The following is a 72,089-nucleotide window of genomic DNA, read 5'->3' as shown; positions in this document are numbered from 1 at the left end:
GATCACTTCACCACCATAAACACATCCTAACCAAAGTGTTTATGTTTCCATCTTACTTGATCAACACTATCATCTTGCAAACCCACTAATTCGGCTATCACAAACCAACACCACTCATTCCATTAATAAATCGAAACCAACACAACCACTCACCACCTTGTGTTTTCTAACTTCTGTTTCTGTTGGTTCGAATCACATCACCACCAAAGACCAAACCTATTTAAACACCCACTTTAAACTAACTACTACAACAACTTCTGCTAAGAACCACGACCACAACACCATCATCCATGTTACCTTGAAAACCCTACTCGAGAAAATCCTTCTTTCTGTTTCCTGAACAATTTCAACTTCAAAACACCTGCAAATCATTAGTAAACTGCCGTTGTTCCTATTCGCTGCATATATTTAATTTTCGATGTGATTAACCGAGAAATTGCTCGATGTTACCGCTACACTCGGTTATTATAAGTAAAACACAAACCCACACCTCAGCCACTTTCTTTTTCCTCTCTATTCTTATTCGAAAACCACCACAATGCTACTGCTATGCTGTCGCTACTACTGCAGATGATGGGCATGATATTTAGATTGCAAAGGAAAGTAACAAGTGGGCAAGTTGTTGAATAAAGATAGACAATATTTGATGCAAGGTTCACTAATATAATTAAAAGATATCACGTGTTTTTTTTTTATTTGTGGTCGACACTTTGAACTTGGACATGGACCTTTCATATAGAACCTTTTTCATACTAATTAAATGAGCTGTAAAGTAAAGTTGAGAGTATCCAAGGAGGCAGGTATACGTACGTTATATTTTTTTTTTATTTTTTTTTATCATTCACTAGCAAGGGAATAGAATTCAGATTCTAAATTGCTTTTGAATTTGAGTCGTGGTTGTCTATCTATTTGGACCGAGATCTTTTCCTTCGATTGGGCCAGATTTATATGGTATTGTTATGTGGGCCGTAAAAGTTGGAACAGTTGGGCCGAAACCCAACAGATTAATGGTTGGGCCGAAACAGTAAAAGTTAATACTATGGAATAAATAAATGCGGGGTATAGATTGAATCAGAAAAGTAGCGACCAGAGGGTTGGTTTACAGTTGTGTTGGGCATCCAAGAGGTCTCGGGTTCGAGTCCAGGCGGGAGCATTATTTTTTTTGGAAGGGTTTATTCTTTAAGGTAGCTACATATTATTATTATTATCATTATTATTATTGTCATGATTGTTATTATTATTATCATGATTGTTAGTGTTATTATTATTGTTATTATTAATGTTATAAAGATTATTATTATTATCACAATTATAAGTATTATTATTAATATCATCATTTGTAATAAGACTTTCATTATTATTTTATTATTATTTTTAATTATTAAGTAGTATTACCAAAATTATTATTTTCACTATTATTATTATTATTACTAGTATTACTGTTACTAAACTTATTAACATTGTTAATTATCATTATTATCAACATTTTTAGAAGTATCATTACCATTAATCGAACTAAGAGCATTAACATTATCGTTATTCCTAAAATAAGTATTATAATCACAATTAGGATTATTATTATTATTATTATTATTATTATTATTATTATTATTATTATTATTATTATTATTATTATTATTATGAAAGTAATATAAATTATTATCATTTTCGTAAATAATAGTATTAATATCTTTTTAAAAATAGTAGAAGTGTTAATATTGACATAAGTAATATTATTGAGTATTATTATGTAAGTACTAAAATCATTATTATGACTATCACTCTTACCAATTTTAGTATGATTACAAGTAAATATTTTTATATAACGATACACTGCGATAATATTAATATTACATATCACTATATTTTTTTTTAAAATGATATTAACTAAACTATATATAGCTATATATATAAAATGTACCAACTATACATAAATATATATGGATATCTTATATAAACCCTAGTATAAATTTTTAGTAGTAACATATTAAAGAATGCTAAATAATAGCTATATAAGATATATAAAATTAAATATATTAAACTATCTATATCTATATAACATATAATATAACAATTATAATTATTAATAACAATATATATATATATATATATATATATATATATATATATATATATATATATATATATATATATATATATATATATATATATATATATATATATATATATATATATACTTATTCAATTACGACTACATATTTTAATATATATATATAAATGATATAGGTTCGTGAATCCGAGGCCAACCCTACACTTGTTCATTGTCGTCATATGTATTTTTACTACAAAATACATTAGGTGAGTTTCATTAATCCCTTTTTAAATGCTTTCGCAATATATATTTTGGGACTGAGAATACATGCGCTGCTTTTATAAATGTTTTACGAAATAGACACAAGTAATCGAAACTGCATTATATGGTTGAATGATCGAAATCGAATATGCCCCTTTTTATTAAGTCTGGTAATCTAAGAATTAGGGAACAGACACCCTAATTGACGCGAACTCTAAAGATAGATCTATCGGGCCCAACAAGCCCCATCCAAAGTACCGGATGCTTTAGTACTTCGAAATTTATATCATGTCCGAAAGAGAATCCCGGAATGATGGGGATATTCTTATATGCATATTGTGAATGTCGGTTACCAGGTGTTCAATCCATATAAATGATATTTTTGTCTCTATGCATGGGACGTATGTTTATGAGAAATGGAAATAAGAAATCTTGTGGTCTATTAAAATTATGAAATGATTATTTATGTTAAACTAATGAACTCACCAACCTTTTGGTTGACACTTGAAAGCATGTTTATTCTCAGGTATGAAAGAAATCTTCTGCTGTACATTTGCTCATATTAGAGATATTACTTGGAGTCAATCATGACATATTTCAAAAGACGTTGCATTCGAGTCATCAAATTCATCAAGATTATTATTAAGTCAATTATAGTTGGATATATTATGAAATGCTATGCATGTCGTCAACTTTTGTTGTAAAGAAAGATTGTCTTTTAAAATTGAATGCAATGTTTGTAAAATGTATCATACAGAGGTCAAGTACTTCGCGATGTAATCAACTATTGTGAATCATTTATAATCGATACGGACTTCGTCCGGATGGATTAGGACGGGTCCTTTCACCTTGAACGTTTTGTGATACATGCTTCCGCTCATTACTTTTGATACTTGCTTGGATGTCGAGTATACTTGCATACGTGGAGCGTCTTTTGACTTAACTTGATTTGTGTCGCATAGGTTTCAGTTGTATTTAAAACGTTGTAACATGTTTGGTCGTCGAACCTACTTTGTAAACCTTAAAACATCTTTATAATTGAAATGAATGCGACATATTTTAGTCAAACTTTGTTATTAAAGACTTATGACCACGTAACTGGACCTAAGTAGTCGGCGCCATCAATGACGATTTTGTCGGGTCGCTACAGTAGGGTTGTATTTAAAGGGGAAGATCACCTTAAGGAATAAGCTAACTCGTATACGCAGTCTAAATTCTAGAACAATCTTTACTGTATGAAGGTAAAATACTTCCCTAAACTTCACGTGAGGAAACATCTCACGTTTGGTGAGATTTGTCACCATATGTGACATCTCTACTTCACAATTGCTTTTAGCTTCGAAATACAATTTCACGTATGGAAAGAATTGTTCACGTATGAGCCATCCATAATTCTTTTGTTTTACCAACCATGACTTGTCCTATTTATTTGTTTAATTTATTCTTCATATTCAACAATCTCCCACTTGAAGAAGAGATTAAATAAACCCCACATCGATCTTCAACATAAAATCCATCACACATCTCAACTATGTTTAAACAACCCACAATAACTCTAGACTAGCCGATTACCAACTCCTTTTGATACCGCCGGATGAGACACCCGAATCACACTGCATTTCACTCGTTAACCCACGAGCAAATGAAGTCTTTCGACACCAAAAACACCGTTGAGTGATAATCCAATCTCTTAGTTACTAGCTTGGGCCATCTCGGTTTCTACGCCACCATCTTCTAACACGAAGATCATCTTCTTACACTAGAAGACCAATTGAAGTCTGCGACTCTTCAATTATAGGATTCTTTCATGAGGCAAACACCGTCTCATTGATCAATCTAGACATGTCCAATCCTGAACCCACATGTCAATGATCACCCTCGTACATGATTTACGGTCTATCTATGATTTTCCTTCCCAGCAATAAGAAAATCCAATAGACGCCCTCGTAGACTCTTCATCAAGGCTCCGTCGAGAATGTAGTGACCCGAACTTTTCCATGTTATATATTAACTGAAAACTATATTTGTATGATTAAATGTTTCCAACATGTTAAGCAATCATGATAGGTCAGATCATGTTGAGATTGAGAGAAAAGATAAGATATAGTGAGATTCGGTATATAGGAAGAAGACTCGGTATGAGAGAGAATCGGTACAAATTAAATTCCACAGCTTCTAGAACTCAGTTACAATACAATGGCTATCTAATTAGGACTACATAGGTTCCTTATATAGCCCTCTTCTAAGGAACCTTCATTTAAGCTTAATTCACATTAACACTATACAACTTCGGGGTCCTAACAATCTCCCCCTTAGTGTTAAATGTGAACTTTACAATATAATCCTATTGTGAAATCTTGAGAGGTCCAAATGTTAGTTTCCATCGTGAGCTATCTGGTTTTGAAACTTCTACTTGATTTTCTGAAATTTGCTTAGAAGTTTTCCAGACTCCCCACGTTTTCCTTGTATCAAAGTCATCAACCTTGCTTTGACGAATTTTAAGATACTTCAGTGCAGCCTTAAGTGTTCCATCTGAATATTTGTTCAGCTCTTCAGTACGAATGAACACCTTTTCCTTTTGAGAATTTACAAATACAAACCCTTCGGGTTCGAATTGCATTTGAAACATCCTCATATCCTTCAGTCCCTCCGTAAATTGATTTGAACATGTTATTCGAATCTTTTTCCTATTTGCTTCGAGACCTATTTGAAAATCTTCAGGTCTCATCAGTTCAATTGTCTCCATCATGTATCTTTTCACAGCTTCCAAAGCTTGAGCTTTAGCAAAAGGTCGAATGGTGATGATACTGAGGTAGTTGTATATGTGAATGATGTCAAGCATATCAAGATTATGAAAATCTGCTTCTGTGAACTTGTACTCTTTCTCATCTTCTCTTATAATGTGGAACTGACTGATGACGTCTTTCTTTTCACTTATCTCTACTCCGACTAGAGCAATATTCAACACTTCTGAAATACGATATTTTCTTTGAAGCCACAAATCATCTTCATCTTTGTTGATATGTTTCCTCCACATAAACTCATACAAATTCCTTTCACTTGCTGGAAGCAATCGTGAACCTATATAAGTAAACCTTTTACTCCTTGGTGTATCTTTGATGCAGAAGATCTTGTAAGCATTTTCTTCGATGAATGTGTTTCGTAACGTTATAAAATCATGTTCAACTCCCAATAACAATCTTTGTTCCTGATTCTTAAAGAATATTCCATGGTTGTATTTAAATTTGGAATTTACTGTTTCACTTGATGTAGATGTACCAGAAGTTGAGCTTTCATTAGCATTTGTTGGATGTGAACTCGATGAGGGTGTAGAATTCGATGAATGATCAGTTGGATTTGTTGCATCATCATTTGGAATATCATCATCTTCAATATGATCAAAGATATCATCTTCATTTGGATCAACATAAAGATTATCTTCATCATCATCAGAAGAATCCATTTCATCATCACTTTCTATTACAGGATCAGGATTCCCTTCATCTACAATCTCTACATCTTCCGGAATTGAAGATACTGAAGATAACTTGCTTAAGATGACAAACCCATCATCATCCGTCTCTTCAAGATAAAAATAACTTAAGTTCAAATCCTCATCTACTGGTCCACTATCAGCCTCTTTATGAACAATTGGAATTATAGCTTGCTCAGGCTCCTTATCATCAATTTCATCATATACAGAAACCATTTCTGATTCTGTCTGAACTTGTTGAGCTTGTGAAGCTGATGAAGATCTCACATCACCACCCTTGGTTGAAATGTTCACCGATAGATATTCTCCATCTACTCCTATCTCCCCCTCATGGCTATTCTGAGGATCAGAATCGTCATGTTCATCTTCACGGTGATGACTTAAAGGAGAAGAGCAGAAAGTAAATGGATATCGAACACGAGCACGAAACAATGCTTGAAGCGAAGTGCGTAGAAGAACATCAAGATTGACTCTAGAAAACATACGACTGAAATATTCTTGCTCCAAAGCATCATAGAAATGTGGTAAATGAGAGGGTGATGATGGAAAAGTAACAATGGGAACAGCAGCAGCAGCAGTACCTGTTGAAGGCGATGTCGATGGAAGTGTGTGAGTTGCCGTGAGGGCAGGTAAGGATGATTGTGCGGTATTATTCTTATATGTAGGGTTGTACATACTACTAGTCAGATTCGTGATATCCCCTTCTGATGGAGGTTGGGTAACAACCGGAGTTGTCACCGGCGAAGTTTCTTTCGAAGCATCCGCCTCCATGACTTTAGTCTCATGGGACTCTGACAGAGTAGTAGAACTACCCGTCGGTTTAGCTCTCGCAGAGATATTGCTATCTCCGACTCCTGAAATCATTGATATACCATGAGGTGGTAAATCTCTTTCAGTTAAAGACTCTTCCTCCAGACCCTGAGATTCAGAATCCGGAAGAGAAGTGGTTTGACCCAATGAATCACTTTCATGAATCAAGGGATCAGTCTGCTGGAAGTCTGATAAATATCCCGAAGGATTGTCATGTTGACTCATTTCCATGGGACGCGGCAGATCTCCCTCATCAAGATAAGCCGGACCTCGAGACCCTGTTATACGTTGAGGCACAGGAGGATTTCCAGCCGATACACAGGGTGCCTTTTCAAGACTTTTCGGCTCCCCTTCGGCCGTTCTGGACTTCAATGATTGAGTTTCCTCAATCGATTGAGTCAACGCAGACTTTACTACAGAGGAAGACTTTACTTCCTTAGATGCCGAAGCAAATTGCTTTGTAGGATTTATTATTAAGTCCTGTTTAGATTGGATGGGCTTAGTGGTCTTTTTACCATCTGTGCATTTAGATCTCTTGCCTACCGAAACTTGCGCTTCATTTAGCGTAGGGCTTACTGTTATTATTGGATGTGATACGGAGATGGGTGAGGGTGACCTAATTGGTTCTAGGTCATGGTCTGTATCACCAACGGTAGTAGTAACTGTTTGGCGGACGATAGGTGTCGAAGTCCTAGATCTAGTTACTCGTTGGGTTGGCGGAGTCTGAATCATCTCATCAGGTATATATCGAGTTCTCTTAGGAGAATGTTCGGGAGACGATTCAGATGCTGTTGCTGAAGTGTCTGTGTCACTGCTCACTTCGGGTGTTGTGGAAAGGGTTGGTTCAATCCTAATTGGAATAGGTTCCCTGATCCTCACGGGTTGAGCTTGGTGTGCTGCCCTAGATCGTTTAAGGTTCACCCTAAGTGGAGGATTAGCTGGCCCGGGTGGTTGAAATACAGGTTCCTCTACAACCTCTGGGGCTGGAACCGCGACGGGTTCAACTTGTTCTTGTTCGGAAGAGGTATTCCTACAGCCTTAAAATAAGAACGCATACGAGCGTCTTAGGGTTCAGCTATCCTTACTATCCAATTTGGAATCGGTGCAGTGAATTGATTATCAGATACCATCGGGGTATTCATCTTCAGCTCCGCAAATTGTTTCATCTGTAATCCATGTGTACCTGGTACAAATATATTTGCATTTCTGCAAGCATTTATAGCATCATGGATAAAGATACAGAAAAACCTTTCGCAAGGAATGTATGAACCCCTTGGTTTATCAACTTGAGCTTGAACCAAATCCCATATTAGTTCTGCATAGTCAGGAGTTTCTACTCTTATGAAAGAGTAGAACAACTTCAGCATTGGCACAGTCAGGCTGTCGGATCCACTCTTTATCATCAGCAAGCATCGGTTGATGATTGAGAAGATCACGTACCACCTTGAATGCAGATATTTCTTCTAAAACTTAGCTGGAGGAACATTGCGGGCTCCAACATAACCAAGATCAAAGACAGATGACATCATCTGTTGAGTAGCAGGAAAAGCAGGAGCATTCTGCACAACAGGAAGTCTGAATATCCTCCTGAAATCAGCCTTAGTGATACTCCTCATCCCTTGAACTCCTCTCAGTTGAAATTCAAAACGAGCTTGTGTTCCCTCTGGATTTTCAGTAATAGGTTGTGTAGCTTCCACAAACCTAATTGTTCTATTAAGTAGCTCCAGATCTGTTACAGGTACACTGACTGTAGAGTTTAGAGTAGGCCACAGAGTGTGCCTCCCTAGAATTGCATTCCAGTAATTGCAGGGAATGTTGGTTTCAGAGTTGATGAAGTGATTGTTCGTCATTTAGCTGTATAAATAAGAAATAGAAGACCACAAGATGTTTAACATTAAGCATATATCTCTATTCTTATTTGCCTTTGAAATCCTTTGTATATGTTTTATCTTTTATATTTTATGATTTTTATGGTTTTTCTAAGATATAAAAATCCTTTATTCTCAAATATGAACAAGTAATTGACAATCATGACATTCATATGATATTCATCACAATACAAATTCATCATGCAAAATCAATTATATAACACAAAGAATCAGAACAACACTTGATCAATTTTTTAAACACATTTCAAGCAGATTCGGTAGTCATGAAAACTTGAGATTCTGTAACCAAATAAGCTTGAGTTTTCAGATAAGAAAGATATAGAATAAACATGTTAAGTGTTTGAAGATAAAAATCAGAAATTTTCAAGGTACCAAAAGTCAGATTCGGTATCAAGAGAAGAACAGATTCAGTATCTCCAAAATTAACATAAAGACACTCAAACATGCATATTCTATCATGTAAAATCACAACCATAATCAATTAACCACTCAATTAGAAGTAGAACATGTTAATCGTATGAACAGACTCGGTACTGTAGATAGAACATATTCGGTAGATACAGAATCCGTCAAACAATCAATTAAACATGTAATCAAGCTCGGTCAAATGATAGATTAATCAATATAACTCAGAGTAGACAAGAATTCATATTAATTAACCAAATCAATTGAGTTTAATCAAAGATTAAAAGAATATGACTCAGACTCGGTATAAACAACAGAATTTCAAAATTAAGAGTCACAATCTAGTTATTTTGATCTTTTCTGGTTGAAAAACATTTAATTATCTTAGATCTACACGTATGTATCTAAAGCAATGATTAAAATGAAATTATACCAAAGATTTGAAGAAACAGAAGAACGGATTCGGTAGATTAGGCAGATTCGGTATGATCAGTAAGACTCGGTAGGTAATTAAGCACAGTAAGAGAGTTGTTTGACTTTGACCCACCTTTTATAGATACCGAAGATAAAATACCGAATGGGCTTTACCGAATGGGCCTATTTTACCGAATTCAGTCCACTTTTCAAAACTTTATCAGTTTAACTTCAAAATCTTGACAAATTGACTTTTCTTCTTAAAATTCATTTCAATCTTTTCATGAAAAACAATTCTGAGACAAATTTTGAAAACCTTTGAACTTACCGAATCTGTACTGTTGGATGTCAGATTCGGTATAATGCTAAAAATAGCATTTTATTCAGTAAAAATCAAATATTTTTTGGATTTTATCTTTTCCAATTTTTATGAATTTTCCAAAATAAGATTTGTACTTAAAAGAACTTTGAATTTTGTGAACAAAGTACAAATCTTCAGTGATACCAATTGTTAAAACGGGTTGCATACTGAGATGTATACAAGCCTTAGTGAATTATTTCAGATATAAAATTGATTATTTGAAATGTGCTTCATATAGACAATTGACCACCCAAGTTGACCGGCGATTCACGAACGTTAAAAATTTGTAAAAACTACATGATGATATATATATATATATGGATATATATATATGGTTAACATGAGATTATGATAAGTAAGTATCTTACTAAGTATATTAACAGTGAGTGATATACATAAAAATAAGTTTATTGAATTAAGAAACTCGAAACGATATATATAACGATTATCGTTATAACAACGTCTTACTAAATACATATGAATCATATTAAGATATTGATACACTATGTTTAACATGATAAAATGATAATTAAGTATATCATTAAGTGTGTTAACAATGAACTACATATGTAAAACAAGACTACTAATTTAAGAATTTTGAAACGGGGCATATATGTAACGATTATCGTTGTAACGACATATTAATGTATATATATCATATTAAGATATATTCATACATTATAATATCATGATAATGTAATAATTTAACATCTCATTTAAGTATAATAACAATGGATTAATTACATTTAACAAGATCGTTAACTTAAAGGTCTTAAAACAACACTTACATGTAATGACTAACGGTGACTTAACGACTCAGTTAAAATATATATACATGTAGTGTATTAAGATGTATTAATACACTTTTGAAAGACTTCAAGACATATATCAAAGTATTTCTACTTAGAAAAAATGCTCAAAATTACATTCTCATTCGTTTCCATCAACAATTCTACTCGTGTACACCCGTATTTGTACTCGTACAATACATAGCTTCTAAATGTATTTACTATTGGTATATACACCTTTAATCATTCATTCTTAGCAGCCATCTTAGAGTCAAAAACATGTGGAACCATTATTTAACAACTTGTATGACTAATGAGATAAAAACAAACTTAAGGATATTTTTTTTCTTTATAACAAGTAATTTCGTTTTTATGATTTCACCCCATTTTTTCATTCCATTTTCTCATACTTACACTCCAAATTCTCTCACAAAATACTCCTAACATCATACTTGATCATCTCCAAGCATTTTCACCATCTTTTAGCTTCAATTACAAGCTTTAATCATCATAAAAACAACCATTCAAGAACACTTCAAGAAATCTTGCTAGCTTACTTCCAATCTTGCAAATCCATTTCAAGTGATCATCCAATCTCAAGAAATCTTTCTTATATACAGTAAAATATCTTTCTAATTCAAGGTAAAACTCATATTCAAACTTTGATTCAATTTCTATAACTATAACAATCTTATTTTGAGTGGAAACCTTACTTGAACTTGTTTTCGTGTCATGATTCTGCTTCAAGAACTTTCAAGCCATCCAAGGATCCTTTGAAGCTAGATCCATTTTTCTATTTTTCAGTAGGTTTATCCACAAAACTTGAGGTAGTAATGATGTTCATAACATCATTCGATTCATACATATAAAGCTATCTTATTCGAAGGTTTAAACTTGTAATCACTAGAACATAGTTTAGTTAATTCTAAACTTGTTCGCAAACAGAAGTTAATCCTTCTAACTTGACTTTTAAAATTAACTAAACACATGTTTTATATCTATATGATATGCTAACTTAATGATTTAAAACCTGGAAACACGATGAACACCGTAAAACCGGACATATGCCGTCGTAGTAACACCGCGGGCTGTTTTTGGGTTAGTTAATTAAAAACTATGATAAAATTTGATTTAAAAGTTGTTCTTATGGGAAAATTATTTTTCTTATGAACATAAAACTATATCCAAAAATCATGGTTAAACTTAAAGTGGAAGTATGTTTTTCAAAATAGTCATCAAGATGTCGTTCTTTCGACGGAAATGACTACCTCTTTAGTAAATGTCATGTAACCTGTATTTCCGACTATAAACTTATACTTTTTCTGTTTAGATTCATAAACTTAAGTTCAATATGAAACCATAGCAATTTGATTCACTCAAAACGGATTTAAAACGAAGAAGTTATGGGTAAAACAAGATTGGATAATTTTGCTTGTTGTAACTACGTAAAAATTGGTAACAAATCTATATCAATCATATCCTAGCTAACTTATATTATATTATACATGTATTCTAATATATTATGTAATCTTGGGATACCATAGACACGTATGCAAATATTTTGACATATCATATCGACCCATGTATATATATTATTTGGAACAACCATAGACACTCTATATGCAGTAATGTTTGAGTTAGCTATACAGGTTTGAGATTGATTCCAAAAATATATATACTTTGAGTTGTGATCTAGCATGAGACGTGTATACACTGGGTCGTGGATTGATTCAAGATAATATATATCAATTTATTTATGTACATCAAACTATGGACAACTAGTTGTAGGTTACTAACGAGGACAGCTGGCTTAATACACTTAAATCATTAAAACGTAATAAAAAGTGTTGTGAATATATTTCGATCATACTTTGATATATACGTACATATTTGTTATAGGTTCGTGAATCGACCAGTGGCCAAGTCTTACTTCTCGACGAAGTAAAAATCTGTGAAAGTGAGTTATAGTCCCATTTTTAAAATCTAATAATTTTGGGATGAGAATACATGCAGTTTTATAAATATTTTACAAAATAGACACAAGTATGCGAAACTACATTCTGTGATTGGATTATTAAACCAAATATCGCCCTTCAAGTCTGGTAGCCTAAGAATTAGAAAAATGGCCCCTAATTGACGCGATTCCTAAAGATAGATCTATTGGGCTTAACAACCCCCATTCAGGTTATGGATGGTTTAGTACTTCGAGATTATTATACAGACGAGAGGTTCTGTTTTGGGGATATTCTATGCATTAAGTTAACGTCGGTTACCAGGTGTTCAACATATGAATGATTTTTATGCACTTGCGAGTGTAATGATATTTATGAAAAATGAGAAATCTTGTGGTCTATTATTATGATTTGATAATATATAGGTTAAACCTATAACTCACCAACATTTTTGTTGACGTTTTAAGCATGTTTATTCTCAGGTGATTATTAAGAGCTTCCGCTGTTGTATACTAAAATAAGGACAAGATTTGGAGTCCATGCTTGTATGATATTGTGTAAAAACTGCATTCAAGAAACTTACTTTGATGTAATATATTTTTATTGTAAACCATTATGTAATGGTCGTGTGTAAACGGTATATTTTAGATTATCATCATTTGATAATCTACGTAATGCTTTTTAAACCTTTATCGATAAAATAAAGGTTATGGTTGTTATAAAAATGAATGCAGTCTTTGAAAAACGTCTCATATAGAGGTCAAAACCTCGCGACAAAATCAATTAATATGGAACGTTTATAATCAATATGAACGGGACATTTCAGTTGGTATCCGAGCGTTGGTCTTAGAGAACCAGAAAATTTGCATTAGTGTGTCTTATCGAGTTTGTTAGGATGCATTAGTGAGTCTGGACTTCGACCGTATTTTCTTTAAAAATGATTGCTTAACATTTTTGTTGTAAACTATATATTATTAACATGTAAATATTATGTGATATATTAATCTCTTAACGTGTTTGATATTGTGTGATAGATGTCTACCTCTAGCACGAATCCCATTGACTCACCTAATAATAATGAAGAGTCGAATATATATTGGGAAGATTCACAAATTCCCGAAGAACTGGAAGAAGAAGAAGAACCGGAAGAAGAAGAACCGGAAGAAGAGGAACCAGAAGAAGAGGAACCAGAAGAAGAAGAGGTTCTGGAGGGGGAAATATTAGGAACCACAGAAAAACGGTCAAATAAAAGAAAATCCTCAACCAATGGACCAAAGTTAATAATGGTTAATGGTGTTTTCGCTAAGGAAACAAAATATTGGGAAGATTACCAATTCTTCGATGAATCGGATCCCGATGAGGATTTCGATGATGTTATAGAAATTACCCCGACCCAATTTAAAGAGGCAAAAGAAAATAATAAGGGAAAAGGTATAAAAATAGAGAAACCTGACTCCAACCCTGATGAACTTTATATGTATTGGCAACATCCGTATTTCCTAAATTGTAACAATAACCCGGGAACCTCTAAACCACCAGGTTTTTCTAAACCATTGTGGAAAACGATAGCTCGTATTAGGGGAGCACCATATATCCCTAGAAAATTAGCGAAACGAACTAAGTCCGAAGAAGAAGAAACAAGCGAGTCGGAATAAAGGGTTGTAATCATGCGGTGTAATATATGTAATATAAGTGTGCTTGTACTTTTATGTTGTATGTTAAAAAAAAAATTTGCTTTTATTATTTGATAATTATCTTTTACAAATCTAATCCTCGTCTGTTTTACAGTATAAAAACACAATGGACGTTAAGGATAGACAACCAAAAATTTTAGAAGACCTACCCGAGGACATGATTGATGAAATCTTGTCTAAAGTTGGTCAGAATTCGTCGGCACAATTATTTACGGTGAAATTAGTTTGTAGAACATTTGATGAAAGTTCCAAGAATGCCTTAGTTTATAAAAGACTTTCCTTTGAAAGTTGGGGTATATCACATTAGGGAGACTGTAAGCTACGCCGTGTTTTCTTTAAAGCATTAAATGCGGGAAACCCAAGTGCAATTTTACGCTACGGATTAAGAACCTATTTTGACTCAACTTATCCCAACATAGGACTTCGTGAATTAGAAAGAGCTTCTAACATGCAACATAAAGAAGCATGTTATGCTTATGGGTTAGTGATGTTCGCTTCTCACCAAAGTGAGAAAAAGAACATCGGATTACAACTATTAAATAAAATATTCTCACAAGTAATGGACTCAGTAGTTGGGGTGAGAAACAAGGTTTTTAGATTGTTACGGGGCTGTTGGGCATTACGAAACCCTCGTCCCTTTGACGATGTTACAACATGCTGTCTTATCAATGGCCACAACGGTTATGTTCCACAAAACCAAGGATGGGAAGTAGTCTTAGTAAAACCAGAATGCATGATTTGTTTCTGGACTTATGAACTACGTGTCGTTATTACCTTTATTGAACGACTTGCGTATTAACTAGGATTGTCATCGAAACTACTTTGTATCAATGATATTGTGTGCTATATTTTATGCTATATAGCGGTATTGTAAGTTTGTAAAATATTGTGTAATAGTTTGAACGCGAAATATTATTATAATCAGTTTTTCATATAGAATTATAGTGGTTGAATTGTATAGTAGCTACTAAGTATGAACTTAACGGGTAGGTACTACCCGAATGGAAAAAAAACTATAAAACGCTAATATAAAGAAAAAACTTTTATAAATAAGTTCATATTATGCTACGAAATACTATTGACTACTCTTGATATTCTATATTAACTAAATTCTTTTGGCTATTTTTGAAGGAAATGGCACCAACTACTCGACACACCCTGAATATGAGCGAGGAAGAATTTCGTGCTTTCCTTGCAGCAAACATAGCCGCAGTACAGGCCGCGATGCAAAATAACAATAACTCTGAATCCAGCAATGGAACTAACACCACGAGAACTCGTGTAGGATGTTCCTACAAAGAATACACTGCCTGTAAACCTTTGGAATTCGATGGAACCGAGGGTCCAATCAGATTAAAACGGTGGACTGAGAAGGTTGAATCGGTGTTTGCCATAAGTAAGTGCACTGAAGAAGACAAAGTAAAGTACGCTACGCATACCTTCACGGGTACTGCGTTAACATGGTGGAACACTTATCTAGAACAGGTGGGACAAGATGCTGCTTATGCACCACCATGGTCAGCATTCAAACACTTAATGAAGTAGCAATATCGTCCCAGAAACGAGGTCAATATGCTCAAGGTAGAGCTTAGAGGGTTATGAACACAAGGGTTTGATATTACCACGTACGAACGACGATTCACAGAGTTGTGCCTATTGTATTCGGGAGCGTTCGAAGATGAAGAAGAGAAAATCGACGCATATGTAAAAGGGTTACAGGAAAGGATCCAAGAGGATATAAGTTCACACGAGCCCACCTCCATACAAAAGGCAAGTCGAATGGCTCATAACTTATAAATTAAATTGAGGAAATGATTAAAGAACAGGCGGTCGAAGAAGCCAATACGAAACAAGTCAAGAGAAAATGGGAAGAAACCAGTGACAAGGGTCACAATTTCAATAATCAACCCAAAAATCACAACTACAATCGCACCAATTTTTGCAACAACAAACGTAACAACAACAACCACCCCAGCAACAACTACAACAATCGTTTCAACAACAATAACAACCGCAACAACAACAATCCCAACAATAACAACAAGAGGCAGAAATTCTGCCAGAGATGTGAAGGATACCATCCAACTGGGCTCTGTACAGCAGTGTGTACTAAGTGTAATAGAAAGGGACATGGTGCGACAAAGTGCGAAATCTACGGATCAATGGCTAAGGGAACAAATAATGCCGGAACAAGTTATGTCGACATTACCTGTTTCGGATGCGGGAAGAAGGGCCATTACAAAAATATGTGTCCAAATCAGGGGGATAATAATGGGCAAGGCCGAGGAAGAGTCTTCAACATTAATGCGGTTGAAGCGCAGGAAGACCCGGAGCTTGTTACGGGTACGTTTCTTATTGACAATACATCTGCTTATGTTTTATTTGATTCGGGTGCGGATAGAAGCTATATGAGTAAGGATTTCTGTGCTAAATTAAGTTGTCCATTGACGCCTTTGGATAATAAGTTTATACTAGAATTAGCAAACGGTAAATTAATTGCAGCAGATAATATATGTCGGAATCGAAAAATTAAACTGGGTAGTGAAAAATTTAAGATTGATTTGATACCAGTAGATTTAGGGAGTTTTGATGTGATAATCGGCATGGACTGGTTGAAAGAGGTGAAAGCAGAGATCGTATGTTACAAAAATGCAATTCGCATTGTACGAGATGAAGGAAAACCCTTAATGGTTTAGGGAGAAAAGAGCAACGCGAAGCTAAATCTTATTAGTAATTTGAAGGCACAAAAGCTAATAAGAAAGGGTTGCTATGCTGTTCTAGCACACGTCGAGAAAGTACAAACTGAAGAAAAGAGCATCAATGATGTTCCCGTCGCAAAAGAATTTCCTGATGTATTTCCGAAAGAATTACCGGGATTATCTCCACACCGATCCGTTGAATTTCAAATAGATCTTTTACCGGGAGCTGCACCAATAGCTCGTGCTCCATACAGACTCGCACCCAGCGAAATGAAGGAACTTCAAAGCCAATTACAAGAACTTCTAGAGCATGGTTTCATACGACCAAGTACATCACCATGGGGAGCTCCTGTTTTGTTTGTCAAAAAGAAGGATGGTACATTCAGGTTGTGTATCGACTACCGAGAGTTGAACAAACTTACCATCAAGAACCGTTACCCACTACCGAGAATCGACGACTTATTTGATCAACTACAAGGCTCGTCGGTTTATTTGAAGATCAATTTACGTTCCGGATATCATCAAATGCGGGTAAAGGAGGATGATATTCCGAAGACTGCTTTCAGGACGCGATACGGTCATTACGAGTTTATGGTTATGCCGTTTGGTTTGACTAACGCACCAGCTATGTTCATGGACCTCATGAACAGAGTGTGTGGACCATATATCGACAAGTTTGTCATTGTCTTCATCGATGACATACTTATTTACTTAAAGAATGATCAAAAGCATGAAGAACATTTGAGGAAAGTACTGGAATTGTTGAGGAAAGAAAAACTGTACGCTAAGTTTTCAAAGTGTGCATTTTGGTTGAAAGAAGTTCAATTCCTCGGACATGTTGTGAGCAAAGAAGGTATTCAGGTTGATCCGGCAAAGATTGAAACCGTTGTAAACTGGGAAACCCCAAAAACTCCGAAGCATATACGTCAATTTTTAGGATTGGCTGGTTACTACAGAAGATTCATCCAAGATTTTTCCAAAATAGCAAAACCCTTGACTGCATTAACGCATAAAGGAAAGAAATTTGAATGGAAGGATGAACAGGAGGAAGCGTTCCAATTGTTAAAGAAAAAGCTAACTACGGCACCTATATTGTCATTGCCTGAAGGGAATGATGATTTTGTAATATATTGTGACACCTCAAAGCAAGGTCTCGGTTGTGTATTAATGCAACGAACGAAAGTAATTGCTTATGCGTCTAGACAATTGAAGATTCACGAGCAAAATTATACGACTCACGATTTAGAATTGGGCGCTGTTGTTTTTGCATTAAAGACTTGGAGGCATTACTTATATGGGGTCAAAAGTATTATATATACCGACCACAAAAGTCTCCAACATATATTTGATCAGAAACAACTAAATATGAGGCAGCGTAGGTAGATTGAATTGTTAAATGACTACGACTTTGAGATTCGTTACCACCCGGGGAAGGCGAATGTGGTAGCCGATGCTTTGAGTAGAAAGGACAGAGAACCTATACGGGTAAAAGCTATGAACATAATTATTCGTACTAACCTTACTACTTAAATAAAGGAGGCGCAACAGGGGGTTGTAAAAGAAGGAAAGTTGAAGAATGAGATACCCAAAGGATCGGAGAAACATCTTAAAATTCGGGAAGACGGAACCCGATATAGGGCTGATAGAATTTGGGTACCAAAGTTTGGAGATGTGAGAGAAATGATACTTAAGGAAGTACATAAAACCAGATACTCAATACATTCCAGAGCAGGAAAAATGTACAAAGATCTCAAGAAGCACTTTTGGTGGCCGGGTATGAAAGCCGATATTGCTAAATATGTAGGAGAATGTTTGACGTGTTCAAAGGTCAAAGCTGAACATCAGAAACCATCAGGTCTACTCCAACAACCTGAAATCCCAGAATGGAAATGGGAAAACATTACCATGGATTTCATTACTAAATTGTCAAGGACTGCAAGTGGTTATGATACTATATGGGTAATAGTCAACCGTCTCACCAAGTCAGCACACTTCCTGCCAATGAGAGAAGATGACAAAATGGAGAAGTTAGCACGTCTATACTTGAAGGAAGTTGTCTCCAGACATGGAATACCAGTCTCTATAATCTCTGATAGGGATGACAGATTTGTTTCAAGGTTTTGGCAGACACTGCAACAAGCATTGGGGACTCGTCTAGACATGAGTACTGCTTATCATCCACAAACTGATGGGCAGAGTGAAAGGATGATACAGACCCTTGAAGACATGCTACGAGCATGTGTTATCGATTTCGGAAACAGTTGGGATCGACACCTACCGTTAGCATAATTTTTCTACAACAACAGTTATCATTCGAGTATTGAGATGGCACCGTTTGAGGCACTTTATGGTAGAAAGTGCAGGTCTCCAATTTGTTGGAGTGAAGTGGGGGATAGACAGATTACGAGTCCGGAGATAATACAAGAAACTACCGAGAAAATCATCCAAATTCAACAACGATTGAAAATCGCACAGAGTCGACAAAAGAGCTATGCGGACATTAAAAGAAAAGATATAGAATTTGAGATTGGAGAGATGGTCATGCTTAAGGTTTCACCTTGGAAAGGCGTTGTTCGATTTGGTAAACGGGGGAAACCAAATCCAAGGTACATTGGATCATTCAAGATTATAGATCGTGTCGGACCAGTAGCTTACCAACTGGAGTTACCTCAACAACTTGCGGCTGTACATAACACTTTTCATGTCTCGAATCTGAAAAAGTGTTTTGCTAAAGAAGATCTCACTATTTTGTTAGACGAAATCCAAATCAACGAAAAACTTCAATTTATTGAAGAACCCGTCGAAATAATGGATCGTGAGGTTAAAATACTTAAGCAAAACAAGATACCAATTGTTAAGGTTCGATGGAATGCCCGTAGAGGACCCGAGTTTACCTGGGAGCGTGAAGATCAGATGAAGAAGAAATACCCGCACCTATTTTCAGAAGATGTGTCAACACCTCCAACTGCTTAAAATTTCGGGACGAAATTTAATTAACGGGTAGGTACTGTAGTGACCCGAACTTTTCCATGTTATATATTAACTAAAAACTATATTTGTATGATTAAATGTTTCCAACATGTTAAGCAATCAAACTTGTTAAGACTTAATTATTTGAAATGTGCTTCATATAGACAATTGACCACCCAAGTTGACCGGCGATTCACGAACGTTAAAAATTTGTAAAAACTACATGATGATATATATATGGATATATATATATGGTTAACATAAGATTATGATAAGTAAGTATCTCACTAAGTATATTAACAGTGAGTGATATACATAAAAATGAGTTTATTGAATTAAGAAACTCGAAACGATATATATAACGATTATCGTTATAACAACGTCTTACTAAATACATATGAATCATATTAAGATATTGATACACTATGTTTAACATGATAAAATGATAATTAAGTATATCATTAAGTGTGTTAACAATGAACTACATATGTAAAACAAGACTACTAATTTAAGAATTTCGAAACGAGGCATATATGTAACGATTATCGTTGTAACGACATTTTAATGTATATATATCATATTAAGATATATTCATACATTATAATATCATGATAATGTAATAATTTAACATCTCATTTAAGTATAATAACAATGGATTAATTACATTTAAAAAGATCATTAACTTAAAGGTCTTAAAACAACACTTACATGTAATGACTAACGGTGACTTAACGACTCAGTTAAAATATATATACATGTAGTGTATTAAGATGTATTAATACACTTTTGAAAGACTTCAAGACATATATCAAAGTATTTCTACTTAGCAAAAATGCTCAAAATTACATTCTCATTCGTTTCCATCAACAATTCTACTCGTGTACACCCGTATTTGTACTCGTACAATACACAACTTCTATATGTATTTACTATTGGTGTATACACCTTTAATCATTCATTCTTAGCAGCCATCTTAGAGTCAAAAACATGTGGAACCATTATTTAACAACTTGTATGACTAATGAGATAAAAACAAACTTAAGGATATTTTTTTTCCTTTATAACAAGTAATTTCATTTTTATGATTTCACCCCATTTTTCCATTCCATTTTCTCATACTTACACTCCAAATTCTCTCTTAAAATACTCCTACCATCATACTTGATCATCTTCAAGCATTTTCACCATCTTTTAGCTTCAATTACAAGCTTTAATCATCATAAAAACAACCATTCAAGAACACTTCAAGAAATCTTGCTAGCTTACTTCCAATCTTGCAAATCCATTTCAAGTGATCATCCAATCTCAAGAAATCTTTCTTATATACAGTAAGATATCTTTCTAATTTAAGGTAAAACTTATATTCAAACTTTGATTCAATTTCTATAACTATAACAATCTTATTTCGAGTGGAAACCTTACTTGAACTTGTTTTCGTGTCATGATTCTGCTTCAAGAACTTTCAAGCCATCTAAGGATCCTTTGAAGCTAGATTCATTTTTCTCTTTTTTAGTAGGTTTATCCACAAAACTTGAGGTAGTAATGATGTTCATAACATCATTCGATTCATACATATAAAGCTATCTTATTCGAAGGTTTAAACTTGTAATCACTAGAACATAGTTTAGTTAATTCTAAACTTGTTCGCAAACAGAAGTTAATCCTTCTAACTTGACTTTTAAAATCAACTAAACACATGTTCTATATCTATATGATATGATAACTTAATGATTTAAAACCTGGAAACACGATGAACACCGTAAAACCGGACATACGCCGTCGTAGTAACACCGCGGGCTGTTTTGGGTTAGTTAATTAAAAACTATGATAAACTTTGATTTAAAAGTTGTTCTTCTGGGAAAATGATTTTTCTTATGAACATGAAACTATATCCAAAAATCATGGTTAAACTCAAAGTGGAAGTATGTTTTTCAAAATAGTCATCAAGATGTCGTTCTTTCGACGGAAATGACTACCTCTTTAGTAAATGACATGTAACCTGTATTTCTGACTATAAACTTATACTTTTTCTGTTTAGATTCATAAACTTAAGTTCAATATGAAACCATAGCAATTTGATTCACTCAAAACGGATTTAAAACGAAGAAGTTATGGGTAAAACAAGATTGGATAATTTTGCTTGTTGTAGCTACGTGAAAATTGGTAACAAATCTATATCAATCATATCCTAGCTAACTTATATTGTATTATACATGTATTCTAATATATTATGTAATCTTGGGATACCATAGACACGTATGCAAATGTTTTGACATATCATATCAACCCATGTATATATTATTTGGAACAACCATAGACATTCTATATGCAGTAATGTTTGAGTTAGCTATACAGGGTTGAGGTTGATTCCAAAAATATATATACTTTGAGTTGTGATCTAGCCTGATACGTGTATACACTGGGTCGTGGATTGATTCAAGATAATATATATCAATTTATTTCTGTACATCAAACTATGGACAACTAGTTGTAGGTTACTAATGAGGACAGCTGACTTAATACACTTAAATCATTAAAACGTAATAAAAAGTGTTGTGAATATATTTCGATCATACTTTGATATATACGTACATATTTGTAATAGGTTCGTGAATCGACCAGTGGCCAAGTCTTACTTCCCGACGAAGTAAAAATCTGTGAAAGTGAGTTATAGTCCCATTTTTAAAATCTAATATTTTTGGGATGAGAATACATGCAGTTTTATAAATGTTTTACAAAATAGACACAAGTATGCGAAACTACATTCTATGGTTGGATTATTAAACCGAATATCGCCCTTCAAGTCTGGTAGCCTAAGAATTAGGGAAATGGCCCCTAATTGACGTGAATCCTAAAGATAGATCTATTGGGCTTAACAACCCCCATTCAGGTTATGGATGGTTTAGTACTTCGAGATTATTATACAGACGAGAGGTTCTGTTTTAGGGATATTCTATGCATTAAGTTAACGTCGGTTACCAGGTGTTCAACATATGAATGATTTTTATGCACTTGCGAGTGTAATGATATTTATGAAAAATGAGAAATCTTGTGGTCTATTATTATGATTTGATAATATATAGGTTAAACCTATAACTCACCAACATTTTTGTTGACGTTTTAAGCATGTTTATTCTCAGGTGATTATTAAGAGCTTCCGATGTTGCATACTAAAATAAGGACAAGATTTGGAGTCCATGCTTGTATGATATTGTGTAAAAACTGCATTCAAGAAACTTACTTTGATGTAATATATTTTTATTGTAAACCATTATGTAATGGTCGTGTGTAAACGGTATATTTTAGATTATCATCATTTGATAATCTACGTAATGCTTTTTAAACCTTTATCGATAAAATAAAGGTTATGGTTGTTATAAAAATGAATGCAGTCTTTGAAAAACGTCTCATATAGAGGTCAAAACCTCGCGACGAAATCAATTAATATGGAACGTTTATAATCAATATGAACGGGACATTTCGAAGAACGCAATCACAACCTCAAAATCTACTAACTTTTCAACTTTCCGCTTTCTCGCTGGTATACTGACCTCCTCATAGCTATGAATTTCACAAACCCATCTTCTCATTCCAAGCACGCTCCCACTGTACGAGTAAGAAATAAAACTGCGGCTACTCGAGAAGAAACTTGGTTCGTACCACCAGTCAGTCGCAAATTACTTTGCCATCGGAGAGTAAAATAAGTACTCGAAGCCCTAGTGTTACCCAAAATCATCACACTAATCTTGAGAACATTGGAGAACAACGTCGCATAATTATCTCCACCACTCTACTAGTTGACTAACTCCCACTAGCTCGATAACTTCCATCAGTTACCAAACTCACACCGAGTTCCCGACACCCTCAACGATTCTAAAAAGCTCAAGTTCTGGGACTTACAAGATTATCCGCCTTTCTTCCATAACCTTAAGACTCCTAATTGATCTCCCTCGAAGAAAACCGCTCCTTTTGTTGAAACATCAACCAAACCCGAGCAACCGTCGAACGCGTTCTATCCGACACTCTTCGACAATCAATTTCCCTTAGTGATTAGGAACTCTAATCCGCCCGCATATTCCATAAACCCTAGAATATTAACCAAACACCATTGGTCATCCTGTTTTCAAACCCCACAAGCACCAAACTTCCCCGATAACTCCCACTATTGACTTTCAACCCGATGCATCTTGTTCGTTACAACAACCGCTCTAAATCGAGAGAAGAACACCTCATGAGCTTCCATAACAAACCCACATCTCTAAAAACATAGCTCGAAGTTTTCTAGACAAAACCATCTCACGCTCGCGCCATCAAATCCGAAAACTTCATCCTGAAAACTGCCCATATCTGAAATATCATATCTCAAGATCCAACGATCAGATCAGCCTCAAATTTTTACCACGTGTAGATCAGTAAGTCTACTATCCACACACAAAAAATCAAGTCGATAACGAATCCTCTACGAATTTTCTACTACAACAGCTCCTGGAACTCCGAATTTGAAAGTTCAATCATTCTTTCGCACGGGATCACGAAGAACGTGAACTCGGATCCGACACCCGGGTCTCCCGAAAAAATCTCCCCACAACGAACCCATCGACCCGACCTCATACTCTGTAACCCTTAGCGAACCATCACTTATCATAATACAATTCGTCGACTAATTGCATCATAAAAGCCAAGATCAGACTAACCTTGGTGTGGATAATCTTTATGGATACATAGACATACCCCAAGATTACCGCGAACAACTAAGTCACCTGGTCTCGATACATGTTGCAAACAAATCCTTAAGCCCGTCGTTTTAATAACCCTGATGAAAAAAAAACGATTCATCAACCATATCGAAAACACTTGCTTTCAATTCGCCATCGTGCCCGAACTCGTAACCTTGAAGCTCTTGATACCAATTGTTAGGAATTTGGGACCCAACAAGACAGGTGATTTAAACCAATCACCAAACCCACAAACGACAAACGAATAATTAAAGTATAAGAACGATAAATAAAAGCATAAAACGACACAAGGATTTAACGTGGTTATATCTCAACTCTAAAACACGGAGAAAAGTTTACTCCACGGGCGCAAACCAGAGATCTTTCTTTATTATTTTTGTGCACAGTTATGGGTTACATAGGTTTGTATTTAAAGGGGAAGATCAACTTAAGGAACAAGCTAACTCGTATACGCAGTCTAAATTCTAGAACAATCCTTACCGTATGAAGGTAAAATACTTCCCTAACCTTCACGTGAGGAAACATCTCACGTTTGGTGAGATTTGTCACCATATGTGACATCTCTACTTCACAATTGCTTTTAGCTTCGAAATACAATTTCACGTATGGAAAGAATTGTTCACGTATGAGCCATCCACAATTCTTTTGTTTTACCAACCATGACTTGTCCTATTTATTTGTTTAATTTATTCTTCATATTCAACAAGACAAAGCATTAAGAATGGTATGAAGAATGAGCTTTTGATCTCCTTGTAGAGGAGAACTCATTAACCAAAGACGTGACAATGTCACTATAGATTGTTATGGTGATGGTTATTTTGAAAGGTTATTTTTTTCAGGTGCTACTCCTTTTATTTGTTTTATTATTAAGAATAAAATAAATAGATATAATTAAAAGATATTAAAACAAATAAATAAATACTATTAATTTAACTCACAGAATAAAAATACAATAACCTTCTATACTGTCAACAAGGTATCCCTTTCGTGTAGTGCGACCATTTATATCAAATAGTGTAGGTGGAGCACTGCACTTATTAAGCAAATCAAATATCGAAGATTTATTTAAAACATATATCATAACCATAACCACTCATTCTAAAATGCATGTCATATCCACATAATATATGAACCAAATTCTTCTAACATGATAGTCGCTTCTTCTGATCACCATTACCTTACTCCCCTAGTGTATTGCTTTTCAATGCATTTCACTACAGGAAATATCACCTTTAGCGGCGCTAAAATAGCGCCACTTTTGGGTACCAAAGCGCCGCTGTAGATCTATTGTGGCGCATTTGTGGCGCTTTTGCGAGCGCTACTTAAACCTCGCCGCTTTAGATATTTTGTGGCGCTTTTAAGTGGCGCTTTTAGTGGGACCCACAACTTTTTTATTAAAAGATAAAAGAAATTAAATTAGCATTTAGCGGCGCAAATTTGTGACGTAACAAGCGCCACAATTGATTTTATATAAATAAATTTTAATTATAAAGAAATTATTATGTGACCCTGTTTAACTAAAGCGCCGCTTTTGATTTTAATTTTATTTAAATATTAAAAAAGCGCCGCTTTTGATTTTAATTTTATTTAAATATTTATATAAATACTAATAAACCTGACCCTTTTTGTGGCGCAAAAAAGCGCCGCTTTTGATTTTAATTTTATTTAAATATTTATATAAATACTAATAAACCTGACCCTTTTTGTGGCGCTAGTTTGTGGCACACATAGCGCCGCTAAAGAGTTAAAAAAAAATTGGCAGCATTTTGCTGCATTTGCTACTGCCAGCCCAGAATTCAGGGCTTACATCTCTCAAAATCAAAACCTGTTTAACATTTTAAATAATCGCAATATCAACATAATATAACATCAACAAAAAGTTTAAAACGTTAAATAGATGTCAAACGCTAACATACAATATAAGTTCAAGAATTAACACTAATTGTTCAAAAGATGACTTAAAGATTAACACTAATTGTTCAAAAGATTCCAATCGCCACAAACATTTCCAATTTTCAGTTTTCATCTTCCTCCTCGTAGCCAACATCTTCCTCCTCGTTGCCAATATCTTCCTCCTCATCGTCATCTCCCTCCTCACTATCTTCTATCACAATTGGTTTTTTTCCCAATTGTTTGTATAGTGGTGCAGTTGATTTAAATATCCTCTTTTGCGTTTTAGCTTTTAAACGAGCTAACATTTTATCAACTTACAATTGAGTGTACATCCGTCCATTCGATTGGCTAGTCTGAGTGGAGGAGGATGCCATGGACGTATTCGAAGTGGAAATTTTTGGCCCAATGCCACGTAGCCAACCATGTCGTGGACGCAATACCACTTCTAAAATTTCAGTTTCAGTAAGGGGGTTTTCCACGTTCCGCTGTTGGTTCCTCAACTCTACCATACGGGCCTACATGGTTACAAAAAATTAGCCGATGTTTATTGTTTATATCAATTTACGAAAGAAGGATGCAACACATACTGTTATGCATATATATGTGCATATATATATGCTTACTGTTATGTATATATATGTACATACATATACTGATATACATAATGTTATGTATATATATGTACATATACATACGAAACTGTTATGTATAGACTAAACTGTTATGTATAGTTTAAGTAGCACAATTACTTACATGATTATCGGCATGCAGCTGCTCACGAAATTCTTTAGTAATTTCGTAGGAGTTGAGCCGTTTATATTGATCAATGGGGCTCTCTAACTCCCCGGTTGTCTTGTCCCGCTGTATATAAGTGACATGATGTGATGACCCGGAAAATTTTGACTTATTTAAACCACTTCTCTATACGATATTTTTTTTATTTTGACACGTTAAACAAAGTCTGTTAGATTGAGTCTCAAAATTTTAGAACTGTTTCATATATACAATTACCTTTGACTACTCTCGACGATTCATGAACAATTATATGTATGTATATATATATGTACAAATAAAAACGACTTTCCTACAGTAAAACACTATTTGCTACAGTAAAAATGACTTTGCTACAGTAAAACACTATTTGCTACAGTAAAACACTATTTGCTACAGTGAAACCGTATTTTGCTACAGTGCTACAGTAAACACTATTTGCTACGGTAAAACACTATTTGCTACAGTAAACACTATTTGCTACAGTAAACACTATTTGATGTCGAGGAACTAGCAAACAAAAATGAAAAAGGCGGCCATGCGATCGCATGACAAAAACACTGAAAACTCATGCGATCGCATGAGCTACAGTAAATGCAAAAGTATTATAAAAGGTCAGTTTGCTCGAACGAAGTATCACACTTTCTATCTCTCTGATTCTTTTTTTATATATTTATATTATAATTATAATTATAATTTATAATTTAAGTTTAATAATAATAAGGTATATACGCGGGGTTTTTAATTCGGGTTTCAAACCGCTTTAAGCTAAGGAAATATTGGGTATTATTCGGGGTATTGTTCTTGAATCCAAGGCCAACCATACAGTCGTCTACCATCATTACGTCTACGCAATTTGCCTACAATATTAAATTGCAATATTGAACTGTGAGTTATAGTCTCCCTTTTTAAATACTTTAAATATTTTTGGGCTGAGAATACATGCAATTTATTTTAAACGCGATAAGACACAAGTACATACTAAATTCTACACTGAGTTAAACCGAAAATCCCTTAGCTTTGGTAACTAGTAGCTGCCAGTACATAGGATATGGACTGGTGGGCGCGAATAATTGTATATGGATCCATAGGGCTTGACATCCCAGTCCGAGCTAGAGCGCTAGCCTTTTAACGGACGTATGTTATTTGAGTTTAAGACACGTTGGTTTGCGTGTATTAAAACGAATGGGGTAATTATCACTATAGCGTTAAGTTTAGTTACCAGGGTGCTCTGTTACGTAGAATCTATTGATAAACTTTTGATGAAATCTTGTGGTCTATCTTTATATATGTTTATGACTCGAGCAATTAAACCTATAACTCACCAACATTCGTGTTGACTTTTTAGCATGTTTTATTCTCAGGTCCTTAGAATGCTTCCGCTGTGATGTGCTTGTTGCCTGCATGGAGTCTCTCATGCTTTGTACAAAGTTTATTGCATTCAAAATAAAACTGCGTTGTGTAATAAATAATTGAACTGTGATGTCAACCTGTAAATTAAAGACTTATGTATTTCGGAGTTTTGCTTATACCTAAGCACTCGCCCACATGTTTATAACTTTCTATGTTTAGAAAGTCACTTATTTTAATGAATGCAATATTTTATCAAAACGTATCATATAGAGGTCAAAACCTCACTGTGGAATCAATGATTAACGTGCCGCGTCAATAGCGATTTTGACGGGTCGTTACACATGAAGTTATACTTACCATACAAGAATATATATACACACATACACATACTTATCGAATACAATTTTCTATAAACGAGTCGATCAAATTATTCATATTCATATATATATAACAGCAACTGATCTTGTATACAGCAGCTATCCTGTACAGCTATATATATATATATGTATGTATGTATGTATGTATACGTATAACAATCTGTATATATTATCTACATATATATACATAACATTATATATATGTACCTATATGATATTTAAAAAAATAGATATACATTTACTCATTTAGAGATATAGAAACTTACATTATCATAGCGGTTTTGGGCAAATGACTTTCTGCCCTGTCGAGTTGGAGCCTGATTTTCGCGACATCTTTTGTTAGTTTTTGATAAATTCTGATAACGTTCATCCATCATCATTTTCACGAACTTTGGCCAATCAGTGGCGATCATTTGACAACCCTCGGGTGGTTGATTTCTAAGGACTGGGTTTTCAAGTCCTCCTTTTTTAACCCAAAAATTCTTTTTAAAACTGCTCTTTTGATGTAGGTAATATTTTTGAGCTAATTTGTTTATCCCCTTTGTGATCAGTTGACCATGTGACCCATCTAAGTGGGGTCATAGGTCAAAAAAAAGTCTGCAAGTTTTGAAGAAACAGCTAGTTAGGTCATTATATAAACTTAAACATTTTTACAATAAAGTTAACAAAAGTATAACCTCCAACTCAGGGATTAGATGCTCATAATCCTCCTCTGGGATTGTTTTCCACTCTTTATAACAATACGGTATTTTTGTCACTGCGTTCCCTACAGCGGAACGAAATTGATTTCCGTTGTCACCCTACGGGCTGAACCCACCCTTCTTATCAATCAGAAACTCTATTGGGGCCAAACTCTTATGTCTCGCGTTACTAGCCTTTAAATTCAAGAATTGCTTGTATCAATATTAACATAAAGTTAACAAAAACACGAAATTTAAACATATTCTAACAGGTATAACAATTGCTTGTATCAATATTAACATAAAGCAAACGAAAAAGCCAATTAAATTCAAGAATTTTCGGATTTATCTTGTAATTTCATAAAAATATAAAATTTATGAGAAAAGGAAGGTAAATGATACCTTATTTAAGATTAATTAAGAGATTCGAGGTAGAGAGTCGAGAAAATCGCGAAGTTTTACTCCCAAACCGCAAAAACTTGAGAGAAAGTAGGTGTTTTTGAGTTAGGTTTGTGAAAAGCTGAGTGGTTATCAGGAAAAACGGGTTAGGTTTAGTTACATGGGTCGGGTCATCTGATTGGCGGTAACAATGAATTAGGAGGTGGAGGGAAATATAAATTTTCATGAAAATAAAAAAGTGGCGTGTTTTTGCACCATAACCAGCGCCACCTATTCTTATTTATTTATTATTTTTATTATATATACAACATATATACATATATATTACATAGGGTATGTTTGGATGAAAATAGTTGGAGCTGGAGCTTGTAGCTGGAGCTGGAGCTTATGAGATAGAGCTGGAGCTGGAGCTTATTTTTTATGCCGGTAACTGGAGCTTATTATTTTTTATAAGTGTTTGGTAAACTAGCTTGAGTTTATTTTTCAGTTCATAAGCTCTACTTTTTTTCATAAGCTACTAAAAGTAGCTTATTTTTCTAGAGCTTATGATTTTCATAAGCTCTACTTTTTTTGTCTACCAAACGAAGCTTATGACTTGAAGCTTATTAAAATCATAAGCTCAAGCTCCTATAAGCTTCTATAAGCTCCGACAAGCTCCTCATCCAAACACACCCTATTATTTTTATTATACTATAATATAATAATAAGTATTACTTTAAATTACTATATCATCATTATTTTTAAGATTTATTATTTTTTAATTATCATATTATTATAAATTTGTTATTTATTAATAATATTATTTTTTTTATTTTTTTTATTACTTCTCGTAGTTATTTATTAATAATATTATTACTTATATTGAACACCCTCAAACATCACCACATTAGTACACTTCATTCTTAATTAGCAAGATTAAAACATTATGGCGGAGAATAGGTACTAAGGTCGTTGTCGAGTATGTCGGTCGAATTTAGTTATCAAAACTTGCTTGAATGATGATTAACAATGAGGACTACGATTTATGGTTACGTCGATTTATCATGATATAGTGAAACTCGCTTGTGTTTTTCTTTGTGGTAAATTTTGGCTTTTTTCTTGATTTTATGGTTATAACCCACTTATTTCAAATATTTGTAACCTTCATGCATTAACCTTTCTAACCAAATCTGCTACAACATCGTGATTCATGATGTTGAACTGACAATCATGTCGTGAAGCATTTGTTTTAACGTCATGGACTTATCTTAAAACCTTTCTAAACAAATCTGCTACAACATCGTGATTCATGATGATGAACTGACAATCATGTCGTGAAGCATTTGTTTTAACGTCTTGGACTGATCTTAATCCAGGTTGAAAATGGCTTGCCTTGAAACGGTATGATAAAACCTTCTTGCTTAATACTTTTGTTTAGTGGGAAAATGTCAAAATTAATTTCATTTGTTGGTATGATTCACCCATGTGCGATAGGGCAAAATTATTATACCTCGTCTGTTAAGGTCCAAGGACGATTTTGAATCGGAACTCAATCACGCATATGTCAAACAAGAAAATGGACCTTTTTTTTAATTTGTAGTTAGGTAACACTTGTATTGTATTTCTTTTTTTTAGATTGACATATGTTTAATTAATGAAGTTAGTCGTACGTCCATTTCCAATAATTCGTACGACAAGTTAACTTATGTTAACTATATTTTGAGGTTCGGTTAGTAAAATCCACCGCCGTAGTTAATTACTATTTTCAATTAAATGAATATTTAATATTTAATAAACAAGTTAACTTTGTTTTTAGCCTTTAGCGGCGCTGGTGAGCCACAATAGAGTTGGCGGGATTTTTTTTTCCTTTGGCGGGAAATATATTTTTTTGGGGGGGAAATATTAAAAAGAAAAAAGAAAAAGGAAATACATTAAGTGGCGATTTTATGCGCCGCAAAAGAGTTGACGGGGTTTTTCTCAATCACTTTGTTTATTTAAATCTAAAATAAAATCAATAAATCAAATGTGGCGCTCATTGCGCCACAAAAAGCGCCACAATAGAGTTGACGGGGTTTTTCTCAAACACTTAGTTTATTTAAATCTAAAATAAAATCAGTAAATCAAATGTGGCGCTCATTGCGCCACAAAAAGCGCCACAATAGACAATGTTTGACCAAAACTGAGTGAGCGTTGAAAATTTTGTCGTTTAGCGACCCTTTAGCGGCGCTTATGGAGCGCCACAAAAAGTATGCGTCCCCTGTTCTATTTTTCTAGTAGTGTTTGAACAATTCATGTATTCCCAATGGATATCACCAAGGCACCAATACTTATCAGTATCCCATAAAATTATTTCTCTCTTCGTACACACCTTATAAACGTGCAATATCTTGTGTAGTTGAACAGTAAGACTATCGAATAGTGTAAATACATATATAAATATTTTTGTTCGGATATATAGTTTATAAAAAAGTACGATGATGTTGCATTATTGCTGCTTAAAAAAAAAAAAAAAAAAAAAAAAAAAAAAGATTGGATCCAAACACCAATTTTGGAAGCATCAGTGTGGCCAAAATTCAGCTTTTTTCACCTTCGACATGCTTTCTAACACAGCTACTGGTGACACGTGTCCCATTACCGTTACCCTTTTGCTCTCCAGATCTACGCTAAATGATGTCACTCCTGCAAATAAAACGATGTCACTATTGTAATTTAAATAAAAATAAAAAACGAGTAGTTCAATAAAACCTCACGTTAACCCCAAGGGGTTGGCTTGGTGGTAGGATGCTTGGAAAGTTCCAAAGGGACCCAAGTTCAATCCTCACTTGCTACACTTTGGGGGGCTTGCCTTTCAAAAAAAAAAAAAAAAAAAAAAAAAAAAAAAAAAAAAAAAAAAAACCTCACGTTACCTTAAGCTTTTTAACTGTGAATTGGGGTAGAAAAAAAAAAACACTTTTGGCAAGAAAATAAATTTCTGACTGTGACGTGATAATGTCAAATTTTGATTGGGTTCAAATGTCAAATGTGAGTATTAAATTTGATTGAAATGATTCGTGATGATATAGTAAAATAAATCGAAATGGTGTGTCACATTTTGATTGGGTGTTACAAATTTGAGATTGTCTGTCACATATGTATCTAAAGCTCCGAAAATATCAAATTTAACGCCTCATAACAGGCGTTATGGGCGTTAAATTTTGCCAACTCACATTCACGTTGTAATTTAATGACGCGTAAGATGTGTTCTAGCAATATTTTCAATCGTAGTTGACTTGAAACCATTTTTCTATATATTAGAAAAATATGGTACTCCGTATAAAATAATTTTCATGCATATTATAGGAAAACTAGATAGAGGACCGATGGCCCACTTCGTTGGGTTAAATAATTGCGTCGAAAAAACACAATTTTCCAATAAGAAAAAAAAAAACACCAAAAGACAAAATTGCTAACGTCAGCAACCGTGTTACTATTCATTCGTCTTCGGCTGTTATATTTATTTTAAATGTAGTATAAACTATTCGATACTCTTTCGTCTCACATACAATTTAATTTTATTCAATTAATTATGATATTACGCTTGTAATTATGATAAATTTGACAAATAAATATTAAAATATGTAACTAAATGTAAAAAATAAATTGAAGAGTTAGATAAATTTTTATAATTATTTTTCACAGTTAAATACTACGGAGTAATATTTTTGAAACAGATAAAGTTAATAAGCATAAGAATTTAAACAATAAAAATAAAACAATTAGACTAAAATACATGAAACAAGTAAAACTAGAATAATATCGCCCCGCGCGATGCGGCGGGGCCTTTCAGGTTGCATATTCGTGTTTCACGTAGCGTTATTTATTTATATAAATTTAAAACGCGTTGCCACAGGTATTTCTGGAAACACTTGGTTTAATGTATAGCGCATTTTTAACGATGGGAAAATCTCGTAAAAAAGGGATCGGAACCATCGATATGAGGTGGTTAGTTTGAGATATTTATTATATGTGTATGTATATGTATAAAAAATTGTCCGAAATTATTTAGCGTTTTTAAAAACAGTCCGTTTCGCGCGTAGTTAGTTGAGTTGTGTTCGTAAAATTATTTCGAGTTGAACGGTGATAACGGAAAAATTTAACTCGCACCAAGCGAGAAGATAGCGCCCGTTAAAAATTCGGGTGGAGTTACTTTCTTTTATTTTAATAAAATTATATATTTACGCTTTTTACCCCTGAAAAAGTGTAAACTTGAGGGGTCGTTGTGTAAATTGAGTCAAAGTCGGAGGACCAATTGTAGTGTGAACGCAAACTCAAAACGACAATCCGAAACAACTATTGACGAAATTCGGCGTGCCTTTTAGTATATAGGATACGTGCCGTATATAGGATAAAATAATAATAATAATAATACGGTGGTAGTAATTGTACCTTCCATTTTGGATAAGTGTTTCTTGACCTTGCCAGCACAACCTTGACAATGAATTGATACCCGCATCACCACCACCTATCCAAACATATCCTTCTCAGTTCTCACCTTATTGCAACTGTTAAAACGTATGGTACAACTACAATAACTAGGAATTGCAAACAAAAATACGTTGGGTACGACTTTTTGTTTAGGGATTCTGATAATCGATATTTAATTTTTTCCCCTTCTACAAATAGCAACAACGAGAAAACGCATTAACAGATTCAATTTGGGCTCACGGCCCACTAATATTTTTTTTGTTAGAATTTTGAATTTTTTACTTAAAAAAACAATAATACAAATAAAGGGAGGTGATACTCACACACTTCTTTTTTATCTATACACACTAACTTACTATTATACCCCTTACTTATGATAATGCAGGTTCAATTTCTTATGTAAATTTAGAGATATAATTGTAAGTATTGTGATAAAAAGTGTGTATGGATCAAAAAAGAGTGTGTGAGTATCACCTCCCTACAAATAAACTATCTAAAGATCAACAAGATACAATATGAATAAAAAAGAAATAAAAAGTTCTAGCCTAAAAACAAACTGCAAAAAGAGGATAAACATAAGCTAAGCTAAACAAACAAACGAACCATTAGGGTAGTCATTTTCATTCCGTTTTCCGATGAATAGGTTGATACAATAACAAACAAGGTTAGACATTAAAATTCCTAGACTCGGTTGCACCTAAACCATTCTTGTCAGAACACCGAACCACCGGTAGAACACCGAGGCCCATTGATCCGCTGAAAACTAGAGAACAAGACCACCAAACACAAACTAGACCACGAGGAAACCTTCAAATGGAATTGACTTAGCCAAACACCACGATACACTCTAAATACCCCTAAATAACTCCAACCAAATAGCCACGTAAACCAAATCACACGAAAGAGAGCTAATCCCAAAACATTACATGAATTTCCGAACCAACGATCGCACAAGCCGAGATCTTAACCATAATTCTAGTTATTATTTAATATAGTCAATATATAATATATATTTCCATCATAACTTTTATATAGATCATTAATCGTTAAAAATATACTAATACTAATAATACTAATACTAATAGCAATTGTATTATTATTACATGCATAAATAAGAGTTGTATTTTATGTTTAATCTATCAAAAACAGGGGGGCTCCGAGGGGAACAAAGTGATCGACCGCTCAGGGGGCCAAATTTTTATATATAGAGACATAATCGGAGATGTGAGAAGCAGTGAAACTAGGGAAATACAACTGAGCTAAGTCAAAACACAATATGCTCAAAAACAACAATCAAAGACTCTAAGAAAATAAAGAAATCAAAGTCCACTAGCATTCTAGCAAAACCAAAAGGGCATTTTTTAAAATAGTATATATTCGTTAGGGCCTAAGAATATTTTTTTCATCTCGTTCTAGTTACTTAAATTCTCGCGATCAAAATAATATATATCCGCTCGGATATCGGGAGCATAAAAGTAAACCAATATAAAGATCGAGTCGACAAAAACGTACCTGGAATACTTGGTTGGCAGACGTCGTTAACGAGGAATTTTGGTCCAACTTCACATTATTAGTAGCTGATGAAGATCTCCTACTTGCAGGAACAACATAGCCACGGCGCTCTGCAAGTCGAACGTATTTAGTGTTGCTCAACAACCTCGCATGTTCAATCGATCTTCGTGACATAATCACAGACCGGCTATCCGGATTTATGCATGATGATGATGTTTCTAGTGACTGGCACATGAATCCCCTCATCTTCTTATTTGCTTTCATGTTCATGGTTAACACACACACTGATCAATACACAAAACAATGGAGGACACAGATACACTTTTATTTATTTATATTAATATAGCAGACATGTTTTAATTTATTGTAGTTAGCAATAGCAATAGCAATAGCAAATATTTATCTACCAGAAGTGACAACTTATTTGAAAATTTATTGCATGCCAGTGGCTATAAGTAAAGATAGACACTTTTGAATTGGTCCAAGACAATGAACATACCAAATTAAAGAAGCATTAAGCGAGTTGGAGCATACGAATACGACACTATTCCCACATCGAAAAGGATAGAATTTGCAGATCTGTAAGCTTAAAATTGTAAAAAATGGGCCTAATTTGTTACAAAATGTACAAAGGTTTTATAGAGAAAGCATACAAGTATACAAGTACTGTTATTACAGTACAAGTTTGTTTAATTGAGTGGGTGCAAATTTGAAATATGTGGTGGGAAATCATTGAAGATTGGACAGATTGGATGGTCAAAAGGGAGTAAGAAAGCAGAAGAGAAGGTATAACACAGTTATTGTGTTGGATCACACTAAATTGTGTCAATGTTAAGAGATTTCTGACAGTACTATGTCATCAGGCTGAAAAGTTTCAATGGTAGATTAAAATTTGACCTATCTTTAGAAAACAAATACATATATGAATTGAAGTGGTTTTTGCGTGCAAGGACTGGGCCTAGTATTGGTGACTCATTAATTCCAATAATAACATGGCACTTAAGCCAGATGAAATTGAGAGGGCTCGGAACTTGGTTGTGTTTGTTGTTTAAATCAACCTAATAAACTCGAGATGGTTACGTACGCTAGGAAAGTGTTTGATTCAGGGGTATGAGTTTGATAGTGCTTGTACAACAAAAACAACAACGATAACCAATTACATAACGAATTTAAGGTATGAGAAGGTGATATGTAGACATTTATTTTATTCACCTTTCGTAGAATAAAGAAAGTCGTTTCTCCACTCCATATAAGCAGAGAAAATCATCCCTGTAACATTTGTGTAAAAATTACTTTTGTTACCCGAATAGCCTGAACATGAAAAACCTATTTACCCAAGAATGGTTAATAGTTGATAGTTGATACCCATAAAATAAGGTATCTTTCATACCCACTGATTACGACATACTCCAAACGAAACACTTTCAGAAAGTATGTACTCGTAGCCATTGGTATGTGACCCAATAGCCTTCCAACCGGTTTTTCCGCCAAAAGGCGTGATTGTTTTATAACGTTTTTTTCACGCCAAATTGAAGGGTTGCATCGTTCAATTTTAACTGCCGAATTAATATATCCGTTTTTTGGCATTCTTGCTTTTGTATACGAAAATATACAGAAAATACATTCCTACATACACTTAGATTTGAATCTTCTTGTCTGGAATCAAATCTTGTTCTTGTCTTTTCCCGATTAGGATTTCGTGATATCCGAGGCTTGTAGGGTCAAAATACTTAATCGAGAAAGTGATTACACGATTCAAGAACCAATCAGATTATCATTTACAACCCTATTTTTTAACAGTATGGAAGATACTCATTAAATGGGGAATCATTTAAACCCCATTGTGATCCACGGAGTCCAAACGGAACACCTCCTAAAATTCTAAAATTATGTACTGATAGACAATGGTCAAGTGATGGAGCTATCACTGAAGTAAAAGAGGGGGTCCATGTCTTGAAACCATAAAGAGAAGAAAACAAATAAGTAGAACTCAACATGACCCCAAACAACCTTTGTATTTACTATCTAACACGTACATCTAGCTTCTTTTCATTATGGCAATGCCATCCACCAACTATATAATAATAATAATAATAATAATAATAATAATAATAATAATAACAATAACAATAACAATAATGCCCTTACCTACAATATCTCTCTTTTAGAAAAACTTAGTTTTATCTTCAATTGGAACAGATAATTATCAGAAATTTTTTAAAAATAAAACAATGAAATACTTGCAATAAAAACAGAATCATTTTCAAGATGGCCTAGCAGTAAGGTGTCCTAGTAGAAACTTCGTTGGGTAAACAACTTGGAGGTGAATAATCCGTAATAGAATTAGATAAAAAAAAAATAAGCATAATGCACAGGCTTCTGTGGTAGGACCAGTGGATCTATCTTCGATTTAAATTATGAAAGCAATGTGTCGATGGGAACCCAAAGAATCAGTCTATTGGGTGGGTCAGTGGTGTACTTAACATACAGAAGTTAATTAGCATGTTGTATTATGTAATCCTCCATATTTTATGTTTTAAATAACCATATCCTTTTTTCCAAAGAACGGGCTCAACTTGGAGTTCCTTCAAACTATGGTTTTTATGAACTTTGTCAATTAAAAAAAAAAAAAAAAAAAATCATATCTGTGTGCTGTAAAAGGACAACTCAAGACAACCAATATATGGTTAAATTGTAGTCTTTGTAAAAAAGGTTAAGCATGGACCGTTCTTGAAATAGACATGGTCACATCTAGATGCTCTCTCTTCATTTGTATGCACAACTACACTTATAGAACCTATAAAAACATATATTGGCTTCATAAATAAAGGAACACTGATGAAGAGAATAGTACTTCAAAGGATGTTAATCCTGTAATCCATAACAAAATGCTCTTATTGTCACTTGATGCGTAACTATGACTTTAAAAACGCAATTTAGAACAAGCTTTCTTCACTTAAACAGATCTGAACACAAACCCCCAAATTGTAACAGCAACAACCCCAAAACAAAGTATAAAACTCTGAAATAAGAACACAAAGGATAGAGAATCTAAACCCTTAATTGATAAAGATACCACCACAATTAGATATCTAGAAACACTCTAAATCTTCAACTACAGCTGATAAAGATTCCACCACAACTATAATATCATATATGAAGATTTGGATTTCACTACAATGTTTGATAAAGTAACACCACAAACACTGATAAAGAAACCACTCTTAGCCACCGGAATCAAAGATTCGTAAAGACACGGAGATTTTGTAAATAGATAAGCTCTATCAAACTTTTTATTCAATCATCAACCCCCTTTTTACAATTACAAGAGCTCTCTATTTATAGGAGAAGCTTAACAGCTACTTTCTAGATAAGACAAAAATATGAAAAAGGAAATGGAGACAAAAAGGACAAACAATTACAAATTAGCCAATAAGAATAAAGGACACAATCTGCAAAAAGCCTGCCACTTGTTAGTGCTCATTCTCATGATAAAAGCATCCAATGCCAGATAAGAATCTTCCTTGGACAGCTAACATTCTTCTAGAACAGCCGCGCACGTGTTAAGCACATGACCTGACCGGCTTATTGAAAAGCATAAGTAGACTTTGAATCGTATCAGCAAGTTGGCCCCTCAAAAGAAAACAACTCCGCCTGCTGGTTGAACTAAGTATCGTATGCTAGTTGAACTAAAATTCTTCATCTGGTTGAACTAGCTGGTTCGTCTAAGTATTAACTTTGCTGGTTCGATTTGCTGGTTACCCAGCTGAGTGAATTAAAGCTTTACTGGCTGAACTAAGCTCATTTGCTGGTCCGGCTAGCTGGTTCTTCTTAATTGCTGGCTTGCCTTCAACTATCAAAAACTTTATTCATGAAAACATAACTACTTCAGTTTAAGGACTGAAGTAGGGTCACCCCTGAGCTTCTTGAACCAGCTCCAAAAACACTTAGATGATACGAAATAGATGGCAACACGACCATTGCTTGGCCTGATTCGGGTGTAACATCTTTTGAGCTCGTGTTGGCTGTGTTGCTGGTTACATTACCCATCTCACCCGCATCATCCTCCTTCTCTAAAAAGGAACTTGACCTCAAGTCCTCGAGGTTGTCATCTTTCAAGTAGGGCATTAAATCACCAACATTAAAAGTGCTAGACACAGCAGTATCACCAGGCAGCTCGACCTTGTAAGCATTATCACCAACTTTTTTACCAACACTTTGAATGGACCCTCAGCTCTTGGCATCAGCTTGTTCTTCCTTTTTGCTGGGAACCTTTCCTTCCTTAGATGAATCCAAACAAGATCACCAGGAATAAAAGTGGGCTGCTTTCTATGTTGGTTAGCTTTAGCCTTGTATTGATGGTTGGTCTTCTCAATTTTGGCCCTCACTTGCTCATACAGCTTCTTCATTTCTTTGGCCTTTGCTACTGCATCAACACTTGCCTTAGGCTCAATTGCAAAAGGAATCAGATCAATGGGTGTGAGTGGATTTGCACCATAGCAGATTTCAAATGGTGATTTTCCTGTGGAGTAATTAGGTGCTCTATTACTTCAAATCCCACTCCTTCAAACTTTTCTTCACAAGTGCTCTCAGCAGCATCCCTACAGTTCTATTAGTAACTTCAGTTTGGCCATCAGTCTGGGGATGATGAGAAGTGCTGAACAAAAGCTTAGTACCAAGTAGCTTCCATAATGTCTTCCAAAAATAACTTAAAAACTTGGTATCTCGATCAGACACAATGGTTTTTGGCACTCCATGAAGACGAATAATCTCTTTGAAGAATAAAGCAGCAATAATAGTAGCATCATTAGTTTTGTTTCATGCTATGAAATGAGCCATCTTTGAAAACCTGTCAACAACAACCATAATAGAATCTTTGCCTCGCTGAGTCTTTGGCAAGGCAACAATGAAGTCCATGCTCAAATCTTCCCATGGCTGGTTGGGAACAGGAAGAGGAGTATACAAACCCTTGTGAAATGCTGACTTAGCTTGAAAGCATGTAGCACAGCGATTAATCACAGCTTTGACATCTTTATCCATACATGGCCAGTAAAAGTGTTCATTTAGCATCTCCAATGTCTTGTTAACCCCAAAATGACCAGCTAGACCCCCTCCATGTGCTTCTCTAATCAGCAACTCCCTGATGAATCTTTTGGGATGCACAATCTGCTGCCCTTGAATAGAAAACCATCATGTTCAACATAGTCTCTTTTAAACTCAGCAGGTGAACAATTCAAAATTGGAGCAAAGTCTGGATTAGCTTCATACAATTCCTTAACAAATGAGAATCCAAGAACTCTAGCTTCCAGAATTGACAACAAAGAATATCTCCTTGATAGAGCATCAGCAACAACATTAGAAGTACCAGCCTTGTGTTTAGACACAAAGGAGTACATCTGCAAGAATTCAACCCATTTTGCATGCCTTGGATTTAGTTTGTGCTGACCATTAATGTACTTCAAAGCTTCATGATCAGAAAAGAGAACAAACTGCCTTGGCTTCAAATAATGAGACCAGTGATCAACAGCTCGAATGATGGCATAAAATTCTTTATCATAGGTGCTATAATTTAGCTTGGACCCACTTAGCTTTTCACTGAAATAAGCTACTGGCCGTTTTCCTTGCACTAGCACAGCTCCAATGCCAACACCACTTGCATCACATTCAAGTTCAAATAGCATATCAAAATTAGGCAAAGCAAGTATAGGTGCTGAACTTAACTTTTCTTTCAATGATTCCAATGCTGATTGAGCAGAACTAGACCATTCAAACACCCCTTACTTCATACAATCAGTAATTGGAGCAACAAGTGTGGAGAAGTCCTTGATAAATCTTCTATAAAATGAAGCTAAACCATGAAAACTTCTGACTTCAGTGATGGAAGAAGGACTAGGCCATGATCTAATTGCTTCCACCTTAGATAGATCCATTGAAATGCCTTCTTCAGAAACCACATATCCAAGAAACACTACTTTGCTGACAAAGAAATCACACTTCTCCAGCTTTGCATATAACTGATTCTGCCTTAACAGCTCAAATACTTTCCTCAGATGATCCAAGTGTTCTTCTTTAGTTTTCAAGTACACTAGGATGTCATCAAAGTAAATAACCACAAACTGACCAATAAGTGGCCTGAGCACTTCATTCATAAGTCTCATGAATGTGCTGGGTGCATTAGACAACCCAAAAGGCATAACCAACCACTCGAATAATCCACCTTTGATCTTGAAAGCTGTCTTCCATTCATCTCCTTCTTTCATTCGAATCTGATGATACCCACTTCTAAGATCAACTTTGGAAAACACACAAGAACCATGCAGCTCATCTAGCATATCATCTAATCTAGGTATGAGATACCTATACTTGATGGTGATGTTGTTAATAGCTCTGCTGTCTACACACATTCTCATAGAACCATCTTTCTTTGGAAGCAGTAAAGCTGGTACTGAACAAGGACTCATGCTGGTTCTAACATATCCCTTGGCAACCAACTCATTAACTTGCTTTTCTAATTCTTTTGCTTCATGAGGGGAACATCGATAAGCTGCTTTATTAGGAAGAACAGATCCAGGTACAAGATCAATTTGATGTTCAATACCCCTGATTGGTGGTAAACCAGTAGGTAACTCAGTAGGAAACACATCAGCAAATTCGGATAACAATGGCTTTACCCTAGCTGGTATTTCATCATGCTGGTTCAACTCATTACTTTCAACCATCAGCAATAAATAAGCACCAGTACCACCCTTTAACTCAGTATCAACTTCAGCTTGAGTCATAAATAAAGTTTTATCATTCTTAACAGTAGGGTCAGCTCTAGGTATTTCACTAGGTTTTAAAGAAGTGAGGGTGATCTTCTTTCCATTCACATACAGCGAGTAAGTATTTTGATGTCCATTATGATAGACATACTTATCAAATAACCAAGGTCTACCAAGCAGCAAATGACAAGCATCCATAGGAATAACATCACAAGTGATCTCATCTTGATAAACAGTACCAATTGAAAATGGAACAGTAACTTGGCGAGTAACCTTTACCTCGCTGCTTTGGTTAAGCCATTGAAGTTTATATGGATGAGGATGCTTCTTTGTAACCAGCTCAAGCTTTTCCACCATGTGAGCAGATGCTGCGTTTGCACAGCTGCCTCCATCAACAATCAGGCTGCACACTTTGCCCTTGACTGTGCACCTTGAATGAAAGATGTTTTCACGCTGACTCTTATCTTCAATAGTCTCAGCTGAGTGCATTACTCTTCGAACCACTAAAAACTCTCCAATATCAGCAGCAACAAACTCTTCACTATCAGACTCATCATATGCTGGTTCAGTTTCAAAACCCCCTTCCAAATCTTCAATCTCCTTTAATGTAAGAGCACGCTGGTTAGGACATTGAGCTTGAAAATGTCCAAATCCATGGCACTTGAAGCATTTCCTTCTATCATCTTTAGGACCAGCTACAACCTGCTCTTTGCCTTTAGATACTTTGGATGCTGCCTCGTTATGCCTAGGCAGCATAGATGATTGACCCTTCATAGGCAGCACAGCTGGCTTGGAATAAGACTTAAAATTAATTTTCTTCTTTGCTTGTTTCTCTACTTGAATAGCCAGCTTGCAAGCACTCTCAAAAGTCCATAGAGGCTGCATTTCAACTTGATCAGCAATAGAAGCATTTAAGCCCCCAACGAATCTTGCTATAGTGTGTTCTTCAGGTTCTTTAACATTTGTACGAATCTTGAGCTGCTCAAACTCTCTGATGTAATCAACAACATTCATGCTGCCTTGTTTGAGTGTATTCATCTGGATATACAGCTCTTGCTTGCAAGCTTGAGGGACAAACCTCTTTTGCATACACTCTTTTAACTTGGACTAGGTTTTGATTGTTTTCTTCCCTTCATATTGCCTTTCTTTTTTTAGATTATCATACCACATTGAAGCATACTTCTTTAATCTGATTACAGCAACTTTAAAGGCCTTTTTATCATCATAGCCTTTAACCTCCATAATTCTATCCATGGCCTGAACCCATTCAAAGTAATCTTCAGGATTAGAGGACCCTTCAAAATCAGGTGGATCTATCTTGATATCTTTCAAATCATCAGCTTTTTTCCTATGCCTTCTTCTTCTTTGTGAAGAAGCATGAGATCCATCAGTAGATTGACTACCATCCTCAGATTCAGTACTAGAAGACACAATAGTTGTATCTCCATTTTCAGATCTAATTCTATTTCTTCTTGGAACACCATCTTCCAACAAGTTAACCATTCTTTCCATCTGATGTTGTAGAGTTTCAATAGCTCTATCTCTTCTAAGATTATGAGCTTCTTCAAGAGTCATATTCCTTGGAATATCAGCCATTTCAAATATCAGATCTGAAATAAACCTTCAGCAACAAATAGAAACCCAGATCTGAAATAAAGCTTAACAGCTCTAAAACAGAGTATGAACTGAAACAACACTAAAAAAAATGAAAAGAAAGCTTCGATTGAACAACCTAAGCTCTGATACCACTTTGATGCGTAATTATGACTTTAAAAACGCAATTTAGAACAAGCTTTCTTCACTTAAACAGATCTGAACACAAACCCCCAAATTGTAACAGCAACAACCCCAAAACAAAGTATAAAACTCTGAAATAAGAACACAAAGGATAGAGAATCTAAACCCTTAATTGATAAAGATACCACCACAATTAGAGATCTAGAAACACTCCAAATCTTCAACTACAGCTGATAAAGATTCCACCACAACTATAATATCAGATATGAAGATTTGAATTTCACCACAATGTTTGATAAAGTAACACCACAAACACTGATAAAGAAACCACTCTTAGCCACCGGAATCAAAGATTCGTAAAGACACAGAGATTTTGTAAATAGATAAGCTCTATCAAACTTTTTATTCAATCATCAACCCCCTTTTTACAATTACAAGAGCTCTTTATTTATAGGAGAAGCTTAACAGCTACTTTCTAGATAAGACAAAAATATAAAAAAGGAAATGGAGACAAAAAGGACAAACAATTACAAATTAGTCAATAAGAATAAAGGACACAATCTGCAAAAAGCCTGCCACTTGTTAGTGCTCCTTCCCATGATAAAAGCATCTAATGCCAGATAAGAATCTTCCTTGGACAGCTAACATTCTTCTAGAACAGCCGCGCACGTGTTAAGCACATGACCTGACCGGCTTATTGAAAAGCATAAGTAGACTTTGAATCGTATCAGCAAGTTGGCCCCTCAAAAGAAAACAACGTCGCCTGCTGGTTGAACTAAGTATCGTATGCTAGTTGAACTAAAATTCTTCATCTGGTTGAACTAGCTGATTCGCCTAAGTATTAACTTTGCTGGTTCGATTTGCTGGTTACCCGGCTGAGTGAATTAAAGCTTTACTGGCTGAACTAAGCTCATTTGCTGGTCCGGCTAGCTGGTTCTTCTTAATTGCTGGCTTGCCTTCAACTATCAAAAACTTTATTCATGAAAACATAACTACTTCAGTTTAAGGACTGAAGTAGGGTCACCCCTGAGCTTCTTGAACCAGCTCCAAAAACACTTAGATGATATGAAATAGATGGCAACACGACCATTGATTGGCCTGATTCGGGTATAACATCTTTTGAGCTCGTGCTGACTGTGTTGCTGCTTACATTGCCCAGCTCACCCGCATCATCACTATTATTTTATTTCTGCCCACACGAAAAAGAATGTCAAAATATAAATATAGAAAAATATTGGGAGGGTGGGGGTACTGGGGTGAACTTAAATGTTCAAAAAACTGCAGAGTAACATGGTGTCTGACCATCTAAACCAGAATCTTGAACCTATCTATATGATGACCACTCTATTGGATGGGCTAATTAATTATAATACTACTATTCTCTTAAGTACTGCTCCTATCATCATACTTGGCATATTTCCTCTATTGAAGAATTCTGAATTCTTAATGCCAGCTGACCTGATATACATGTGATTGTATGCAAACTGGTACGATGATCTGCATAACAAGCCCATTGACAGCAACAGTAGCAAATTAATGTGTATCAACTTTAATTCATTTTGTTTATGTCTTGTAGTCATCATGCATTGGTCCAACTCTCTTTGCTTCATCCCAGAACATCATAATGCATTAGTAGTGAAGTAATGTTCTCAGACATCCTTGTAACCTTTGACTCTTGTAATCAAATTTATTGAAGGGTGTAGTTTTATACTTTTTATTATTATTACTCCGTATTATTATTGAAGGGTGTAGTTTTGTACTTTGGAAGATGGTTTTGAGTTGCGTAGGAAAGAGAGACGGTTTGTTTTCTTGTAATCTTGACAAAAGGACTAAGGTTCAAACCTAGTAGCATATCTGAAGTGGTCATAAAAAGGTCAAAAAGGGTAAAGTGAGACCATGATTAGGCGGAGTACATCCGAATAAAAATACTTCCCTTGACCCCTTCCTCGGGTAGTCGGGTGGGCTGAAACTTATAGTTTTTTCAGTTATTATGGTTCTGACACTATGGATTATAGTTATGTTGGGCTGGCAGTGGTTTTGTTCAGTTGTTGTGCATTATTCGATTAATTTATACCATCTCTGTATGCATATTTTGATGGTCTAGACCTGTTCTAAAAATCATGCAACAAGAACATTTTAGCAAATTCTAAACAGTTACAAAAATCATGCCCCCAACAATACAGCATATTCTTCCATTCTAATTAATTTACATGAAATGAGAGAATTCCTAATATCAGAATGTACAAATCTCGTCTAGGAAGAAAACACTCACGGTTGGAGTAAAATGAGTGTTGTCCATTGTCACGTGATCAGCAAGTAATGAACCATCTACATAAATTTGATGACTAATAAGCCTTACCTTTGATGTGAACTTGTTTCTTGAGATGCACCCTAATATCCAGTATTACCAAAATAAGCAGTAACACCCTTTAAAAAACCGCGCACATAATTTTCTTCAATCTGCAATCATCAAACCAGCTAATTATTGAGTGGCAAGGTGTAAGTCACTACGGAGTGAAGCTGCAGTTACACATAAAGATATAACCTCAAAATTTAGAGGGGGAGAAGATAGCCAAGAGAGTTCTTCAACTTGACAAACATCCACATTTCTAGGCAAAAACATAATGATGTTGGGAGCTATTGTTTGGGCTACTTGAAACAATGAGTATCTGCAAACAAGATGCAATTAGAATTTTACTTTAGTCAAGAATAACAATAGGGATTATAGTGGACGTTAACGTATACTCGCAATGTTGGATTGCTCATGAGATTAATGAATTACTTTATGTATCGTTTGTTAAATTATAACTAAATATATATCAGTCCTCTGTATCAAACAGCTATATCGTATACTAGCAATACACTCACCGAATGTATTTGTCATCTAAACAATGGAGGTTTCAAAGTTGATAATAGGACCAAGAAATCTTGGAATCGGCGCCACAACTATGTCAATAGAATCGTCAGTGCAATTCGTAATAATACAATTGGAAAAAAAATTAAACGTACATCACCTGAACACTTTGGCATTCAATTCGATAATTAGTTGATGAGATGGACCTCGAAACATCAAATGGCAATATTTTAAACGATCAAAACCTATAACCTTTAGTTCCTTATAATCTTAATGATGGTGATTGTATTAAAATCGGTGAGATAACTTCAATGATTGTGAATATTAAAGTCCAATCTGGTAGTCAGTTAGAAAAAGATATTAGGCGGCAAGTGAAATCGGGGGTTGAAATTAGTGTTAAGAGTGAAATTAGTCTGTTGGGGTATGATGGTGATTGGGGGGGGAATGTGGTGTAACCGACTAATTTCACTCTTAACACTAAATCCAGCTCCCAATTTCACTTGCTACCTAAGGTTTTGTTCTAACTGACTACCGGACTACACTTCAATTTTCACGATCATTGAAGTTACCTCAGCGATTTTAATACTATCACTGGTCATTAAGACAAAAGGGGAACTAAATGTATAAGGTTTTGACCGTTCAAACTAGTACCATTTTGATGAACCGAGATCAGTTAGAGTCCATTTCATTAACTGATTATCAAATTGAATGCAAGTGTGTTTAGGTGATATACCTTCTTCTTTGACTGCAATTGTATTATTACGAACTACACTGCTGATCCTTGATGACGGAGTGTGGTGTGTATTCTAGGATTTCACCTTTTCCTGGTCCTCTTTCTGGTCCTCCATTGTTTGAATGATAAATACATACTTTGAGTGTATTGTAATTCATTATCTCATTAGCATTCCAATATTAATATTTCCATTTTCCAAGTGGACTCCCAAGAAAGTCGCAGGTTTCAAGATGACCATACTTATTGCATGCTTGTTAATGTATTCGTCTTCCTAAAAAATTATTTTTTAAGAAATTTTTATTCATTTCTAGTTGTCAAATGAACAGATGTATTATTTGAAAACAATTGAGCTAAAACATATTAAAACCTTTTTAGGAAAAATAAACGAGCTCATGACGAGTCGAGATCAAGCTTTTCATATGAGTCACGAGCCAAGCTCAAGCTAAAAATCTAAGGCTCGAAATGAGGCGAGCTCGAGCTTTTTAAAAACCAACTGAGCCGAGCTTGAAACTACCAAGCTCAGGCCTGTCTCGTCTCGTTTACAGCCCTAAATAGCAAATACAAATTTTATAGCATACCCGTCCACAGGCTTTAGTAAGTTGAGTGTGAAATTTTCCATCTTCTTATATGATGGACCTCCCCAAGGTGGTGAAAGAAACACTACATTTCCCTATCATAAACATGGACAATGACGCAGTATCAGAAGATAACCAAAGTATCATATCCTTGTCACGTGATTTTTTTAGATGATTTGCTACTAATGTTGCATTGTTGCCTTAAGGCTATTTACTTTTAAAATTAAAGAAAGAAATATAAACGGAAAAACATATATGCCTCTCAAGTAAAACATCACAAAGACTTTATATCAAGGTGTCCAAAATTGTTATCAGCATTAACAGAAGAAATCACATAATTGGTTTCAAATATTTAAAAGAAACTAAGTGACCTACAATACCAGTGATTTCAAAGTTCAGTATGGACCGATGATACCTTTAGAGATGGGGCTAGTTGTAAAAAGTCTCCAACAACAAAGTCAATATATTTTTCCACACCGTATATCTTAGCATTGTTTACCGCCATTTCAATCTTTCGAGGATCAATATCTATAGCAACAACATGATAGCCCCTACAAAGTACAAACATTCAAAACACAATATAAGATGTACAATACTTGTTTAACTATAAACCACCACCAAGGTGGCCTAGCGGTAACACAAGTCACAATAACAACACATCTTGGGTTGACCGGTAAAGGGCCGAAAACGGACATGGCATACTCTACATCCAAGTCATCCCCTGATAAACTAAACAGCGAAAACCTCACATGATTCGCGATAATATTTATTTTAATTTACTATTGCTATCATTTAGATTCAATATAAACATAGCATCCACACTATTTATTAGGGTTTATCATCTGAAATACCATAGATAATAACCAATAGTTACTTACAATTGAGCAAATTGAATAGAGTTACCGCCCATACCAGCAAAACAATCAACAACAACACCACCGGCAACACACCGTTGTGCGTGGCGGACGGCGATTTCTTCCGGCGTGACGGAAAACCATCCTTCTTCATCCATTTCAATACCTTCATCATACCTTGAAAATAGACTGTAGCGTTGTAGCCAGTACTTCTTAACCTTTGAGCTAATACTCTTAGGTTTTAATTTATTACATTTTGCCCTAATTTTAACTGTGAATCATAAATCACACATAAGTACAGACAGAAAAAATTGAACACCGATTTTGTAAATTAACTTGTGTTTACCTTTTTGTTTGAGAATTTTTCTTCGTTTCTTTGATCGACGACTTGCCTTTGTCATTTTTAACTTTGCAAGTTGATTGATTTTACGTCATTTTAGGGTAAATCGCACGAGAACCATATATTTTTCAGAATTTTTGTCATTAAATTATACACCTTTTATTGTTAAATGATAGTTATAGGAAGGGCTCTTTTTTTTGCTGTTTTTTTTAAGGGCAACTTAGGCGCATCGAATACTCTCATTTACCACGTACACATGCGCTTTCGGAGAAAACCGAAATCACATTGCAGGAATCCGATCTTTAAACCATCCTGATTTCTGAGGGACAGACGAACCGGGTTTTAATCCTGAATGGATTCGGAAGAAAATCCCCTAGGGTCAATATGAAGCTCCATATTTCAAGCAGATTGATTAATAAGATGGCCAAAACGAGGCTCGAACCAATAACCTAATAATCTCAAGTCCCAACACTCAAGGTTTGGGGATACCATTGATGCACGCCTGCAATGGTGTCAAGAGGTGATAGCTTGTAACCGGTAGCTATTAGCTTTTTATAAGTATTTAGTTGTTTGGTATAGTTGTTGAAACCGTTCAAATAAACAGTAAAATAATAAAAATCTAGAAGCTAAACGCTAGTTCTAGTAGCTTTTATCTTTTAGTTTTTTTCCTTCCTCAAAAAGCTTTAAACTATTTCAACCAAACAGAGCTTGTTATTTGATAGAAGTTTTTTTCATAAAAGTTAAAAACTAAAAAGTTCTAAAAGTTCTAAAAAGCTTGTTGCTAAACATAGCCTTATATTTGATTATTGTGTTTTCAAAACTAATAAAATTAACGAGTAATAAATTAATAGTAATTGACAAATTCGACTTTAAAATCAATTAAATGTGATTTTAATGATTCAAAACCTTAAATGAGAAAGTAGGTCAATCCTTATTGTAGCAAAACGTGATTTTTAGATTGACTGATTCTTTCTATTTCTCACATATTTTTCTTCCTATTTTTTTGTTACTTTATATCATCTTTAACGAATTGAAGTGTGTATGTACATATATTGAAGTATGTATGTATATGAGTAAACAGATAAGGTTTTCTACAACTGTTGAGGGTACTCGGGGAATAGGAGAATATACGCAGCATATTTGGGTGGTTTACAGGCTAGTCGGAGAATGGGAATATGTACGCACCTACAATACTACGCGGCTTATCAAGGTATTTCGTGACAATTCATTTGAAGAACCACGAAAGGAAGAATGTACTTTGGGATGCTGAGAGTATAGGAAAATGATAAAAAGAGCGACTTTTTTCTCTAACCACTCAAGATCAGTGAAGTTCGAAATGGAACTGGGCCATTGTGATGGTTTATGTATGTGTGTGTATATATATAGTCACATATATAAATTATGTAATGTATTATAATGATGATAGTTGAAGAAATCATTGAACCTTATATACTACTCCGTATTATATTATTAACATATTATTTGCACATGATAAGCTTTTTAAATACAGTTGATCTCATTAGCAGCTTCAAGCTCTCATCTTAAGAATCATAAGTATTAGAGTATGTTTTATTAGTTTATTCACCATTGCAGAGCGGTTATAATTTTTGTATGATTGTATCTGATATCACAATTAGTCAACCACACAATGTCAAACTCGAATGTACGATCAGCATAACTCTTTTCTTTACAGAAAAACACTTTTCAACCTCGCGGAAGCTTCCAATACATCTTCTCTTCGCCCAAAAGCAGACACCCTTATATACCCTTCACCGCCTGGTCCAAAACCACTTCCTGGCATTGTAATTATATGAGTTTTTCTCAAAATCTCCGAAAACATGTCCCATGATCTTGAACCTGGAAAATGTACCCATACATATGGTGCGTTTACACCACCGTATACTACAAATCCCAGTGAAGTAAATGTTTCTACCAATATTTTCGCATTTTCCATGTAGTGGTTGACCACAGACATCACTGCCTGAAATGAGTTTCATAAAAAGATGATCAGTTTTGACATATTTACCTAAAAATGAGTCAATTTGAATTGAAATTCATATTTACCTTAAAAAGTCACCTACGGTTAACTTGGTTAACCATGTCTAATGAGTCAAAAGCAGCCTAAGTATATTCAACTGCGTTAACATTCATGTCCTAGAATTGTATCTAAAGCAATTTAAGATCTTATTTGATAGGAGAATGTTTCTCTATGAAAAAAAAAAATTATGAAAAAATTACATTATTGGTCCTTAATGTTTACACAAAGTTTCATGAATAGACCTTAAGTATTTTTTGGCGTGAATGACTATAGTGTTTACAATTGTTGCGCCAGTGGTCCCTGAATGTGACAGTCGTTAACTGCCATTTGTTATAGACATCACATGAGTTGCACACGAGGTCTTTTTAGTCATTTCACGTCAATTATACATTGTACCTTTTTTCGATCAATTAAGATTCAAAATACTGCAAGTGACTAAAAAGACTATGTGTGCAACTCACGTGAAGCACAATAACAATGAAAATTTAGCAGTTGTTACATCAAGGACTAACGGTGCAACATGTTCAAACATTAGGGTCATTCACGTAAAAAATACTTTAGGTCCACCAATGAAATTTTCTACAAACATTAAGGACCATGGCTTAATTGTGTCATAAAGTATTGACAAATCATGGTGTTAACCGGACTAGATATGGTATATGCATGGCCCAAACCCAAAACCCGCCCATTTTGACATCACTAAAATGAGCGAAAAACAGACCTTGAAGCCATCTGGGGATAGACATGCTAGCCCACCAGCTTGAGCAATCCTTGAAGCACCATTAAAGCAAGTGCACACGATGCGGTCATAGTCATTAATGACAGGAACCTTATTGGAGTAATATAGCTCATCGGGGACAACGGTCCAGCCAAGACGAACGCCTGTGAAACCAGCAATCTTGGAGAAGGACGAAATTTCAATAGCACACTGCAGATAATACAAATATAAGACCAACAACTGAAAGAAAAAAATGGTTGTCTTTCTTATGTAAAACGGACTAGTTTTCAACTTAACTATGTGTAGAATCTTGTTACATTCTAACAAAACAACTTTATTCAAGATAATAGAAAAAAGAAGTTAAGTGTGAGTCACACTCAAACCCAACCCAACCCAACCCATTTAGACCCGACCCGTTCAGGCCCATTTAATTCTGACCCAAACCAAACCCATTTCAACCCGTTACCCAACCCGGCCCAACCTGAACTGTTGACCAGGCATAAGTGTGACCATAAATTCAACTTATTGAGGTAAGCACAATTAAGTTACCTGTCTTGCACCAGGAATTTCATAAATGGACCTTGGGCTTTTATCAATTATATAAACTGAATATGCTGAATCATAAACAATAATCGATCCATTCTTCCTAGCGAATTCCACAAGCTCAGTCAATTGATCATAAGAGGCTGCATGGCCCGTTGGATTATTTGGGGAGCAAAAAAAGATAATGTCGGTTCTTGCAGTCGTTGACAAATCTGGGAAGAAGTTATTTTCAGGACCACATGTCATGTATTCAATATTTTTGTATTTTAGTGTTTCATCAAGAAAATCCCCTGCCTGCCCGATTATAACACTCGAATCTATGTAAGCCTGTTAAATCAAAAACATAGATCTTGTCATGAAATCGTGAATATTTCTAATCAAGATTCAGGTATATCTAGAAATATCATGAATTTCATAACTTACCGGGAAATTGGGATCCTGTACAGCAACTGAAACATTCGACCCAAGAAGTAGCTGGAGTTAAAATTTTAAAGATTAAAGTGTGTCGATTTAACTAAGTTTATTAACTGTAATATTTTTATTATTTAATAGTTTAAGAGATAGAACCTGAAGGCGAGATATGTCACACTGTGCTCCATCCGATACAAAAACTTCAGCAGCCTTTACACCCATATCTTTGTAAAATGATTCTGCTATTTCTTTCCTTAATGCCTGTAATTTAGCATCGACGTTTAATGTAAAACCAAAGGTGACTAGGTGAGAATGAAGTACACTTTAGGTGAAAGGTTTATACTATAATTTTGTTTTAGTATTTTAGAAAACTTAAGAATTGAATAAGTTTATAAAGAGCTCATGATATGTTATTAAGTTTATTGTATAGTTCTTTCTTCTATTGTGAGTTATGACATCATTAACTTACCTTGTTTCCTTGTTCTGCACCATAACCTTTGTATCCTTTGCGTGTCGAAAGAGCTAGTGCATACTTCAATAGAATCAACACAAGAATATTAATCATCAAACGTAAACATAGTAGTACTTTTTATAATGATGACTCATGTTACCTCAGCCATATTTGAAGTTATAACATCGGGAATTGGCTCTGTGGTATCACCAATCCCCAGCCTTATGATGTTTGCGTTGGGGGACATCTTCAAATGTTCACGTTCCCTTGCTGCTATCTACAATTGTAAAAAAAAACAGAACATTAGTTTAAACATAATAAACAACAGAATATATACTGCACACATACATGTTGCGAATAATTAATTATAAGTAACCTCGGGAAACAAATAGTTATGGCGCAATTTCTCTAAGTTCACATTACGAACAACTTTAGTGCAACGAACAGTGGCTGCACACAATTTTCACATTGCATTTAGCCATAAGTCATTAAATGAATTGTTAACTATACATATAGAAATGGGTTATTAGTATCATGTATAGCATGCATACCTAGAGTTTCATTTGGTGTTTTTAAACTGCAAACCAACAAGATTAAACACGTTGTCAGTTTATATTTATAACGTTGTTAGCACGAACGTTTACAGAAATAATAATGAAATCTCTAATACCAAGCTCTATATTGCAACAAATTTGGATGAGGCATAAAATTGCAAGTCGAAAAGATATACATGATGTTTTCAAGATTTCTTAATTTAACAACTCTCAAGTGTTTGTGCAATGTGTTGATGCTAAGGTGAATGGTACAAATGATGTATTTTTATGCCCATCAGGCAAGATTCTTTTGATATCTTACGTGGAATTTTGAATTAATTATGGATTATTGTACAAATAAAACATGTACATTAGTCAATCTTAGATGTGATCATGTGAACATGTGCATAACTAACAATGTTTGTTTATAGAACAATTAGACCATATATATATATATGTCTGTTTTAACAAAATTCAAATTCAAGTGTTTTCCTTTTCCATGCATGTCTTCTTGATGCCAAAATTTGACCTTTTGATGTTCCAACTTGTAATTCATTGAATTGAATACATAAACAAATTAATCTAGCTACTACACAAATTCCACCTATTATTCAAAGATTCTTCTTTCATGATGAAACGTCTCGGTTATCAATAAAGCAAGACTTTTATCATTTACTCTTGTGGGTTGATATTTTGGGGAAAAACAATGTTATTAATCTGATTGATAGAAACGGAATTTATAGAAATGAAAATAGGCTAGACTTTATTGGAAACACAGGGTAGTAGCCCAATTCGAGAGGGGCACATCCCCGATTACAAGAACACGAAAATAAAAACAATCTGGATGACGATGATGAAAAACTAGCCTCTTATTTAAATTTATACTATTCAAATACTAAAATTAAGGACATAAATCTACTCCCTAATATCCTGGGGAGACATTAATTAAATTGATTGCATCTAATCATCCATTGATTTGATTGTGAGGATTCAGCTAGTTTCCAAAAATAGAATCAGCTGCCCCACTTTCAATGATGGACTTTTACTTCCCTCCTGGTAAAACATCTTGTCCTTAAGACGGAATGCAGTAAATTGGCGAGCCACTAAATTATAACTTCCCCATGTAGACTCTTCCAGAGGGCGGTTACAACATGAAATCAATAATTCTAGGACAGGTTGGCTAGCTTCATAGACCCATCGATGTGTGACGACCGAGTTAGGTTGTAAATCAGTTTCGAAGTCTTTGGTAATGGGTAATGGTGTAGTTGGACTATGTATGTATGTATGTATGTATGTATGTATGTATGTATGTATGTATGTATGTATGTATGTATGTATGTATGTATGTATGTACGATGATTATGATGATGATGATGATGATGATGATGATAGCTCATCTATCATCATCATATATACATACATACATACATATTATTTGCATATAGTAAATAGTAAGCTTTAAACAGCTTCAAGTTCTCATTTTAAAAATCATAATATAATTAGTAATAGAGTAGATTTTATTAGTTTATTCACGGTTACAGAACGATTATAATTACTAAGTACATGTACTTTGTATCTGATCACACAATTAATCAATCACACAATGTCAACTCGAATGCATGATCAGATATGCATAAGCCTTGTATTTACAGAAAAACACTTCTCAGCCTAGCGCAAGCTTCCAATACGTCTTCTCTTCGTCCAAAAGCAGTCACCCTTATATACCCTTCACCGCCAGGTCCAAAACCACTTCCTGGCATTGTAATTATATGAGTTTTCCTCAAAATCTCTGAAAACATGTCCCATGATCTTGAACCTGGAAAATGTACCCATACGTATGGTGCGTTTACACCACCGTATACTACAAGCCCCAGTGAAGTAAATGTTTCCACCAAGATTTTTGCATTTTCCATGTAGTAGTCGACCACAGACATCACTGCCTGAAATGGGTTCCATATAAACAAAGATCATTTTTGACATATTCACTTATGAATGGGTCAATTTGTATTGGAATTCATGTAGAATGGGTTGAACAGGTAGAAATTTTAAAAGTCAGCTACAGGTTAACTTGGCTAACCAGGTCAAACGGGTCAAAACTCAAACGCACCCAAAGAATTCTCAAATGTGTAATTATCTATGTTCTGATTTCTTATTTTGGAAATTAAAATATTTAAAATCTTATTTTATAGGGAGTACATTTATCTGCTAAAATAAATTATTGACAAATCATAGTGTTGGCGGGCCTAAATGACCCATTACAAATATATGTATGACCCAAACCCATAACTCGCCCATTTTGCCATCACTGAAAAAGAGTGACAAACAGATGAAATGGGTTCCATAGAAAAGATGGCCAATTTTGACATATTTACCTATGGATGGGTCAATTTGTATTGAAATTCATGTAAAATGGGTTGATCAGGAAGAAATGAAAAAATCAGCCAAGAATTTTAATCATTTACAAATAGTGGTGTTGACGGGCCTAACAGACCTATAGGAAAATCAGGTCTGGCCCAAACCCGTAACCCGCCCATTTTGCAAGCCACAACAAGGAGCATAAAACAGACCTTGAAGCCATCTGGGGATAGACATGCTAGCCCACCCGCTTGAGCAATGCTTGAAGCACCATTAAAGCAAGTGCACACGATGCGGTCAAAGTCATTAATGACAGGAACCTTGTTGGAGTAATATAGCTCATCAGGGACCACGGTCCAGCCCAGACGAACACCTGTGAACCCAGCTATCTTCGAGAAGGACGAAATTTCAATAGCACACTGCAGATGATACAAATATAAGATGGAAAACTGAGAGAAAAAAATGGTTGACTTTTTAATGTCAAACGAACTAGTTTTCAAAATAACTAAATATTCAAATATGCATGCGGATGAAACAATTAAGTTACCTCTCTTGCACCAGGAATTTCATAAATGGACCTTGGGCTTTCATCCGTTATATAAACTGAATACGCTGAATCATAAACAATGATCGATCCATTCTTCCTAGCGAATTCCACAAGCTGAGTCAACTGTTGATAAGAGGCTGCATGGCCCGTTGGATTATTTGGGGAGCAAAAAAAGATAATGTCGGTTCTTGAAATCGTTGACAAATCTGGGAAGAAATTGTTTTCGGGACCACATGTCATGTATTCAATATTTTTGTATTTTAGTGTTTCGTCAAGAAAATCCCCTGCCTGCCCGATTATAACACTTGAATCCATGTAAGCCTGTTATGTCAAACACATAGATTTTGTCATAAACTTATGAAACATAGCTTATGAATATTTTTTAATCAAAATTCGGGTATTTTTAGAAATAGCAAGTATGTCATAACAGTACCGGGAAATTGGGATCCTGTACAGCGACTGAAACACTCGACCCGAGAAGTAGCTGCATTTAAAATTGTAAAAATTAAAGTTGATCGATTTAACTATGTTTTTACTGTAATATCTTTTTTTTAAGAGTTTAAGAAATAGAACCTGAAGACGAGATATGTCACACTGTGATCCATCCGATACAAACACTTCAGTAGCCTTTACACCCATATCTTTGTAAAATGATTCTGCTATTTCTTTCCTTAAAGCCTGTAAATGAGCACGTTCGTTTAATGTCAAAAATTAAATTTGTTTTAGTATCTTAAGAAACTTAAGAATCGAAGATGTTTGTAAAAACTCATAGTATGCATAGCACAAAGTTTCATCTATTGTGAGTTGTGACATAAACTTACTTTGTTCCCTTGTTCTGCACCATAACCTTTGTATCCTTTACGTGTCGAAAGAGCCAGTGCATACTTCATAAGAATCAACACTAGAATATTAATCACATGATGTAAAATATGTAAAATATCATTCATGACTTGCAAGATAAGAGAACGTGAACCCATATATTAGGAGATCTCATACACAATATATTGTAAATAATTAGTTAACATTAACTAAAACACTTGCAAAGAAACAAAGGTTGCAATATTCATCAGACATAAATGCCCATTAGATGATTGAACCATATGGTTATATTTATTAAGCAAGTGTATGGATATAAAATCAAACGTAAACATTTATTACAGTGTTCTTATTGGTGACTCATCTAATTACCTCAGCCATATTTGAAGTTATAATATCAGGAATTGGTTCTGTAGTATCGCCAATCCCGAGCCTTATGATGTTTGCATCAGGGAACTTCTTCAAATGTTCACGTTCCCTTGCCTCTATCTATAGTCGATGCAAATTAAATGAAAATGGAGTACTAGTTAAAGTATAATAAACAAAGTGATACACATACTAAAGTCACAATGCTGCAAATAAATATATCATAAGATCAAGTAATTAACCTCGGGAAACAAATAGTTATGGCGCAACTTCTCTAAGTTCACATTACGAGCAACTTTAGTGCAGCGGACAGGGGCTGCACAAGATTTACACATTGCAATTAGTCATAATTAATGATAAAATGATTTTTTAACTATCCATATATAGAACAAGGGCCGGTTATTAGTATCATGTATAGTATGCATACCTAGAGTTTCATTTGGTGTTTTTAAACTGCAAACCAACAAAATTAAACGCGCCATCAGTATATATTTAGAACTTAATTAGCTTGCATGAAGGTTTACAGAGATAATGAATCTTTAATACCTAGCTCTAGATTGCATCAAATTTGCATGGGGCATAAAATTGCAAGTCGAAAAGATAGACATGGTGAATTCAAGATTTCTTAATTTAACAACTTAACTCTCAAGTGTTTGTGCAATGTGTTGATGCTAAGATGAGTGGTACAGTTATGTACTTATATACACATTGGACAAGATTTTTTTGATATCTCAAGAGGTTACGTGTAATTTTTGAATTAATTATGGATTATTGTAGAAATATAAAAAAAGTAGTCAATCTTGGATGTGATCATGTGCATAACTAATAGTGTTTCTTTAAACAACATTTACAATTTTAGACCATATATGCTCTATGTCTGCTTTAACAAATTTCAAATTCAAGTGTTTTCTTTTTCCATGCATGTGTTCTTTATGTCAAAATTTGACCTTTTGATGTTCCAACTTGTAATTCATTGAATTGAATACATAAACAAATTAATCTAGCGAACTACACAAATTCCACCTATATTGTTCAAAGATTCTTCTTTCAAGATGAAAGGTATTGGTAATCAGTAAAGCAAGACTATTATCATTTATACTCTTATGGGTTGATGATATCTGTTTTTATCTGATATGGGTTACTTAGGTTAAAAAGTCAATTGCTTTATTCAAGGATTTAGATATTTGTTATCATTCTAATGTTGTTTTGTAACCATGCATAATTTATATATATTAGAGGGGGCAAATGTATAAGAAAGTTGTTCATGGATCAACCTGACCCGGCCATGTTGCCACCTCTGCTTACATTCAATATGTTGCAAGTCATGTCCAAACTTACCTACCAATCACGTAACGTTCAGGAGTGCCATCGGTGGAAATCACATCTAAATCTCCTCTCACGTAAACGGTAGAATATTACTGTATTACCCTAAACTTGTTTGAAATAATTAAATATTGGAATATCATATTTGTCATGTTGGAAAGTCACAGGAAACTTCATCCATTAAGGGATGTGTTTCTACGTACTTAAAACTGATCTAGTAGCATGTTGAATTCCACGAGAGGAAGACAAATTAAAGATATCGTTTTGGAAGGTGAACTGCAATTTCCTCGATTCAAGACAAGATTTATCGTGTACTAAGTAGTAAACTTTACTAGAAATATATTATAAACCACAAGCAACATGAAGAAAATTCTTCCTGTTGGACAGGTGTGCGCAGTGAAATTTTGCAGCATACAGAATTCCATTTGATCAATGACGCAAAAGTCAAGGCCAATGGGTAGTTTCTATATCCATATATGGGTCAAAACGTAGCTAAATTTACGGAGTTAATATATTGTCATGAAATACTAGTGAAAATGTAGTTAAATTTCATCAAGATCATATATATGATTTGATATTACTGTTGGAGCTAATCGGTTCATTGTGTTTTACTTCGGAAATTGAAAGAAACAAATGTGCATATATAAGCTTTTGAGAACCTTCCCTTATCACCAAATGGTTTTAGAGTACTAGGGAACTCTTGAGCTTATATGCATGACATACTAGTATATTAGTGGACCTGAAAACGACCCGACAAATGGTATCAGAGCGGGTGGCACGGGTGTAATCATTGTGGCAGTGGCGGTTCATATCAGGGTGACTGTGGACGTGGCCAGGGGAAGAGGTCGGGTGTCTGGGAAAAAGTTGTGACGTAAATGAACGGGTTCGGGATAAAAAGCCACTTTAAGTGAAAGAAATGAAAGAAACAAATGTGCTTTGAAGAAAATAAATGTGCATATATAAGCTATAACATATCCATAAGCTATAACATATCCATAAATGGATCAAGAGAGCATATTGTAAGGTTCCAAGGTTATCCACTCACTTAAGAAACTATAACAAGTTGTTGCGAGCTTGTTACAAATAACAACTTCAGCATATCTTCTGCTTTTGAAAAATGATATTTGGGGTCCATAATCATATTTTCATTTTGGATGTACACTGTGAATATGGGGCCACAAAATAAAAGTATCAAATGGGAAACAGACAGAGACAAAGAAAGACAATATGACAGCATTAAAAAAAACTTGACTTCTTGCTTTTCAAAAAAAAAAAAAAAAAAAAAAAAAAAAACTTGACCAACTAACATTTAAGTCAATTAATAAATTCCGTTGACCTGTGGAAAGAAATGTCAAAGCCTGCCATGAAATCTTGAACTTTTCATGTGTTAAATTAACTAAAAAACAACTAGTTACATGACTTATATCATTATTACTATTGTCATTTACTCCGTATTATTTTATTTTGTTTTTCTTTTAGATGCGGCAGCTACACCAACTAACCAATGAAGTAGAACTCTCTTGTAGCAGGGTTCTTGTTAATTTAGTGTTGAGTGTGAGATTAATATTAAGGCCTATTAAACTAGTTTACCATGTCATCTTATTCAACATTAGGCATAAATTTTGGCTAATTTTCGGATTCGTTGGAGTCATGAAGTTGACACAACTCCAAATAGTCGATAACTCGTAAGTGAAACTCTCAGAATTGTTCGTGCATAAAAGTACCGAGTTCGTATTAACAGGAATATAAAAGAGATAGTCGACCGATTGTCGTGCCAGTCGATCGACTGTCAGCCCGTTTACTATATTAGGGGGTTAACATCTTCATTTGTGGCTAATGATCCCATAGCCCTAATATTGTATTATCGTTCCCTAGTCATTTCTCTCTACAACAACAGTCCCAAAAATCCACTAAGTCGAATAACGACTCTAGGTATCGATCTAATCCAATCTATACGATCCAGTTCGACTAATTCGATACCTGAAAGTCAACGATTCGCTAGAACATCGATCCGAAGATCCGAAGAGCTCTAACAAGAATCACTTAGATTTTAGCAGGGTGATCTGGATCGATTTGTAAGGTTGATTGGTAACTTGTAAAAGTCTAACAACTATAAGTCATATAAATTCACATCTAACAGGAAACAATTCAAAGTTTAAAAAACGTAAAAATAGTCAAATTTGGTTCAAAACATGCATTGCCACGTGTTTCAAACTTTTCTTATATTAACAAAATTTCATGTTAATTGGTATATATATATATATATATATATAACTTAATATTCTAGTGTCACTTTCGGATATGTTTTCATGAAAACACATCGAAAGTATTGGGAAATTTCTTCATTTTGATATATCAATATATACTTAAAGTTAATTCAATCACAATTTCAGTTACAAGTAAAATAACAGTGAAATTCATGTTAAACTTCTACTTTTAAAGTTTAATCACAAGTAAAATAACAGTGAAATTCATGTTAAACTTCTACTTTTAAAGTTTAATCCATAGATTTCATATCATCCAAAAGTTCAAACATAATAATATAATACTCCTCCCGTCACAATTTAATAGTCCACAGATACAATTTAATACAAATGTTACTCCGTAGTACAGTGTAGTTTTATTCACTTTACATTTTTATCATTTATTTTTTACCCACCTTATTGTTTTAGATGCAAAAAGTATGGGTATAAAGAAACTTTAATTCATTATTCTTATCTATTTATGAAAGTTGATTACTAATTTGAAATATATAATATTAAATTGAGAAGAAGAGAGTAATAATATATAATTATAATATATAATAATTAATAATTAATAATAATATTGTAAAAAAAGAATTAAAATGTTTGATAAAGTATGAAAGTTAAGACCACTTGTAAGTGTTCAAACTTGTAAGAGTTCAAAGAAACGCCACATTGTGGTGATGTGACCAAAAGAAACGCCCGAGTTTATTCGTATCAAGGCGTTTCTTTGAGGCGTTTTTTGTTTTGCGTTTGATTCCAACACCAAAAGAAACGTGTGTTTCTTGTTTTTTTCTTTTTTTTTTATTAATTTAAAAATATTATTTTTATCTCATTTTAATAATTAACCCAATTATATTTTAACACATCATCACAATACTCCTAACCAACACCAAAAACCAACACCACCACTACTCCACCCAAAAAAGAAACATGTACTAGTCACAAAAAAGTGCAAAAAGCAAAAAACGTGAGTAAAGAACGTCTATCACCATTACAAATGGTCTAATAGTAAGACAATTTTATTATTTTATTATACTGTAAATAGATATATATACCTCCCAAAGTCAATAGTTTAATTTAATTATAATTTATTTGTATATACAAATAGTAAAAGACTCATAGACGTTATGCAAATTGTCCGAAAATGGAAACTAACAACAATTGGGAATACCCACATTAAGTCTGACGAAATGGATGACACAATATTTTCATCTTATCTAGACGAGCAAGTGGCGGTTTCTTCGAGTTCAAATCATAAAGGTTCTTTTAAGGATTGGCGGATCAAGGTTTGATTCCCCTGTCAACGAGCACACTTATTAGTGACAAATCTTCCAAAGTCTTGACCTATTTTTTTCCAAACAGGGGTGGCAAAGGTGTTCGTATTGATAAGATTGACGGATGACGTCACGACTGAATGAAAGAAATCGCAAAGGGGCCTCCAAAGCCGGTTAATCCGGCTTCTTTGTTTGTTTACGTGTTGGTGTTTGTTTAGTTTGTGCATTTATTGCTCGTGTCCCTTTGCGGTCATGTTAATCGTTTAGTTTGCCTTGTGGGTTAAGGTTTTGTGATTCCGTTGTGGCTCGGTTAGAGGTAGCTATTATAGTTGTTGGTTGTTTTAGCAAGTTTTCTTTTGGCGAGCTGTTTAGACGGTTTTGGATGTACTGGTTTTGTGGATCCTTCATTTATCGATAAAGGTTTCATAATTTTAATACTAATCGTTATTTTAGCAAAAAAAAAAAAAAAAAAAAAACAACAAAAAAAAACCCATCTAGTAGTGGTATGCAATACTAGCCCAATGCTAGCGCTAAAAAGTGGAATCATTACTAGCAAACTAGTTGCAATTGCCAATCTTTCTACTGTGATGCCCCAAACGAATTTCAAGCATTTTTTAGATGTAGTTTTTGTTATGCATTATACATTAAGAGTAATACATTGTATTAATTAATTTAGGTGAGTCAGTTTAATAGTAAAAAGTTATGTCGTGAATACTAGTGAAATGTGATGAATTGGTGATGAGAAAGAAAACCAAAGGGTCATTGGTCTGACAGTGTGGTGATAGCCTTTTAAACAATGAATTGAGAGTTCAAGTCATGTTCTGGACATATTTTTGTGGATTATTGTAAATTTTTGTATATCGAATTTGAATTTACATTTCAGAAGAAAAAAAAAATGATGGAAAAGAAATGATGTGGTGTCACTAATTTGACACAATGTTAATTCTAAGCGATATGTTATTGATAAGAATATATATATATATATATATATATATATATATATATATATATATTGACTTCCATTGTCATAAATTAGATCATTAATCTCATTCATTTACTTATGGTTTTTACTCACCTTCAACACTTAACCACATGGTAAACCACTTTTATTTAAACAAAAGTGGTTATGGTTATTGGTTGCCTTTAATAATGTTTAACCTTTAATTTTACCCTTTAATAATGTTTAATGTTTAATGTATACATAGATATTTAAAAATATTACATTACTTCTCATTTTTGAAATAAAAACCTACCCCCTCGTAAAAATTATTGTACTTTTTTTTTTTGAAATAAAAACCCAACCCCTCATAAAACCTCCCACTCCTCAAATCCATGTATAACCGACACATTCAACCACCCACCCTAATTACTTTTGCCGTCTCCGAAAAATGTCGCAATAACCTACATACGACCGCCGATTGCCTCTCCTCCGCTATGCATGCAATTGCAGGTAACATTTCGTTCAATTCCGGCGAGGGTCTATTCAAATTCCTCATAAATCTGATGATAGATTATTAATTCTGTTCTTTAATTCAATTCTCTATCTACAATTAAATTCTGATCCGTAACTACGTCAAATTAAATTGGGAATTTGCTAATAAGGCCCTTTCATATTCCTAATTAAATTATTATTTTCAGTTATAATATTATTCATCATGTTTCATAGATGCCTATAAATTGTTATCATATACATGCACTACTATTACGCATTATCAAGAATAGGCTGCAGTCAATTCAGTGATGAAGAAATGGCTTATCATCAGTTATGTATAATGAGATCGAATAATTTTGTTTAATAATTGCTACTTTAATTAGATGAACAATATCCTGCTAAATGACCAACTGCATGACCAACTGCGATGGTGGTGACATTGTGTAGTGACCCGAACTTTTCCGTGTTTATATATATATTAAATGAAATTGTTATTTACATGATTAAGTGTTTCCAACATGTTAAGCAATCAAACTTGTTAAGACTTGATTAATTGAAATAGGTTTCATATAGACAATTGACCACCCAAGTTGACCGGTGATTCACGAACGTTAAAACTTGTAAAAACTATACGATGACATATATATGGTTATATATATAGTTAACATGATTTTATTATAAGTATGTATCTCATTAGGTATTTTAACAATGAGTTATATACATAAAAATGAGACTATTAATTTAAGAAACTCGAAAACGATATATATAACGATTATCGTTATAACAACGTCTTACTAGGTACATATGAATCATATTAAGATATTGATACACTTGGTTAATTATGTTAAATGATAAGTAAATATATTATTAAGTGTATTAACAATGAAATACATATGTAAAAATAAGACTACTAACTTAATGATTTCAAAACGAGACATATATGTAACGATTATCGTTGTAACGACATTTAACTGTATATATATCATACTAAGATATATTATATATCATAATATCATGATAATATAACAATTTAACATCTCATTTGTTATAATAAACAATGGGTTAACAACATTCAACAAGATCGTTAACCTAAAGGTTCCAAAACAACATTTACATGTAACGACTAACGATGACTTAACGACTCAGTTAAAATGTATATACATGTAGTGTTTTAATATGTATTCATACACTTTTGAAAGACTTTAAGACACTTATCAAAATACTTCTACTTAACAAAAATGCTTACAATTACATCATCGTTCAGTTTCATCAACAATTCTACTCGTATGCACCCGTATTCGTACTCGTACAATATACAGCTTTTAGATGTATGTACTATTGGTATATACACTCCAATGATCAGCTCTTAGCAGCCCATGTGAGTCACCTAACACATGTGGGAACCATCATTTGGCAACTAGCATGAAATATCTCATAAAATTACAAAAATATGAGTAATCATTCATGACTTATTTACATGAAAACAAAATTACATATCCTTTATATCTAATCCATACACCAACGACCAAAAACACCTACAAACACTTTCATTCTTCAATTTTCTTCATCTAATTGATCTCTCTCAAGTTCTATCTTCAAGTTCTAAGTGTTCTTCATAAATTCCAAAAGTTCTAGTTTCAAAAAAATCAAGAATACTTCCAAGATTGCAAGTTTACTTCCAAGTTTTCTAAATCCATTCCAAGTAATCATCCAAGATCAAGAAACCTTTGTTATTTATAGTAGGTTATATTTCTAATATAAGGTAATAATCATATTCAAACTTTAATTCAATTTCTATAACTATAACAATCTTATTTCGAGTGGAAATCTTACTTGAAATTGTTTTCGTGTCATGATTCTGCTTCAAGAACTTTCAAGCCATCCAAGGATCCTTTGAAGCTAGATCTATTTTTCTCATTTCCAGTAGGTTTATCCAAGGAACTTGAGATAGTAATAATGTTCATAACATCATTCGAGTCATGCATATAAAGCTATCTTATTCGAAGGTTTAAACTTGTAATCACTAGAGCATAGTTTAGTTAATTCTAAACTTGTTCGCAAATAAAAGTTAATCCTTCTAACTTGACTTTTAAAATCAACTAAACACATGTTCTATATCTATATGATATGCTAACTTAATGATTTAAAACCTGAAAACACGAAAAACACCGTAAAACCGAATTTACGCCGTCGTAGTAACACCGCGGGCTGTTTTGGGTTAGTTAATTAAAAACTATGATAAACTTTGATTTAAAAGTTGTTATTCTGGAAAAATGATTTTTATTATGAACATGAAACTATATCCAAAAATTATGGTTAAACTCAAAGTGGAAGTATGTTTTCTAAAATGGTCATCTAGACGTCGTTCTTTCGACTGAAATGACTACCTTTACAAAAATGACTTGTAACTTATTTTTCCGACTATAAACCTATAATTTTTCTGTTTAGATTCATAAAATAGATTTCAATATGAAACCATAGAAATTTGATTCACTCAAAACGGATTTAAAATGAAGAAGTTATGGGTAAAACAAGATTGGATAATTTTTCTCATTTTAGCTACGTGAAAATTGGAAACAAATCTATTCCAACCATAACTTAATCAACTTGTATTGTATATTATGTAATCTTGAAATACCATAGACACGTATACAATGTTTCGACCTATCATGTCGACACATCTATATATATTTCGGAACAACCATAGACACTCTATATGTGAATGTTGGAGTTAGCTATACAGGGTTGAAGTTGATTCCAAAATATATATAGTTTAAGTTGTGATCAATACTGAGATACGTATACACTGGGTCGTGGATTGATTCAAGATAATATTTATCAATTTATTTCTGTACATCTAACTGTGGACAACTAGTTGTAGGTTACTAACGAGGACAACTGACTTAATAAACTTAAAACATCAAAATATATTAAAAGTATTGTAAATATATTTTGAACATACTTTGATATATATGTATATATTGTTATAGGTTCGTGAATCAACCAGTGGCCAAGTCTTACTTCCCGACGAAGTAAAAATCTGTGAAAGTGAGTTATAGTCCCACTTTTAAAATCTAATATTTTTGGGATGAGAATACATGCAGGTTTTATAAATGATTTACAAAATAGACACAAGTACGTGAAACTACATTCTATGGTTGAATTATCGAAATCGAATATGCCCCTTTTTATTAAGTCTGGTAATCTAAGAATTAGGGAACAGACACCCTAATTGACGCGAATCCTAAAGATAGATCTATTGGGCCTAACAAACCCCATCCAAAGTACCGGATGCTTTAGTACTTCGAAATTTATATCATATCCGAAGGGTGTCCCGGAATGATGGGGATATTCTTATATATGCATCTTGTTATTGTCGGTTACCAGGTGTTCACCATATGAATGATTTTTATCTCTATGTATGGGATGTGTATTGAAATATGAAATCTTGTGGTCTATTGTTACGATTTGATATATATAGGTTAAACCTATAACTCACCAACATTTTTGTTGACGTTTAAAGCATGTTTATTCTCAGGTGAATACTAAGAGCTTCCGCTGTTGCATACTAAAATAAGGACAAGATTTGGAGTCCATGTTTGTATGATATTGTGTAAAAACTGCATTCAAGAAACTGATTTCGATGTAACATATTTGTATTGTAAACCATTATGTAATGGTCGTGTGTAAACAGGATATTTTAGATTATCATTATTTGATAATCTACGTAAAGCTTTTTAAACCTTTATTTATGAAATAAAGGTTATGGTTTGTTTTAAAAATGAATGCAGTCTTTGAAAAACGTCTCATATAGAGGTCAAAACCTCGCAACGAAATCAATTAATATGGAACGTTTTTAATCAATAAGAACGGGACATTTCAGTTGGTATCCGAGCGTTGGTCTTAGAGAACCAGAAAATTTGCATTAGTGTGTCTTATCGAGTTTGTTAGGATGCATTAGTGAGTCTGGACTTCGACCGTGTTTTCTTTAAAAATGATTGCTTAACATTTTTGTTGGAAACTATATATTATTAACATGTATATATTATGTGATATATTAATCTCTTAACATGTTTGATATTGTGTGATAGATGTCTACCTCTAGCACAAATCCCATTGACTCACCTAATAATAACGAAGAGTCGAATATATATTGGACTGATTCACAAGTTCCCGAAGAAGAACCGGAAGAAGAATCAGAACCGGAAGAAGAATCAGAACCGGAAGAGGAGGAACCGGAGGAGGAAATAGAACCGGTGGGGGAAATAATAAAACGGTTAAGTAAAAGAAAATCCTCAACCAACCGACCAAGGTTAATTATGGTCAATGGTGTTTCCGCCAAGGAAGCAAAATATTGGGAGGATTACCAATTCTCCGATGAATCGGATTCCGATGAGAATTCCGATGATGTTATAGAAATTACCCCAACTGAATTTAAAAAGGCAAAAGAAAATAATAAGGGAAAGGGCATAAAAATATAGAAATCTAATTCCAACCCCGATGAACTTTATATGTATCGTCAACCCCCGAAGCCCTTAAGTTGTAACAATGACCCGGGAACCTCTAAACCACCAGGTTTTTCTAAACCGTTGTGGAAAACGACAGCTCGTATTAGGGGAACATCATATATCCCTAGAAACTTGGCAAAACGAACCAAAACCGAAGAAAAAGAAACGAGCGAGTCGAAATAAGATAGTTGTATTCGTGTGGTGTAATATATGTAATATAGTGTGCTTATGCTTTATGATATATGTAAAAATTGCTTGTATTAATAAGTATTTTTTTTTATGAATCTAACTCTTGTCTATTTTACAGTATAAAAACACAAAATGGATATACAACCCAATATTTTAAGAGACCTACCCGGAGACATGATTGATGAAATCTTGTCTAGAGTCGGTCAGAATTCTTCGGCACAACTATTTACGGCGAAATCAGTTTGTAAGACATTCGAAGAACGTTCCAAGAATGTCTTGGTTTATAAGAGACTTTCGTTTGAAAGATGGGGGATATCACATTGGGAAACCCATAAGTTACGATGTGTTTACTTTGACGCATATATTGCGGGGAACCCAAATGCTATTTTACGCAACGGGTTAAGAAATTATTTTGACTCAATGTATCCGAATATAGGACTTCATGATTTAGAAAAAGCGGCTAACATGCAACATAAAGAAGCATGCTATGCTTACGGGTTAGTAATGTTCGCTTCTCACCAAAGTGAGAAAAAGAACATCGGGCTATAACTATTAAACAAAACGTTCCCACAAGTGACGGAGTCGGTAATTGGGGTAAGAAATGAGGTTTTTAGGTTATTACGAGACTGTTGGTCATTACGTAACCCTCGTCCCTTTGACGACGTTACAACACGCTGTCTTATCAACGGCCATAACGGTTATGTTCCACAAGACCAAGGATGGGAAGTAGTCCTAGTAAAACCAGAATGCATGACTTGTTTCTGGACGTATGAATTACGTGTCTTTATTGCCTTTGCTGAACGACTTGTGTACTAGCTAAAATCATCTTCACAACTATCTTGTATCAAAGTTATTGTGTGCTATATTTCATGCTTTATGTAAAATAAGCGGTATTGTAAGTTTGTAAAATATTGTATAAAAGTTTGAACGCGAAATATTATTATAATCAGTTTTTCATATAGAATTGTAGTAGTTGAATTGTATATTAGCTACTAAGTATGAACTTAACGGGTAGGTACTACCCGAATTTAAACTTATAAAACGCTAATATGAAGAAAAAGCTTTTATAAATGAGTTCATATTATGCTACGAAATACTATTAACTACTCTTAATATTCTGTATGATTAACTTGTTCCATTTGACTATTTTGAAGGAAATGGCACCGACTACTCGACACACCGTGAATATGAATGAAGAGGAATTCTGTACTTTTCTAGCTTCAAACATAGCCGCAGTACAGGCTGCGCTACATACCAACAATAACCTTGGATCTAGCAGTACAGGAAATCATGTAGGATGCACCTACAAAGAATTCACTGCCTGCAAACCTTTGGAATTTGATGGAACCGAAGAACCGATCGGATTGAAACGGTGGACCGAGAAGGTCGAATCGGTGTTTGCCATAAGTAAGTGTACTGAAGAGGACAAAGTGAAGTACGCTACGCATACCTTCACAGGTTCTGCGTTAACATGGTGGAATACCTATCTAGAGTAAGTGGGACAAGATGATGCGTACGCACTACCGTGGTCAGCATTCAAGCAATTGATGAACGAGAAGTACCGTCCCAGAACCGAGGTCAATAAGCTCAAGACAGAACTTAGAGGGTTACGAACCCAAGGATTTGATATTACCACGTACGAAAGACGATTCACAGAATTGTGCCTATTGTGTCCGGGAGCGTTCGAAGATGAGGAAGAGAAGATCGACGCGTTTGTGAAAGGATTAAAGGAAAAAATCCAAGAAGATATAAGTTCACACTAGCCCGCCTCTATACAATAGGCATGTAGAATGGCTCACAAACTAGTGAACCAGATTGAGGAAAGAATTAAAGAACAGACGGCTGAAGAGGCCAATGTGAAGCAAGTCAAAAGAAAGTGGGAGGAAAACGGTGATAAGAATCACCAATACAACAACAACAGCAATTACAATAATAATCGCAACAATTATCCCAACAATCGCAACATCAATCGCAACTACAACAAACGGTCCAACAATAACAACAACAACAACAACAACAACAACAACAACAACAACAACAACAACAACAACAACAACAACAGCAACTACAACAATCATCCCAACAACAATAACAACCGCAACAACAACAACAATCAGAAGCAGCTATGCCAAAGGTGTGAAAAGTATCACTCGGGGTTCTGCACCAAATTTTGCAGCAAGTGTAAAAGAAATGGTCATAGCGCGGCGAAGTGTGAGGTCTACGGACCAGGGGTTAACAGAACGAAAGGAACAAATGGTGTCGGAACGAGTAATGGCGGAGCAAGTAGTGTCGGAGCAAGTTATGCCAATGTAGTTTGTTATAAATGTGGAAAACCGGGCCACATTATTAGAAATTGCCCGAACCAGGAGAACACGAATGGACAAGGCCGCAGAAGAGTTTTCAATATTAATGCGGCAGAGGCACAGGAAGACCCGGAGCTTGTTACGGGTACGTTTCTTATTGACAATAAATCTGCTTACGTTTTATTTGATTCGGGTGCGGATAGAAGCTATATGAGTAGAGATTTTTGTG

At 34.4% G+C, this 72,089-nt stretch overlaps 4 protein-coding genes across 7 annotated transcripts; all 4 read right to left on the bottom strand.

Moving 5' to 3' along the window:
• Positions 1-32,386: 32,386 nt before the first annotated feature.
• On the bottom strand, positions 32,387-37,337 carry LOC139885802 (uncharacterized). Of its 2 annotated transcripts, none has more exons than XM_071869555.1 (4): positions 37,166-37,337; positions 35,954-36,210; positions 34,403-34,478; positions 32,387-32,656 (listed from the first exon to the last, which is right to left on the bottom strand). In XM_071869555.1, exons 1-4 carry the CDS (start codon positions 37,218-37,220, stop codon positions 32,535-32,537), a joined length of 510 nt encoding a protein of 169 aa, XP_071725656.1. In that variant the 5' UTR covers positions 37,221-37,337; the 3' UTR covers positions 32,387-32,534. The 2 variants fall into 2 exon arrangements, with proteins under 2 accessions (XP_071725656.1, XP_071725657.1); XM_071869556.1 differs by lacking the exon at positions 37,166-37,337 and adding an exon at positions 36,453-37,074.
• An 8,292-nt stretch (positions 37,338-45,629) lies between these two features.
• LOC139885801 (uncharacterized) lies at positions 45,630-49,947 on the bottom strand. Of its 3 annotated transcripts, XM_071869553.1 has the most exons (7): positions 49,814-49,947; positions 49,492-49,738; positions 49,029-49,164; positions 48,617-48,708; positions 46,997-47,120; positions 46,811-46,911; positions 45,630-46,055 (listed from the first exon to the last, which is right to left on the bottom strand). In XM_071869553.1, exons 1-6 carry the CDS (start codon positions 49,866-49,868, stop codon positions 46,843-46,845), a joined length of 723 nt encoding a protein of 240 aa, XP_071725654.1. In that variant the 5' UTR covers positions 49,869-49,947; the 3' UTR covers positions 45,630-46,055; positions 46,811-46,842. The 3 variants fall into 3 exon arrangements, with proteins under 3 accessions (XP_071725654.1, XP_071725653.1, XP_071725655.1); XM_071869552.1 differs by lacking the exon at positions 45,630-46,055 and having other exon boundaries at positions 46,540-46,911; XM_071869554.1 differs by lacking the exons at positions 45,630-46,055; positions 49,814-49,947 and having other exon boundaries at positions 46,540-46,911; positions 49,526-49,644.
• A 1,547-nt stretch (positions 49,948-51,494) lies between these two features.
• On the bottom strand, positions 51,495-54,700 carry LOC139885800 (aminotransferase ALD1, chloroplastic-like). Its single transcript, XM_071869551.1, has 10 exons — positions 54,639-54,700; positions 54,520-54,545; positions 54,345-54,418; positions 54,129-54,245; positions 53,987-54,049; positions 53,674-53,778; positions 53,530-53,580; positions 53,113-53,433; positions 52,567-52,773; positions 51,495-51,788 (listed from the first exon to the last, which is right to left on the bottom strand). The coding sequence occupies exons 1-10, from the start codon at positions 54,698-54,700 to the stop codon at positions 51,495-51,497; spliced, it is 1,320 nt and encodes a 439-aa protein (XP_071725652.1).
• Positions 54,701-56,017: 1,317 nt separating this feature from the next.
• LOC139885799 (aminotransferase ALD1, chloroplastic-like) lies at positions 56,018-59,237 on the bottom strand. The gene is made up of 10 exons (XM_071869550.1): positions 59,132-59,237; positions 59,013-59,038; positions 58,828-58,901; positions 58,592-58,708; positions 58,225-58,287; positions 57,977-58,081; positions 57,837-57,887; positions 57,404-57,724; positions 57,069-57,275; positions 56,018-56,441 (listed from the first exon to the last, which is right to left on the bottom strand). Exons 1-10 carry the CDS (start codon positions 59,191-59,193, stop codon positions 56,148-56,150), a joined length of 1,320 nt encoding a protein of 439 aa, XP_071725651.1. The 5' UTR covers positions 59,194-59,237; the 3' UTR covers positions 56,018-56,147.
• Positions 59,238-72,089: the final 12,852 nt, after the last annotated feature.

Source organism: Rutidosis leptorrhynchoides, chromosome 1 (assembly GCF_046630445.1).
Source record: "Rutidosis leptorrhynchoides isolate AG116_Rl617_1_P2 chromosome 1, CSIRO_AGI_Rlap_v1, whole genome shotgun sequence".
Classification (NCBI taxonomy): Eukaryota; Viridiplantae; Streptophyta; class Magnoliopsida; order Asterales; family Asteraceae; genus Rutidosis; species Rutidosis leptorrhynchoides.
This window is presented reverse-complemented; position numbering and strand designations above follow the sequence as displayed.

What these genes read in the sequence shown, in the direction of transcription:
- LOC139885801 (XM_071869553.1), bottom strand. Translation starts at nt 49,868, where the DNA reads ATGACAAAGGCAAGTCGTCGATCAAAGAAACGAAGAAAAATTCTCAAA. An exon ending in AAAAATTCTCAAACAAAAAG is followed by an intron (nt 49,739 to 49,813) that starts GTAAACACAAGT and finishes TATGATTCACAG; the next exon opens with TTAAAATTAGGGCAAAATGT. An exon ending in CTCCCCCTCTAAATTTTGAG is followed by an intron (nt 46,912 to 46,996) that starts GTTATATCTTTA and finishes TGATGATTGCAG; the next exon opens with ATTGAAGAAAATTATGTGCG.
- LOC139885802 (XM_071869555.1), bottom strand. Translation starts at nt 37,220, where the DNA reads ATGATTTTCTCTGCTTATATGGAGTGGAGAAACGACTTTCTTTATTCT. An exon ending in CTTTCTTTATTCTACGAAAG is followed by an intron (nt 36,211 to 37,165) that starts GTGAATAAAATA and finishes TGAACATGAAAG; the next exon opens with CAAATAAGAAGATGAGGGGA. An exon ending in ACACTTATCCAAAATGGAAG is followed by an intron (nt 32,657 to 34,402) that starts GTACAATTACTA and finishes TTTTATTTGCAG; the next exon opens with GAGTGACATCATTTAGCGTA.
- LOC139885800 (XM_071869551.1), bottom strand. Translation starts at nt 54,700, where the DNA reads ATGTATATCTTTTCGACTTGCAATTTTATGCCTCATCCAAATTTGTTG. An exon ending in TAACTTCAAATATGGCTGAG is followed by an intron (nt 54,050 to 54,128) that starts GTAACATGAGTC and finishes ATTCTATTGAAG; the next exon opens with TATGCACTAGCTCTTTCGAC. An exon ending in GTGACATATCTCGCCTTCAG is followed by an intron (nt 53,581 to 53,673) that starts GTTCTATCTCTT and finishes TTTTAACTCCAG; the next exon opens with CTACTTCTTGGGTCGAATGT.
- LOC139885799 (XM_071869550.1), bottom strand. Translation starts at nt 59,193, where the DNA reads ATGTCTATCTTTTCGACTTGCAATTTTATGCCCCATGCAAATTTGATG. An exon ending in ATAACTATTTGTTTCCCGAG is followed by an intron (nt 58,709 to 58,827) that starts GTTAATTACTTG and finishes CATCGACTATAG; the next exon opens with ATAGAGGCAAGGGAACGTGA. An exon ending in TATCCCCAGATGGCTTCAAG is followed by an intron (nt 56,442 to 57,068) that starts GTCTGTTTTATG and finishes AACCCATTTCAG; the next exon opens with GCAGTGATGTCTGTGGTCGA.